The sequence below is a fragment of the Phytophthora ramorum genome (assembly GCF_020800215.1).
Source record: "Phytophthora ramorum isolate Pr-102 chromosome Unknown Phyram_PR-102_s0001, whole genome shotgun sequence".
Classification (NCBI taxonomy): Eukaryota; Oomycota; class Peronosporomycetes; order Peronosporales; family Peronosporaceae; genus Phytophthora; species Phytophthora ramorum.
In genome coordinates this window covers 4,775,395-4,826,052 of record NW_027150647.1, presented here as the reverse complement: position 1 = coordinate 4,826,052, position 50,658 = coordinate 4,775,395, and the positions used below count along the sequence as shown (strand labels likewise).

General features: G+C 54.3%; 14 protein-coding genes across 14 annotated transcripts; 5 read left to right on the top strand and 9 right to left on the bottom strand.

Annotated features, from left to right (window-relative positions):
- Window positions 1-203: 203 nt before the first annotated feature.
- KRP23_1223 (Ervatamin-C) lies at window positions 204-1,610 on the top strand (the record flags this gene model as incomplete). The annotated part of the gene is made up of 1 exon (XM_067882687.1): window positions 204-1,610. One exon carries the CDS (start codon window positions 204-206, stop codon window positions 1,608-1,610), a length of 1,407 nt encoding a protein of 468 aa, XP_067751791.1.
- Window positions 1,611-7,515: 5,905 nt separating this feature from the next.
- KRP23_1222 (Germination-specific cysteine protease 1) lies at window positions 7,516-8,820 on the bottom strand (the record flags this gene model as incomplete). The annotated part of the gene is made up of 1 exon (XM_067882676.1): window positions 7,516-8,820. The coding sequence occupies one exon, from the start codon at window positions 8,818-8,820 to the stop codon at window positions 7,516-7,518; it is 1,305 nt and encodes a 434-aa protein (XP_067751790.1).
- A 794-nt stretch (window positions 8,821-9,614) lies between these two features.
- Window positions 9,615-10,919, top strand: KRP23_1221 (Mexicain; the record flags this gene model as incomplete). Its single annotated transcript, XM_067882664.1, has 1 exon — window positions 9,615-10,919. The coding sequence occupies one exon, from the start codon at window positions 9,615-9,617 to the stop codon at window positions 10,917-10,919; it is 1,305 nt and encodes a 434-aa protein (XP_067751789.1).
- Window positions 10,920-11,778: 859 nt separating this feature from the next.
- On the top strand, window positions 11,779-15,654 carry KRP23_1220 (uncharacterized protein; the record flags this gene model as incomplete). Its single annotated transcript, XM_067882653.1, has 1 exon — window positions 11,779-15,654. One exon carries the CDS (start codon window positions 11,779-11,781, stop codon window positions 15,652-15,654), a length of 3,876 nt encoding a protein of 1,291 aa, XP_067751788.1.
- A 48-nt stretch (window positions 15,655-15,702) lies between these two features.
- Window positions 15,703-16,865, bottom strand: KRP23_1219 (putative calcium-binding protein C50C3.5; the record flags this gene model as incomplete). Its single annotated transcript, XM_067882642.1, has 2 exons — window positions 15,703-16,017; window positions 16,089-16,865. The coding sequence occupies 2 exons, from the start codon at window positions 16,863-16,865 to the stop codon at window positions 15,703-15,705; spliced, it is 1,092 nt and encodes a 363-aa protein (XP_067751787.1).
- A 391-nt stretch (window positions 16,866-17,256) lies between these two features.
- Window positions 17,257-20,278, bottom strand: KRP23_1218 (Jouberin; the record flags this gene model as incomplete). Its single annotated transcript, XM_067882631.1, has 4 exons — window positions 17,257-17,310; window positions 17,378-17,601; window positions 17,675-19,462; window positions 19,522-20,278. The coding sequence occupies 4 exons, from the start codon at window positions 20,276-20,278 to the stop codon at window positions 17,257-17,259; spliced, it is 2,823 nt and encodes a 940-aa protein (XP_067751786.1).
- A 320-nt stretch (window positions 20,279-20,598) lies between these two features.
- On the bottom strand, window positions 20,599-22,007 carry KRP23_1217 (Acyl-[acyl-carrier-protein]--UDP-N-acetylglucosamine O-acyltransferase; the record flags this gene model as incomplete). Its single annotated transcript, XM_067882620.1, has 5 exons — window positions 20,599-20,682; window positions 20,756-20,858; window positions 20,918-21,545; window positions 21,612-21,834; window positions 21,924-22,007. 5 exons carry the CDS (start codon window positions 22,005-22,007, stop codon window positions 20,599-20,601), a joined length of 1,122 nt encoding a protein of 373 aa, XP_067751785.1.
- Window positions 22,008-22,114: 107 nt separating this feature from the next.
- On the bottom strand, window positions 22,115-23,352 carry KRP23_1216 (Mannan polymerase complex subunit mnn9; the record flags this gene model as incomplete). Its single annotated transcript, XM_067882609.1, has 2 exons — window positions 22,115-22,512; window positions 22,587-23,352. 2 exons carry the CDS (start codon window positions 23,350-23,352, stop codon window positions 22,115-22,117), a joined length of 1,164 nt encoding a protein of 387 aa, XP_067751784.1.
- Window positions 23,353-24,291: 939 nt separating this feature from the next.
- On the bottom strand, window positions 24,292-26,385 carry KRP23_1215 (Kinesin-like protein KIN-7L; the record flags this gene model as incomplete). The annotated part of the gene is made up of 1 exon (XM_067882598.1): window positions 24,292-26,385. The coding sequence occupies one exon, from the start codon at window positions 26,383-26,385 to the stop codon at window positions 24,292-24,294; it is 2,094 nt and encodes a 697-aa protein (XP_067751783.1).
- Window positions 26,386-26,667: 282 nt separating this feature from the next.
- On the bottom strand, window positions 26,668-28,371 carry KRP23_1214 (Adenylate cyclase; the record flags this gene model as incomplete). The annotated part of the gene is made up of 1 exon (XM_067882587.1): window positions 26,668-28,371. One exon carries the CDS (start codon window positions 28,369-28,371, stop codon window positions 26,668-26,670), a length of 1,704 nt encoding a protein of 567 aa, XP_067751782.1.
- A 529-nt stretch (window positions 28,372-28,900) lies between these two features.
- On the bottom strand, window positions 28,901-32,827 carry KRP23_1213 (Telomerase reverse transcriptase; the record flags this gene model as incomplete). The annotated part of the gene is made up of 9 exons (XM_067882576.1): window positions 28,901-29,176; window positions 29,246-29,609; window positions 29,672-30,802; window positions 30,868-31,035; window positions 31,100-31,164; window positions 31,222-32,109; window positions 32,178-32,474; window positions 32,546-32,702; window positions 32,778-32,827. 9 exons carry the CDS (start codon window positions 32,825-32,827, stop codon window positions 28,901-28,903), a joined length of 3,396 nt encoding a protein of 1,131 aa, XP_067751781.1.
- Window positions 32,828-41,361: 8,534 nt separating this feature from the next.
- KRP23_1212 (Abhydrolase domain-containing protein AFT2-1) lies at window positions 41,362-42,328 on the top strand (the record flags this gene model as incomplete). The annotated part of the gene is made up of 3 exons (XM_067882565.1): window positions 41,362-41,382; window positions 41,470-41,846; window positions 41,905-42,328. The coding sequence occupies 3 exons, from the start codon at window positions 41,362-41,364 to the stop codon at window positions 42,326-42,328; spliced, it is 822 nt and encodes a 273-aa protein (XP_067751780.1).
- Window positions 42,329-42,815: 487 nt separating this feature from the next.
- On the bottom strand, window positions 42,816-43,109 carry KRP23_1211 (uncharacterized protein; the record flags this gene model as incomplete). The annotated part of the gene is made up of 1 exon (XM_067882553.1): window positions 42,816-43,109. The coding sequence occupies one exon, from the start codon at window positions 43,107-43,109 to the stop codon at window positions 42,816-42,818; it is 294 nt and encodes a 97-aa protein (XP_067751779.1).
- A 540-nt stretch (window positions 43,110-43,649) lies between these two features.
- KRP23_1210 (uncharacterized protein) lies at window positions 43,650-44,953 on the top strand (the record flags this gene model as incomplete). Its single annotated transcript, XM_067882542.1, has 2 exons — window positions 43,650-44,030; window positions 44,102-44,953. 2 exons carry the CDS (start codon window positions 43,650-43,652, stop codon window positions 44,951-44,953), a joined length of 1,233 nt encoding a protein of 410 aa, XP_067751778.1.
- Between the last annotated feature and the right edge of the window lie 5,705 nt (window positions 44,954-50,658).

The window sequence follows — 50,658 nt, the reverse complement described above, 5'->3', positions numbered from 1 at the left end:
GTGTAGATCGCTTCTCTGCCATACCACAGACAATTGTCAATAGACGTCTCCATATGAGAAGGATGGCTGTTATCTCAATGCGCGTTGCAAGAAGAAATGGTGAACACCGAAATACAATCCGTAGACAATCGCAAGTGAACTACCAGCTCATTTTTCAATTTGCCTTCCACTGATCTCATCAGCACCATCCGATCTGCCCAATTATGAAGACCTCCATGTTGATCTCGGTGTGTGCGTGTGCGATATCAGCACTTGTACTCGTGCCGGCACCGATCTCCGCTCGGCCCATGCACGCAGGCATCGACTACAAGCGCTATCTTGCCGAGAAAGAAGTCACCCATGTGGAGTGGAGAAATTGGCTCGAGAAGCACGGCTCTGATGCCGAAAAGCGAGGACTAATGCCCACTTCCGAGGACCGCAGCATGGACGACTTCGAGGAGGACGCGCGCCAGCGGATCTTCATGAGCAAAGATGACGTCGCAAAGGCCCAAGCTGCCAACCCGGACGCCAACTTCTCCATCGACGTGGTCTACTCCATCCTCACGAAGGAGGAGTTCGCCTCCAAGATCCTCAACTCGTACGCGAAGGGCAACGGAGCGATCACCCGCCTGCCTTCTCGCTCTCGCTCACTCCGCACGCAATATGACTTCCCTTCGAACGCCAAGATACTGAGCAAGCCCACGAGTGGTGTCGAGTCTCAGACTGAAGGCAGCATCGACGCTGTCCGTCTTGGAGACAGCGTGGCTGCAGCCCATGATCTTACGCCGGCCATATCAAACACCTCGGCGACAAGGACTCCTAGCTTCGGGCTTAATGGCGCTCCGACGACTGCTCCCTACGATGAAGATGAGTCTCCGGAGCAGCAGAATGTGCCGACTACTACCGCTCCTGCTCCGACGACGCCAGCCCCCACCACGAAAGTTCCTGCCACGAAGGCCCCTGTATCAACGGAAGAGGCGAGTGTGAGCCAGAGCGATTCTGTCGACTGGACCAAGTCGCCGTGCATCTCGCCGGTCCAGAACCAGGGTCAGTGCGGAGACTGTTGGGCCTTTGCCTCAGCCTCAGTGGTCGAGTCTGCGCAGTGCATCGCCGGCGGACAGAAGTCGCTGAACAAGTTCTCGGAGCAGCAACTCGTGAGCTGCAGCACGCAGAACCACGGCTGCAACGGCGGGGCCCCGCAGTACGCCTTTGACTATATTTTGGAGAACGGCTTTTGCATGGAGGCCTCGTTCCCGTACGCGTCGAGCGAGGGCAACGTACCGTCGTGCTCTAACTGCACCAAGACCACACCGGGTATCAAGGGCTACAATGTGTTGGACGTAGGCGACGAGGCCGGACTCATCAAGGCCATCAACCAGCGCCCGACGGTCGTGACGGTGGCCGCCGGCAACGAAGCGTGGAAGCAGTACACTGGCGGCGTGCTCTCGAGCTGTGACACCACTGACCTCGATCACCTCGTGGTGGCGGTGGGCTACGACGCGACGAGTCTCAAGATCCGCAACTCGTGGGGCGAGAACTGGGGCGAGGAAGGCTACATCCACTTGAAACGCACGGGCTCCGGCTCGGGCACGTGCAGCGTGATGGAGCAGATGGTGCCTCTGGAGATGTAGCCGTTCCGTTGGCAACGTTGTGGAGAATGATTTGTGTGTACGCGCTTAGATGAAAGTGTGCAGTATTCATGTAGAGGGTAAGCGTAGAGGTACGCTGGTCAGGGGAAATGCCGACTGACCAGTCAGCCATGCTACCATCGTTGATAAATAGACCAGCAAACCAATGGAGGCAAGCGTTCTACTGCTGCGATCTTGATTTTATGACAACGACATCACCCCGTTGTTTACAAAGGGCACAAAGCCCCGAATCGCTGTCGCACCCGGGCTGGAAGCGATGGACGGTCACGCACTACATTGGATTGACCGCCAGACCAGGGGGTTCGCTGGACATTGTTCAGCAGGTGCCCATGAGCGAAGTCAACGAAGGCATTACAATGATGCGTGAGGGTCGTGGTGCACTACCACATCGTGTTGCACGACATCAAGCCCGTGTACAAGAAGAAGTTCGGCAAGGAGCTGCGCGAGCGCATCGCCGCTGAGGTGAGCGACGACTACGGCGAGCTGCTGCTGTCCGTGTTCGACGCGCGCGACTAGGCTGCTGCTGTTGTTGCTGCACTGTGGTGGTAGTGGTGCGTCGCTGTGCGTACTCAAGTGGTAGCTGCAGATTGCGTGGGGGTAGTCGCTAGTGCTCGTTCCGAATTTCATCGGCGGACTTTACAAACTTGGTGTTTGCCTCGTCATGGCGTCTGCAGCTCGATGGAAAATGGTAACGTTAAAATAAAAACACTAGTCGAGCTATGTGCACTCAGTTCCGTTGGTTAGCACCACGCCCACGATTTCTTTGGCGCTAACGTGGAGAACCCGCGCCCCGGTATGGGCGAACGACCTTCGATCGCTTCTGTTGTGGCTTCGCTTGGCCGGTACTCGGCGAAGTATGTTGCTCGAATGGATGCGTAAAAGGAATCATTTACGCTCGGGCTCCATTATGCGGCATGGGGTCACCTCTGACTTGTGGCGGCTCAGTTAATGCACACACACATGAACGAATGTTCATGGAAATGGATCGACCGGCGTGCAGTAGGCACACACCAGTCGGGAGCACACCATCTATGGCGAAAGAAGTCGTGTGCCAATGCGTCAAAGGGGTCATCGGATAGTAATTGGATCCCCAATCATGTCCTCAAGGAGCGACATTTATTGTATTGGAGTTGTGTGATTCTACAACTGAATGGTGAGGATTCCTTTGCCTATCTTTTCTGGTGGTTGATGAAGCGCAGTGAGAGCAAAGCAAACAGCCTAAACACCGCGAGAAACACGAACATGTAGCCGAAGTTGGTCCAGATCTCCGAGTGCTTGTACTCGAAGTTCGACTCCACGTACTCCTTCACGGTGGTGTGGCCGAGCGAGCTTGGTGCGTTCGTCAACTCCTGGCACGCCAGCAGACCGCTGCCGCCTTCGTACTCACCAGTGACGTCGTTCCAGGTTGGCAACTCGGGGCAGTCCGTGAAGACGAGGGAGTTCAAAATACCCATCGAGTATTTCTGCGGAGTGATGAGGTACAACCAGTGATAGCCGCTCGGAATGTTAGCAGCAGGAGGGTTGAAGCCGGCAAAAAGCAGACAAATGGAATTGTACAGCACGCCCAGGATAGCGGCTACCTCCACGCTGGGCATCGCGTAGATGAAGAACTGGCCCAGGTAGGTCTGCATGAGCACGAAGAGCGAAATCGAAATCCAGAACATGAAACCTGACGCCACGTCTGTGAAGCCCACGGAAGGGTAGTAGATGATCGTGAACAAGGCGCCACTGAAGAAGATGTAGGGGATCTCGGCCACTGTAGAGCCCACAAAGTACCACAAACAGTTGTAGGTCTGCGATGCGCGCTCGCGGTAGTACGCTCCACGCTCTGCGAACGAGATGGGGAGTGTACCCGTGAACGAGATGACACCGTTGAACATGGACGTCATGAACACCATGGCGACACCTGCGTTGACCTCTTGGTACGTCTGGTACGACTTGTTCGCGAAGACGATGGCGAACAAGATAGCCAGACCCAGTGCAATCGCAAAACGCGTGATGTTGTACGTCGGAGTGCGCCAGTAGCGGTCGTTGAAGCGCTTCAGCAAGAACTTCATCTGCGTGTACGAGTTCGCTGCGCGCTTCTTCTGGAACAACATCTCCGGGAGATCCGGGCTCGGACGGGCTACTCCGGGTCGGTCCATCTGCGCGTCCAAGATGCGCTTCTCCTCACTCTCCTGGAAACACTTTACGAAGTCTGTCGTGTTTTTCGATGAGCTGCTCACACCGGCGCCAATGACTTCCAGCATCCATGACGCTGGGTTCTGATCTTTCGGACACGGCGAAGTGCCGGGAATCGCCTCCAGGTAATCCACCAACTTGTGGCATTTCTCGCCAAGATCGCCGACAAACACAGACTCGCCACCGCGCTTCAGCAACAGCAAGTGGTCGAACAGGAAGAACACGTCCGACGAAGGCTGGTGGATTGTGCACACAATGGTACGTCCGCTGTCGGCAACCTTGCGCACACCGTCCATGATGAGCTTGGCAGAGTGAGCGTCTAGACCACTGGTCGGCTCATCCAGGAACAAAATACTCGGCTGGGCAGCAAGCTCCACGCCAATCGTCAGTCGCTTCATCTGCTCCTGCGAGCACCCACGCACGATCTTGTCTGCAATGTCGTGCATGTCCAGCAAGTCCAGGCACTCGTTCACCGTGTCGTACTTCTTGCTGTCTGGGATGCTGCTGTCCTGGCGAAGGAAAGCGCTGAACGTCAGCGACTCACGGATAGTCGACGCGTCCGAGTGAACATCCATCTGCTCGCAGTAGCCCGTGCATCGACGAATAGCGAGATCATTTGCATCGTAGCCGTTCAGCAGGATCTTGCCCGTGATCTTGCCGCCAGTCTTACGCCCAGCGATCACGTCCATCAGTGTCGTCTTGCCTGCGCCCGACGACCCCATCAATGCCGTCAACGAGCCGGGTTCAGCAAACCCGCTGATTCCCTTGAGCAGTTCTAGAGACTCCTTGGGCCTACCAGGCTTCGGAACGGAGTACCACAGATCCTGGAAGGCGATCGTCACGGGCACGAACATCTTCTCGCGGGCAGGGACGTTCACCACGATATCATGTCTCGGTGAGCCTGAGCCTGAGGCCGTTCCAGAGTTCTTGGGTGTTTTCACCAGCACGTAGTTCTCGGTTGCCTTGGTCGTATCATTGTCGTCCTCGTCCTTCGGCTTGAGGGAGACGTTAGCCGGACCGTCATAGCGCTTGTACTCGAGCACAAGCGCGCCGGTCGCCATGAGGAAGATGTAGAGCCCGATCATGTAAATGATGCCCACCCACGCCCAAATCGGGCTCGACGGCACCGCGTACTGCTTCAAAAAGTACTCGCCCATAGTCATGTCGTACTCAGAGCAGTAGTCCACGCCGTCGTACACGCACACGTCATATCTAGCGGAGCGGTATTCATTCACACACAACGCACGCAGAGACCAAGCGTCGGGGACCAAGTAGTAGACCCAGATCAACCAGTCGGGCATCACGTTCTTCGCCATCACGAAGCCGCCGAACAGGTTAAAGATGACGATCGTAAACGTCGACATGGGCTTAGCGATGTTGAAGCTCGGGCAGATAGCGGTGAGGCAGAAGAACCACGCCGCGTACACCAGATTGATCAAGACTAGGACGACCAGAAAGATCACAAAGTGACCGGCGTGGGGAACGAGCCCCGACAACCAGTATAGCAGCGAGCCAAAAACAACGCTCTCTCCGATGGCTTGCGGGATCAGAGCCAGCGAGTTGGCAATAGCGAACGATGCCGAGCGGTAGAAGTTGGCGGAGCGCTGCTTGTAGAAGATGTCACGCGCCTCGTAGAAGGTCGGGACCTGGGCGGTTTGCCCCAAACTCATGAAGATCGTAGCCTGGAACAGGATGCCGATCGTCATCTGAGCGTCCGTCGGGTCCGTCTGGTAGAAGGTGCTGCCGTAGATCAACCCCATAACCACGACCATGAGAGCTCGCACGTAGATGAAGGACGTGTTCCGCTTCGTGAGCTTCCACTGGCGCGCAGTCACCGTCTTGGTGCTTTCCCAGAAGCTTTGGCGGAATTCCGGCATCTGGTTCATGTGCTCTTCCACATCCCTCAAGCGTTCGGGGTCGTGAGGAGCTTCGATGTCCTTAACCAGGTCGTTGTACAGGTACGACTGGCGCCAATGCTCCGAGAACTCGCTGGCGAGACGCGGGTGCTTGCTCACGCCAACAGGCAGTGCAGCCTCGTACTTCTTCTGCATGTTGGTGCCGAGGTCCAAGAGAAAATCGGCAGCGTCGCGGCCCTCCGGACACTGGAACCCCAGCGTCTCGAAGTACGCCACAGCCTCGTCGCGAGGGCCGTGGTAGATGATCTCGCCTTGGTTCAGCACCATGACGTTGTCGAAGAGGTTGAACACCTCTGGGGCGGGCTGAAGCAGCGCGATCACGATCGTCTTGTGCAGACACTTGGCGATACTGCGCTGCGTCGTGATGATGTCGAACGTTGCAGCACTGTCGAGACCGGTGCTGATCTCGTCCATGAGCGTCATGTACTTCATGCCAAACTCCATCTCGCCCGTCGTGACGCGCTTCCGCTCCCCGCCAGACACGCCGCGAAGCATACCGCTACCGATGATCGTGTCCTGGCAGATATGCAGACCGAGCTGCTCAATCACCAGGTCCGGGAAGTGCTCGAAGTACTGGCGTGCAGTTTCGAGCGCTGCCCCGTTCTGCTCCGATGTGCCGTGGCTCAACATGTCCTCCTTGTGCTTTGACATGCCGCCTCCACACACAGCGTAAGCGAACTCGAGCGTCTCGCGCACCGTCAGCTTGGGGAAGTGCTTGTCGAACTGCGTCACGTAGGCCGAGAACTGTGGCAGCAACTTCGTGATCTCCTCACGCGGGACCCCGTTGTACGTCACGTCGCCGTCGATATCGACATTGCCGCTCTTCGGGAACTGGCCAGCCAGCACGCGCATGAGCGACGTCTTGCCCGACCCCGGCTGGCCCAGCATCAGCGTGATAGTACCGGGCTTGAACACGCCGCTCACGTTCTTGATGATCTCCTTCTGCACCACGCGCTTGGTCCACGCGAAGCGCGCCAGACTGCGCTTGATGGTGTTGAACACCGTGGGCAGCTCCGACTGGGACGTGATCTCGCCCGTCACTGCCACGTTGGCCGTGACGCTCAAGTTGCGGTAGCGCACCTCCATCTGCGGCATCTCGCGGCCCATCGCCGCCTCGAACGTCTCGGCCACGAAGCTGTGCAACGCGTTGGGGCCGTTGGCCATCATGGCCTTGCCCGACGTCAGCGTAGCTGGGCCCATCTGCTCCCCGATTCAATGAACTTGTGCGGTGCTTGCCACGCACGAGGCAAATTGAATAATGAGCACAGACATCGAGCTGCTTGCAACGTCCGAAGGGGGGGGGGGGGGGGGGGGGGGGGGCATGCTCGTGGCGCGCAAGCAGATTGCGAGGCTGAATCGAGTGCGACGTCACTCGGCGTTTGACTTGGTTTTACTATGGAGGAGGCGACTAGCGGGTACCGCTCCGTTTACCGCACATTCGTTTGACTCGGGCGCGCAATCGATTGCGCGCCTCGATGTCGCGTTAGTCATCAAATACAGCGAGGTGACGAAAGTAAATGTACAAGACCCGACAAAAAATATTCGTAGTGTCTCCACTCAGCCTTATAGGCGAACGGTACAAGTCACTACTTACTCCGGACGTCAATTACTGGTGCCCCAGAATGGACGCGTCTCGACCAGCAAGAATTTCCACCACTTCTCGATAACTACCTCAGCAACTTAAAACGAAGTGATTGGGAAACTTGTTGGTGATCAGTTCCTGTGCATACATGTACATGGACGCTTTACTCGACATCAATAGAGTACACTTTCGTCTACCCACACTAAAACTACATCTCCAGCGGCACCATCTGCTCCATCACGCTGCACGTGCCCGAGCCGGAGCCGGAGCCCGTGCGTTTCAAGTGGATGTAGCCTTCCTCGCCCCAGTTCTCGCCCCACGAGTTGCGGATCTTGAGACTCGTCGCGTCGTAGCCCACCGCCACCACGAGGTGATCGAGGTCAGTGGTGTCACAGCTCGAGAGCACGCCGCCAGTGTACTGCTTCCACGCTTCGTTGCCGGCGGCCACCGTCACGACCGTCGGGCGCTGGTTGATGGCCTTGATGAGTCCGGCCTCGTCGCCTACGTCCAGCACATTGTAGCCCTTGATACCCGGTGTGGTCTTGGTGCAGCTATAGCATCGTGGAACGCTACCCTCGCCAGACGTGTACTTGTATGAGGCCTCCATGCAAAAGCCGTTCTTCATAATATAGTCAAAGGCGTACTGCGGGGCCCCGCCGTTGCAGCCGTAGTTCTGCGTGTTGCAGCTCACGAGTTGCTGCTCCGAGAACTTGTTCAGCGACTTCTGTCCGCCGGCGATGCACTGCGCAGACTCGACCACTGAGGCTGAGGCAAAGGCCCAGCAGTCTCCGCACTGACCCTGGTTCTGGACCGGCGAGATGCACGGCGACTTGGTCCAGTCGACGGAGCTCCTCTTGGTTGCGGTTGCTGCTTTGGTGGTTGCCGGGGTCTTCTTGATAGGAGCCTTTGTGGTATGGATAGTGTAGGGCCTTTTGGTCGAGACCTTTCTAGTAGGAGCTTTCGTCGTCGGCACCAACTTCTGCTTCTTGGACTTCTCCTTCGCACAAGGCGTAGTAGCTGGGGTTCCGTGGCGCACGAAAGCGGGTCTCCGCGTGGCCGAGGTGTAAGACATGGCGGTGGCTGGCCTTTTCGCTGCAGCGATACTATCTCCACGCGTGTCTTCTTGCACAGGAGACTCAATACTGCTCGTGAAGTCGTATTGCGTGCGGAGTGAGCGAGAGCGAGAAGGCAGGCGGGTGATCGCTCCGTTGCCCTTCGCGTACGAGTTGAGGATCTTGGAGGCGAACTCCTCCTTCGTGAGGATGGAGTAGACCACGTCGATGGAGAAGTTGGCGTCCGGGTTGGCAGCTTGGGCCTTTGCGACGTCATCTTTGCTCATGAAGATCCGCTGGCGCGCGTCCTCCTCGAAGTCGTCCATGCTGCGGTCCTCGGAAGTGGGCATTAGTCCTCGCTTTTCGGCATCAGAGCCGTGCTTCTCGAGCCAATTTCTCCACTCCACATGGGTGACTTCTTTCTCGGCAAGATAGCGCTCGTAGTCGATGCCTGCGTGCATGGGTCGAGCGGAGATTGGTGCTGACACGAGTACAAGTGCCGATATCGCACACATCGAGAACAATGTGGATGGCTTCATGCTGGGTACGATCGAGCTTTGTAAGGCCCCAGTCGATGGGAGATAGTAGAATGAGCTATTATAGCGAGCTCACCCTTCACGAGTACATCTGCAAGTAGACTTCCCGCTGTCGTCATGTCCGCGCGCAGTGCGCCAGAGGAAGGTGGCTATGGTAGAGAAGTAGTCCACCTGGTCATATCGGATATAGCTTAAATCACTGAGCAACATGTGCACTCGCCGGGCTGTCCAGCCATAAGGCTCGGAGATCAGATGCCGTTTTGCTGGTAGCAGATTACTTTGGGCAAGTCCCTGTATCAAAGTCTGTGAGTTGAAGTGCAAAGTATTGGGGAATGCCCCTTCTCAATTTAAAAAAAAAGTATACTATTATAATAATACCAGCAGGACGGCATCTGATCTCCGTGCCTTATGGCTGGACAGCCCGGCGAGTGCACATGTTGCTCAGTGATTTAAGCTATATCCGATATGACCAGGTGGACTACTTCTCTACCATAGCCACCTTCCTCTGGCGCACTGCGCGCGGACATGACGACAGCGGGAAGTCTACTTGCAGATGTACTCGTGAAGGGTGAGCTCGCTATAATAGCTCATTCTACTATCTCCCATCGACTGGGGCCTTACAAAGCTCGATCGTACCCAGCATGAAGCCATCCACATTGTTCTCGATGTGTGCGATATCGGCACTTGTACTCGTGTCAGCACCAATCTCCGCTCGACCCATGCACGCAGGCATCGACTACGAGCGCTATCTTGCCGAGAAAGAAGTCACCCATGTGGAGTGGAGAAATTGGCTCGAGAAGCACGGCTCTGATGCCGAAAAGCGAGGACTAATGCCCACTTCCGAGGACCGCAGCATGGACGACTTCGAGGAGGACGCGCGCCAGCGGATCTTCATGAGCAAAGATGACGTCGCAAAGGCCCAAGCTGCCAACCCGGACGCCAACTTCTCCATCGACGTGGTCTACTCCATCCTCACGAAGGAGGAGTTCGCCTCCAAGATCCTCAACTCGTACGCGAAGGGCAACGGAGCGATCACCCGCCTGCCTTCTCGCTCTCGCTCACTCCGCACGCAATACGACTTCACGAGCAGTATTGAGTCTCCTGTGCAAGAAGACACGCGTGGAGATAGTATCGCTGCAGCGAAAAGGCCAGCCACCGCCATGTCTTACACCTCGGCCACGCGGAGACCCGCTTTCGTGCGCCACGGAACCCCAGCTACTACGCCTTGTGCGAAGGAGAAGTCCAAGAAGCAGAAGTTGGTGCCGACGACGAAAGCTCCTACTAGAAAGGTCTCGACCAAAAGGCCCTACACTATCCATACCACAAAGGCTCCTATCAAGAAGACCCCGGCAACCACCAAAGCAGCAACCGCAACCAAGAGGAGCTCCGTCGACTGGACCAAGTCGCCGTGCATCTCGCCGGTCCAGAACCAGGGTCAGTGCGGAGACTGCTGGGCCTTTGCCTCAGCCTCAGTGGTCGAGTCTGCGCAGTGCATCGCCGGCGGACAGAAGTCGCTGAACAAGTTCTCGGAGCAGCAACTCGTGAGCTGCAACACGCAGAACTACGGCTGCAACGGCGGGGCCCCGCAGTACGCCTTTGACTATATTTTGAAGAACGGCTTTTGCATGGAGGCCTCATACAAGTACACGTCTGGTGAGGGTAGCGTTCCACGATGCTATAGCTGCACCAAGACCACACCGGGTATCAAGGGCTACAATGTGCTGGACGTAGGCGACGAGGCCGGACTCATCAAGGCCATCAACCAGCGCCCGACGGTCGTGACGGTGGCCGCCGGCAACGAAGCGTGGAAGCAGTACACTGGCGGCGTGCTCTCGAGCTGTGACACCACTGACCTCGATCACCTCGTGGTGGCGGTGGGCTACGACGCGACGAGTCTCAAGATCCGCAACTCGTGGGGCGAGAACTGGGGCGAGGAAGGCTACATCCACTTGAAACGCACGGGCTCCGGCTCCGGCTCGGGCACGTGCAGCGTGATGGAGCAGATGGTGCCGCTGGAGATGTAGTTTTAGTGTGGGTAGACGAAAGTGTACTCTATTGATGTCGAGTAAAGCGTCCATGTACATGTATGCACGGGAACTGATCACCAACAAGTTTCCCAATCACTTCGTAAACTTGCTTAGGTGGAGTTTGAACTGTTTAAGCGTTGGCTCCAGGCTGGCCTTTACTTTCAGCGACAGACGACGTTAGTTGTTCTGCAACACAGAATGTCTCAATGATAGGCATTCTGGATCATAGCTCACACTTCAGCTGCTCAGTACTGTCGAGGGGCGTCTCGTTGAGCTGCTTATCTCTTAGGACAAAGACGACATCGCATCGAGTCGATGAGCTGTGTGTGCATTGTGCGAACTTGTTGAAGATCATTCGAGTGGAATCACGAAGTTGCCATTTTGGAGAAGACGATGGTCCGACCACGCGCCTGGATTTTGTCGTCGACTAGCGACGTGGGTTCACTTCTGACTATTTCAGAGAGTTCAGCATCTCTTTGATTCACGCCGGGTTGCTTCAACCAGGACTTCCAACGACGGACAGACTCCGCTGGGACGCGCTTGGACAGCCCGAGCGACTTTGGTTGGGCTCAATTGGAAGCGACCGGCACCACTAACCACATGGCCCTATCGGAGAGACACATCGCCGTCAAAGCGAGGCCAGCCAGGTCGTTCTCACGGCGTTGACAATCGCTCTGGTCCACAAAAATTACCTCGCTTTGCCCCGTCACTTCCCCGACTTGATTTGGTTCCACTATGACATACCAAATGTGAGACAAACAGAGCCGCCCCGCACTCTTATTTTCCATTTCCACATTCCCACCTCTAGCCAAGAAGCCCGGCTGCCCAATTCGCGGCTCAATTTCTCAGCTTGCCCATGCTGTCTCGAAGCGGCAGCGGCGCGTCCTCGCAGCATCTCACGCGCCAATGCACGTGCGCGGCCGAGACCGAGTCCGACTCGGACAACGAGAGCGACGCCGGGTGCGGCAGCATAGGACGCACCGCGTCGTCGCCGGCCACTTTTAGGCCCACTGGAAATGGGTCCGAGGGCTCAAATAAGAATGGTCGGGCCCCATTGACGGAATGGGCCCATTCGCTGTCGCTGCTGGAGCTCACCAAGAACTCGCACGACCCGCTCAAGGCCTCCCAGGCGCTGCACAACGCAGAGGCGCTGCGGCAGGCGCCCGCGCTCGACAACGTCTTCTGCAGCTGCTACGATGTGGACACGGTGCTCTCCACGGTGCAACGCCGGGAAAAAGGGCACTTTTCCCCCGTGCAGAAGCTGCTGCTGGAGCCCGAGTCCATCAAACAGGTCTTGGCCTTTGCCACGTCTTTTAGTGAACTGCACCCAATTTTCCGGCAACTTGGCGAAAGCGAGGACCCAAATGCACCCAAACAAGAAACTGTTTCGCATCCGGATAAATATCGCCAGTCGTATGTGGCCACGGAGATTATCCTGCGATTTTATCTAAAAGCCATGGCTTGGTACGGTGAACCGAAGCAGGACCCGCAGGAAAGTAGAGAAAATACGGCTGATGGCATTGTGCAGGACGCAGGACAGGACGAAGGACAGGACGCAGGACCGAGTGTCAAGCTGGAAGGACTGGCGGTGTCGTCGACGCAAAAGCCTCCGACCAACATGACGACAATGATGGACTTCCGGAGCAATGCGTCGACTAGAAAAATGGCTAGAATTCAGAGACTGCGAGCGAGTATGCGGTTCGAAAGCTCGGACAGCAGCATTTCGGACTTTAGTTTAAGTGGGGACGAGGAGGAGGATCTTTTGGAAGACCCGACGACGCGTGGATATTTGCTGCGGGTCGAGGATTTGACGGCGAACGAGTGGAAACGGATTTTTGCGGGCTTGTTCCGATTTTTGTGGCGAACGCCAAAGGTTGACGGCGAGGAAAGTGACAACGGCAGTGCTGCAGATGAAGAAGTTGAGGTGGACAGCGTCTTGGTTGCCAATATGTGCCGCATTACCAAGAATTTTGTGACGTTTCCGGCGGTGCACAAGTTGATTTGCGATGAAAATATGGATGAGGAAAAAGAGTGGTTGCTATCGCGACTGGCAGCGCATGCGTACAACCCAGACATCGCGTCATTGCTGCACGGCCTGATCCATCTGTCTGTCCGCCGCGGTTTCTCCTATTTCCCTATCATACGCTGCCTCGTTCAGCGAATTGTAGAGCAGGTACCGACTCGTCTAGCGCGATCGATGTCCTCTGTGTCTTCTACGTCGACGGTTTCGTCTACTTCGTCAGCGTCTCCACGATCGTCGTTGGGTGGATCACCAACGTTATCGCCATCTTCATTTTTCTCTTCCAAGGCAGCGCCTCTTTCGCCGTCGTTGTTCACCGCAAATTCGACGTCAACTGTACATTCGAGGATAAGCGGTTGCGCAGAGATCTTACTCAAAATCCTCAAGGAGGAATTTCCTAACACGTTTCGGTTCTACATGCAGACGAAGATTCAGCTTTCGTCATTTGAGAGTGTCGGGCCCTTTGAGCGGGAGCTTTTCCCCCCGAGAACAGCCCCAAGTGACCCAGCAATGCACCAGAAACTGAAGTGCGCGGTGCTAGCTGCGTTAATGGAGAAGCCTAACGTTCTCGTCCGTCTGGCGGAACTGGGAATGGCCGAACTTCGATTTTTGGATGCGTACCATGCAAACGGCGCGTGTATCCCCCGAGTCCTTGTGATCGATATTCTGCGCCATGCTGTCGAGTGTTGCGTGCATGACACGGAGCAGTTGGAAACATTTGTCGCGCCGATTCATCTTGTCTTGGACACGGTTTGCGCGTCTATCAACTACCACCAGCACCTGTCTACGATATCCGAATTTGCCGCACGCGATTGTTTCAGTGATAGCGACTCTGAAGATGGCAGCGGGGAGGATCTTGAGTTGTCAATCCCGTTAAATGGAAACGCCAGCCCGGCCAAACCCGCAAAGCATGATGCCTCGCTTGGACGGAGTACTTTGTATTTAGGGATCACGCCTCCAGCGCTCAGTTATTCGCCGAGATCAGGGAAGACTGTGGTCAACCACCGGCCATTGGCATCGACATTGCTTGTGGTGCATGTGGTGGAATTGCTGGATGTTGTTATCCGAATGTCAAACGACCGCATCGACAGCCGATTAACCCGGTTGGATCTAGCTACATCGTTGATCGATATTTTTGAGAAGTTTCCCAGAGCCAGCATATTGCACTGTCGTCTAGTCAAACTGTACCTGAACTTGTTGAACCGGCCTACATCAAATGGGCGCGTGAACAACCCACTCCTGCGCAGTATTTTCCGCTCTCCGGACTCCATTCTGGAGTTCATTTTGCACAAGCTCAACAAGAGCAGCTCGGCTCACATTTACGATGCACATTTGGCGATTGTTGGTGTAAAGATTGCGAAGATTTGCAGCTCGCCCACTCTCCAGCAGGAGCTGATTCGCCAGTTTTGCAACAATATGGAGGGGTGGAACGACTTTGCTTCATCACTGGTCGCTTCACACTACCAGCATATGGACGCTCTGGATGATTCTCTGCTTGCGTTGCAAGTTATCTCAGGTGGACCGCGAAATGGAGCTCCGCGAAGGCGAAACGCTAGCGAAGACGAGATTGATACCGGTTTCCCACTCGCTCGACCGTCCTCTTCTGCTAGCGAGTATCTGTCACGAGAGCTGGAGCCATTCAGACGGTTGCCGATGGAGAAAGAAGGCTTCGGATCGTCACAAAACTTGGCTAGTGGAAACGAAGCAGTTCACCCGAGCGACATGTTCCAGAGCCGATCACAGAGTAAATTCCCTGAATCCATTATCGATATTCTTCGGTCAGACGAATCTACATCGTTTAATGTGGAGGAAGACGACTTTTTTGTGAGTGGGTACGCGTACCAAAAGCGTTCAAAGTGGATCAAGGTGCACCTAAAGTTTGAGAAGGCGACGTGCCAACTCACTCTGCAGGATGCCACAGATGCACCCTCTGGATCCCCGAGAAATGGTGGACAGAAAGCGACTTCTCCGTCCAAGGCGTCCATGCTAAAGCAATTTCTGATGGCACAGAAGCAAACCTGGACGTCTCGGCCCAAGAAGCTGGTTGTATGCAATGCTCGAAAATGGATTGCATTCGGCCGTAGCTTAAAAAACCCGGATCGGGGTGCATTTGGCTTCCAAATTGAGGTGTTTGATGGCCACCGTGAGGAAGACGAAACCTTGACTTTCGTCACGCGGCCAGACGCGACGAGGATGCGGTGGTTTGAGGCTATGCAGTGCGCTGTCACGAGAACAAGGACGTCGCGGAACAGCTTCAGCGATATCGATGAAGCCGCTAATACGTCGCTGGTCGAGTGCGTTGCGAAGAACCGGGATGGTTCTTATCTGGTTGTTCCGGATATCAACTTGCTGGGACCGATGACCTCCGCGAGCTTCTTCATCAAGTCCGAGGTGCCCGAGGAAATGCCGTTCTGGGGAATCTATCATGGTGATCTGGGCATCAGCAAGTACGCATCATTATTTAAGCAGTGCCTAGATGTGGTCTCCGTCGAAGAGAAGAGCATCCAGGCAATCGGCTACTCAGTGATTGTGGAGTTCGACGCTACCTTCCGCAGATCGGAAAATATCGCTGACTTCGATGACTCGGAGCCGCCTTCAGTCAAGTGCGCCTGTACGGACACGTACTTGGTCAGTGGCAATCAAATCATTGGTTTGACGCGCACGATCGCTGACTCGGAGAAATTGCTGCAGCTCCTCTGTGATGATGAATAGAGCGACTCTGTTACTGAGTATTGTACATTGGCTTTCAAGCTGTTCTATTCATTTGTAGTTTCGCGTGAGCCACGCAATGATTTCTCGGCGATCAAGTTGACCGTCGCTGCTGGTGTCGAGCTCGCGAAACACTTCTTTGATCTGCTTGGCGGACAAAGCCATGCCGAGGTCGCCGCACAACCGTGCAAACTCGTCTTGGTCTATTTCGCCTGTGCCGTCGCGATCGATATCCTGGAAAAACAGCTCGAACCGCTCTTCGTCGGTCTTGTCCGTGCCGTAGCGTTCCCGCAGCTCTTCGTAAATGCGGCTGAGGAAGGCTGGAGGCCCCCACGTTGACTCTCCTGTTGCGCTGTTCCAGTAGTACTGCACCACAAAGGTTTCACGCCTGGTTAGCAGCCAAGGGTGAACGGAAGGAGGCGCCAAAGCCGTCTTACCGTGTTGCCGTTGCCGTCGTCGTAAGGCTTCCAGGCCTCCGATGGGTCCTGAGTGTTGTCACTCGACCTCACGTCGTGAGCACTGGGATGGATGTTATCTCCGTCCGAGCCGAGGAACTTTGGCTTTTCCCACGTGGCTTCTCCTGTTCGAGAGTTGACGTAGTACGCGTATCCGCTGGCAGAGTCGACTTTCATTTCAACGAGCGAGTGCAGAAAGTTGCGGAATTTTGTGCGTTCGATGCGAGCTCGGTAAATGCGCTGCAGCTTGGTCGCAGCCGCGGCGCGTTCCGGTCCAGTCGCGTTGCTCGCTGTACACTTGATCTGTGGGCGACCAGCGACGTGGTCAGCGTTTTCGTGCAACTTTTTCAGTGTCGAGTGAACCATAAACATCTCGGTCTCGGTCATGTCGGCCATCCAGTGGATCATATTACCTGTACGCTCGTCACCTGTACGAAACCGTACTGTCGATATCGCTGTTCCGACTGATTCAGTTTTAAAGTGAGTGATTTGGAACGAGTGTGCGTTGTTGTAAGGAAGCGCGTTTTCGATCCCAGTGCCGTCCACGTAGCAATACTTCAGATGAGGCATGGAATACATCTCCAGCGGCAGGGAGCCACGCAAGCTTGGATTGTTGCGCAACTTCAGCGTCGTCAGGAAGCGCAGTTGAGTGATTTCTGCAGGGATCACCCCCGTCAGTCCATTCCCGGACAGGTCGATGGCCACGACATGGTTGCGCTCCCACTTCACGCCGAATACACCCGCAAAGTGCGATTGCATCGTGACTGTTTTCGGAATCGGCATCGCGCCATCCTGGAGAGCTGCTGCAACGCCCACGACTTTATCCCACCCAGTTTGTTGTGTCCATGTTGTTGCTCTTCCTGCACCGTTTGTCAATCGGCCCCCAGTTGCTCGGAACAGTGATGCTAACGTCAAGAGCTCAAGTTGACTCGTAGACAAGTAGCCTTCGCTCGCATTCTTGTGGCGGCGGTGATGCTCGTTTTGATCGGTCCCTGGAGGCATTCCAACCCTGCCCAACAATTGTATTTGCTCAAGCAAGAGGCCACGCAGGAAAGAAGACAAGAACACTCGTAAAAATAGGGAACGACATGTTGTTTCCACGCAAATAGACTGCATTGTAGGTGTTGCAGAGATTTGTTGTCGGTGCTTGCTACACTGCAGCAGACGAAGCTGGTTCGCTACTTGTCTGCGCTTCGAGCGACAACTGCGTCAATCAAAAAGCACAACGTTAACATTTGCAAAGAGGAAGCGCTGAAAAATAGGCAGTTTACCTTTGCCTGTAGACGCTGGCGACGTCGCTCCAACGCGCGTTGGAGACGTTGAGCGTGGTCTCCACTCACAGCATCCTGTTGGTTGGCTCCTCGGAAGGCATCCACTGCAAGTTGCTGGAGCTTTGGTGCTGCGTTTGACAGCGTAGTTGTTGCAGACTCGTCGGTGAAGACAGCGTCCTTATCGTCTCGGTACGCACAAAGCACCACAATCGGGTTGTTGCCGCCTACACCATGGAAGAAATGAAGCCGATCAGTCCTTGTAAACCAGGCAGAGCACACACTGTGATAAGTCCTTACCATAAGAGCAGAGTGCGGCCATGTGAGCCGTAGGTGACCAACTCACGTCCAGCACAGGACCACCGTGAAAGAAGTGGGTACCCCACACACTGCGCTGCAGTTGCTGGCCATGGAGACTGGTGAAGAGCCGAGGAACGCCGTCTTCAGACCCACTAATCACGAGCTTGCCATCGGGGCTGAACGTGCTCTTCACCAACAGCGATTCACAAGCCACCCCGGCGTAGCTTTTGTTCAGCAAGAGATAGGATCGCAGCTCGTACTGGAAAATCGCGTTTGGTTGCGTGTGGACGAGCAAGTGAGCCTTTCGAGGATGCAGTTGGAGAGACGTGATGTTGCTTTGCCCCGTTTGAATCGTCTTGATGAGTTTATAGTCGCAAATGCTCGACGCACTCGACGCACGGGCCCACACCGTGATATCCCCCTTTGCGTCACCACAGAAAACACGCTCAGACTTGGGGTCTACACGGATGCTGTGCACTGCAACAGAGCTGACACGAACTGTTCCGTATTCAGGTTGGCCATTTGGAACCAATGACTCCTTTCGGAACCGCATGCAGCCATCCGAAGAGCCCGTGACGACGATATCCCCATTGCTACCTGGAAGAAAGATAGCGCAATACACGAAGCAAGGAAAGTGATGCCACTGGAATACCAGCGATAGCAATCGAGAGGCAGAAGCCGGTGGAGAAGCCTGGGGAATGGAGGCATTCATCAATGGGAACTCCCATAGCCGAACAGTACCATCCGATGACGCTGAGAGCAGTCGAGACTGACCGTTCGAGGTATTTGTCCACTCCAAGGAGTAGATCACTCCTCTATGGCCTCGACCGACGGCAAACAGCTCTCCAGATGCCATTTGATACACTCGAACCACAAATTCTCCCAGTTCAGGGCTCACACTGGCAGCGAGATACCGACCGCACGGGCTGAAACTTATAGCAGAGCAACCCTTCTTTCCGGTCGGGAGTGAACACAGTACTCGTTGAGGAATCAAGCAGGGCTCAGAGGGGTTCCGTTTGCAAGGGGCAATGAGATCGAACAGATCACTTGACGCAACGGCGGGAGGAGCCATTTTGCTTTCGATTTCACCAGCGTTTGGTGGTGGAGAAGCTTCTGTAGGCGGCTCTTGGTTATCTCCAGCTCCGCTCTCTGGGTCAGTACTTGGGTTGTTCGCCTCTTGCTCATCGCTCGCAACGACATCGGCGCCAGCGGTGGTTTCTCTTGTTTCAGGGACGCCAGTTTGTCGTGGAGAAGTGGCTGGGCTTACCGCTTTCAGTTGGACGTGCAGTGTAGTCGGAGCGGGGGCACGAGAGCGCTTTTGGTACTGAAGGAACACGGCGGGCATAGTAGGGTGGTTTTTTCTCCAGCCCCATTGCAATCTCGCTTGGTAGCCGTCCATCCAGGTCACGACCTGGTACTCGAACAACCGCACACGCAATCCACAGACATCGACAATTGGCAGGGTTTTCGTCTTCGCACTCTCATTCGCATCTGGTACGTGTGGAAGCACGAATGAGTTCATGGTTGGGGCGCCCTTGCTCGTAATGGCGTGAAAAAATCCCCACGCGATTCGGCGATACTCCGGTGCAGATGTAGCCCCAGGTGAATGACGATACTCGTCGTCTTCGTCGTGGGTGCTGACAGACTCGAAGCGTTTGCCTCGACGGAAGCGCGTCCCTTTCGTGGCCGGCTTCGTCTCCAAGATTTCAAACAGCAGCACTGTGCGGGGGTCCAACAAAGCAGGCATGTCAAGCGAAATACTCAGCGCTTGCTGCCATTCGAATGCATCTGAGGAGCAAAGTTGATGAGCAACAGAAGACTAGAAGACACAAACTACCAAAACTTACTCGTGCAATCGTTGTTCGTGTCGGACGCAGCGCAGAACTTGGCTTCCGTTGTTATCTGTGCCGGACAGAGAGCTCTTCCCGTGCATCGGTCCACGATATGAACGCGCACCTGAGGGTGAGAGTAGGCTCCAAACGGGAGCTCGTCGGAGCGTTCGATAGTCACTTCAAGCTGACGTTGCGTTGGTGCAGCCTTTAGTGCAGTCAGACGCGCTGTTGTCTGCTTGGTGAGTAGAGGGAGGTGCATCTCACTGGTAGTCCCGTTCAGTGATCCAATGAAGCAGGAGGACGGCTGGCACGACAGCGGGCAGGACGCAGGTGGGGTATCTTCGACGATCGAAGCCGTGGAGTTCCGACTGCGCCACGACATGAGGCTCGAACGCCGAGCTGTTGTCGTAGGACTCTGCTCATTGGGGTGAGCTTCAGCGCTTGCATTCCTGGCATTGTTGTCTCCTTTTGAGCCACGTTTCGGCCACTGGAGAGATGTCGAGTGCAACCCGCCAGTACGTCGACTGGGTTTCTCGCCTTTATCACGGGGAGATGCCGTCGTATTCCCTTCTTCAGGCTTTAGAAGCGGGGATTCAGCCTGCGGACTATGCGGTTGCTCCGACATTTCTGCCTCGAGACTTTGGCGTCGATGCTGCCTCATGAGCGACTTTTGCGGCCTCCCTTTGGCGCGAAGACTGGGGCTCTTCTTCTTCGCAGACCTCATGGAGATTCCATCGCCAGGACTGCTGAGCTTCAACTCCTTTTTCCCCATGGTCCGTTTGTCAAAATCTCGAGTGACTGGCAACCTCGCCACTTGAGCAAAACCAACTCGACGGTCCAGCGAAACGTCCTGCAATGCTCTGTCTAACCGTCGGGGGGTTGCAGTCCAGACATGGGACGGTGCCATCACCACACCCAGGTTCACGTAGTATCATTGTCATTGCCTTCATCTCAGCCTATATACTCCTCGCCCTCTATCCTCTTTGCTGGAACACACCACAGAAAGTTTTTGCTGAATGCCAGTTGCATCCCATGTTTCTCGTTTCCTGTTAAATTCCTCCAAGCTCTAAGCCGACCGCTCTTGCAGCGACACTAACTCTTATGTGAGGGGGTGGCGATGACGGCGGGACACAACGAAGAATGAAAGCGCAGCGGGGAAGACACGACAAAATCAACCTGCACAAGCAACAGCCAAAATAGTCAACACCAGAAGAGCCCTCTTCTCGATACAAAGCAGACTTGGCCATACCATGTCGTGCACCTTGGGCCGCCGCTCACTGTCCAGTCCTTCTGCGATCAAAAACTCCTTTGCCTCCATAGCGCGCTCGACGACTGTTTGTCTATAAGCCAAACTGTAGACACAGAACAAATGAGCAACCAGTCCAGCAGAACCCAATTCACAAACTCATACTCGAGAGCTGGAGCAAAGCCCGTCTTCTTGCAAGCAGGAGCGCCAAACATGTAGCGGTACACCCTGAGCAGCAGCTTGATGTCGGTTCGCGACACTCCAGCGCGACGCAAGCCGATAAGGTTCAGTCCCGCGAGCTTGGCGCGGTTCCCCACCACCAAGCCGTACGGCAGCACGTCGCCGTCCACTGCACTCTGCCCGCCCACCATGGCCAACGGACCCACGCTCACGTGCTGCTTGAGACCAACCTGTCCACCGATGATAGCTCCGTCTCCAATTGACACGTGACCAGCGATGCACACGTTGTTCGAGACCACGACCCGCCTCCCTAATTGGGAATCGTGGGCTACATGAGCGCCACACAGCAGCCAACAGTCATCACCCACGGACGTCGGCGCGTTCGAGTACGAAGTGCTGCCGTGCACCGTCACGTGCTCTCGAATGACACAATTGCTACCGACAGTCAGAGTCAAGTCTCTGGACTCGTCCTGAGCAAACATCCGATGCTTTTTATCCTGCGGTTCTCCTCCCAAGCTTGCAAAAGGATGGACCACGGTGCCACTGCCCATACGGGTCTTGCCATCGATCACCACGTGACTCTGCAGTCGAACATCAGCCTCCAACACCACATCTGCATGAAAAATAACGTTAGCGGTCAAATATGACAATAAACATCATTAAAAATAACGTGACGGACCTGGTCCAATGACCGAGTACGGTCCTACCAGGACGTTGGGCCCCAGCTCCGCATTGGGGTGAACCACTGCCGTCGCGTGGACTTCTGGCGCTCGCTCAATAGCTGCAGAAACCTGGAAATCCTGCAGCCTTCTTGCAATTTCACGCCTGCGTCCTGCAGAAACGACGTCCTGCTGGGTGGCGTGCGCGACCAGCTGCTCCAACGCTTCTGCGGACGCCGAGGACTGCACCAAATTCCATGAAGTCAGGACGCCAGCGTGAATAACCCGAACAAGAAAAATCACAATAGCAAATGAAGGATCCCAACACGTACCAAGGCTCGACTGGACGATCCGGATGCGCTGAGGCCGCCCGAAGCCGTCGCCACGAAGCGCTGCCATCGCACAGGACACAACATGTTTGGATGGGGTGTGCCCAAACTTTGGGTCATGTACCCAAACATTGGGTCGTTTTTTTAAAATGACCCAAAATTGCATCGTATTAACTTACACTGACAACTCGACTCTAGGCGTGGACGATGAGGTCTTGTGGCATGGCCCAGCATTTGAAGCCCAGGAAATGCGCTGTGTAGCAGAGCCCTTCGGTCTCAATGGCGTCGTAGCCTTCCTCCGCCCACTCGCTGCCGATGACATTGTGGATTGTGAACAGGACGCCTTGGCGATGGACGTCGGCGTTGACGTAGAGCATCGTGCCGCCGACCGAGTCCAGCGGCACGAACTCCTGCTTCTTTCCACGGAGATCCCACATGTGCTTCACTCTCGAGGGGCCAGCTGCAGACGCTCCATCTCGGCGGGTAGGACGCTCCCCCACCCACGCATTGAGGTCGTACTCGTACCAGTCGTCGGGCGTTGAGTTCGCGTGGTGCATCCGAATGCACATTGGCTCGACAATGTCGCGTCCAGCTGCGCGTGTAGTGGGAAATGACACGCTCGTTAGCTCCAACACCGCCCGCAACTATCCGATAGCAGCAACTTACATTGAACCATCCTCCGCATCAAGTCTCCTGGAACGACCTTGATGTCGGCATCGAGCCACACAACATGTTGGTGCCACACCTGCATCGTCGCTAACAGGGCGTAGTTGCGGTATCGAGCGAGCATTCGACGTCGGTTGTTCTGCAACGCCTCTGCGTGGCGGTTCTCTCGCGTGAGCCCTTCTTGAGCGAAGTCATTGCGGAAAATGACCGTGAGCTGCACGTACTCGCGGATGAACTGTACGAAGAGGCTCTTGATCTTCCTGAACTCGTCCACCGACGAGGTGAGCATGGTGACAGAGATCTGCCCCGTGGGGTAGTCGAACGCCCGTATCAAGTTGAAAAAGTCGGTCACGTCGCGGCCTGGTCCCCACGATTCGGCGTCGTTGAACACCACCATCAGCAGCACGGCATCTCTCGCCGATCGTCGAACTTGGTCCAGCAGGCGACTATTCTCCACACGATAGTGGAGACCTGGCTCCGTCTTGCCGAGCTGGGGGAAAGTCCCGTCGCACTCTGCAAAGAGACCACGTGTCGTCCTCACCGACAACTCGACACTCGGATTGAGTGGAGCCTGGATCGGCGCCAACGGGTGCAGGACGCTGCTCGGGGGAGGGATCAACGTCTCCGGGGTCTTAAGGACCCTCAATTGCAGCTTCACACACGAATGCACCGCCAGAACAAGTAACCCGAGACCGACGAGCGGTCCAACGCGCCAGATACTTGGCCGGCAAACACGAACGCCATCCGCTTTCACACCGTGGTGCATTTTCGTCGACGGGTGGGTATTTGAACCCTATTATAGGGACGGGCTGAACGGCCGGTCTCCCTATCATCGAGCTCGGAAACTGCAAGGGGGATACGTGCATTGATGGACATGCTAACTATGATCAACGCGTGCTGGATGCTGTAGTAGAGACCTTCGGTTTCGATACCGTCGTGGCCTTCTCGACTCCATTCACTACCGATGAAGTAGTGCACGGGGAAGGCAAAACCTTGGCCCCGTACAAATGGTTTGGCCATTGCCAGGAAGGTCGTGGAGGTGGCTGGTGTTGAGCGGCTCAGACACGAAGGTGTCATTGTCCTGCTCGCCCGAACGCGCTTATTGCTGCCCCCCCCCCCCCCCCCCCCCACGTGTCCAGGTCGTAGTCCCCCCACTTCTTCTTTATCTTGCGGACGCACATGGGCTCGACGATGCCGAGGCCGGAGTGAACCACCTGACGAGTAGACCCGTCGGCACGCCTTTGATGTCTGTGTCCAGCCATACAACGTGCTGGTGTCGTGGCTCGATGGCTGATAGCAGCGTGTAGTTGCGGTAAGCTTACCAGCCGAGCATCCGACAATGTAGTGCACAGAGAACTAACTGCACACCCTGTGAGCTCCATGGCTCCTCCTACCAGTCGAGAATGGCTCTCCTGTCAAGCACTTCCCTCTGCTGTTCAGTCATAGCATCGTAGGATGCCAGCACTCGTTGCTTCCGTTTCCATTACCCGCCGACCTAGCCAAGTCTCCTGCAAAATGTATCCGCACAGCCAAGTTACCACGATCAGTAGAAGGAAACTCGCAAAATGTTAACAATCGACAACGTGTTCAAGCTTTGGGTTGTAGTGCCAGGAACTTCCGATGACTCACGGCATTTCCAACACCCCATAATAATACAACGAAATAATGTAAACGACTTGTCCAACAAAAATCCCAGCGGCGAGTATCAAAGTGTCGCCGCCGCGATGTTCCAGGCAAAACTGGCCAGCATGATCCCCATACACGCAAAAGCAACCACCACAATCGCGAGAGCCTCGGTAGGGCTGCGCTTCTTCAGAGCCTCCACCACCACCGCCAGCAGTGCTGCACTTGCCAGACTCAGACTGCTGGCATGCACAATGCTGCTGACACCGCCCTCGTCGCTACCTGCAAGCGCCTCGGTTTCATCCGCGTCGTCATCAACGTCAAGAACGCACTGGGGTTCAGCAGCGGAATCCTTGCCCTTAACAGCAGCAGCTGTGCTGCTCTCTTGCTCACGTTGCAATCGATCCACTTCCTGTTCGAGCTCTTCGATACGCAGATAAGACTCCAACTCGCGAGTCTTGGCGATTTCCAGAGCATCGTCAAGGGTTTCACAGGTTGGGCATGCCGCGTCTGCCTCCAGGAGCGGTGAGCCTGTTGGCGAGCCGAATTGGCTATCCACATCCGTCCCCTCTTCATCAGAGAGGTCCATCTCCAACACTTGGTTGTCCGCGTCCATGGGCGAGTTCGCTCCTTCGAGTCCGGTGACTTCCGGCTGCCTGTCTTCTCGACTCTTTTCAGGGCCCATGACTGGAGCAATCACCACCGATGACGTCCATGCTGGAGCAGCCGCAGCAGCCTCTAGCGAAACAATACGCATGCGCAACCGAGCTGCGTGCTCCTCCATGGCGTCCATTTCATCACGACTAGCAGACGCCAAGGCCTCCAACTGCTGGCGCAAAAGCTGATTCTCACGAGCAAGCTCCATGAGCGCACGCGCACGCTGGTCCACCACTTCGTTCACCGCTGCGTTCACCTTGATCCGCTTCGCACGGCTAGCGAATTTCAGAGTACTGCGAGTATCCTCGACGTAAGCAGGTGCAGGAGACGCACAGCAAACAAACAGCACGCGCGCGGCTCCACTGAGCGACGGCTGCAAAATGCGCGTGAGTTTGCTGTCTCGAAAGTTAACGTGGTCCTGTTGGTTCGGCAGCTTGCTGCTACCAAGCGCGACCACCACTCTCGAGAGCGCAAGTAGACTCCTGTTGATGTTGCCGCTTTCTGCCGTCAGCCTCTTACCGCCCGAGCTAACCGCGCGCGCACTTTCCGACCCGGCCAAGTCCACAAAGTTCAAGCAGCCGACACGCACGCGCTCGACTCCTGCATCCTCGTCAGGTGCTTCCAACCGCGTTTTGGACTCAATCACGACCCGGAAAATCGAGTGCGAGCGGCTGCTGCGCTCGTTCATGCGGGTGACGCCCACCGCTCGCTGCTTCTCTCCGTCCCGCAGCGCTTGCAACACGCCGCGCGCATCCGTCACCACGCGCTCCGAGTTGTCCGTGAACACGCCCGTCACCGGATGCTCTCGGACGTGCACCGTCGAGTCTCTCCGCTTGCCGGAGGGCGTGGAGCCCGTCACGAGCAAGTCCTTCACCGTCTCGTTGTACACTTCCAGGTACGACACGCGCACCAGAAACTCGACGTCCGATCGTCTCGCCATCTCATCGAAAAGGTCCTTCACCGCCAACTGCACGAGTCCGTCGCTGTCTTCCGGCCGCCTGTGCTGCTCCGTCTCGACCTGATTCTCGTGCTTGACGAGCGTCAACCTCCTGCTTCTCACTGCGGTGCCCTGCATCGTGTGCGTCTTGCCGCTGCTCGTCTGTCCGTAGGCGAAAATGGACCCGTGGATGCCGTCGAGCGCCGAGCGCGCAATGGACCGCGCCAGTCCGTCGTAGATGGCGCGCGTCGAGTGCTGCGCGTCGTACACCTCGTCAAAAGCGTAGACGCCTCGGCGTCGGCCTGTCACGGGGGCTGCCTCCACCGTCCCGGTCGCTGCGTGCACCGTCCACGCGGACCAACTGCTCTTCTCCTTGGGCAGCAGCGGCCGGAAGCGGACCGTGACGCGCACAGTCTCGTGGTTCTCTGCATCTTGTCGCAATAGCTGCAGGTCGTCCGCGTCCAGCAGCTCGGAGCCGTCCGCGTCGCTCTCGAAGCTGCCGCTGCGGCTGCGACTGCTGCACTGGCTGTAGCTGTAGCTGGGACGCCCCCGCGACAGCAGGTCGCTGTCCCGACGGCGCATCAATCAGAGACGTAAGTTACGCGGCCACGAGGGGCGGAAGTTAATTGAGACTGACAGGCTTGTCGTAATAGCCAGACTGATGCGATATTACGACCGGATGGCAGATGAGGCCGCAATTAGGTAACATAACGGAAATAATGTACAAGCCAATTTCAGAATGTACATCGAGTAGTTAAAGCTTGAATAACGTATGGTGTGTATTGTAATGTTGCGTGACGGGTTGTGTATGTCTAGCTAGCGCGTGTATAATTACAGTAGTGGCGCAGTCATTAGGGTACAACTTCAACAGCTCCGCGGAGCTCGCGGCGTCTTGTCTCCGGTGCCGCGTGTGGCGGAATCGTCGCTCCAGAAGTGCGGCAGGAAGCGCAATCGGCTGCCGAGTCGCTCCACACGCGCGTTGAAGCGGTCTCCGATGCGGGTGGACACCACCTCGTGCATCGGCAGTGACACGCCGAACTCGGGCTGCTCGAAAGCTTTCGGGAACGGCTGCACCTTGAACTTGTCCTCGAGACTTCCACTGCCGGCGGACAGCAGCTCGTCCTTGTAGACAGCGAGCGCCGACTCGCTCAGCACGATCTGTCCGCCTTGCCCCAACTCGCTCATCTCGCGCGCCATCATCTCGCTGGGCCCCAGGTACGTCATCTTGCCTGTCGTGGGGTGGCGCGCGCACACCAACCGCTCGTCGCCGTCGTGGATGGCCATGCGCACGCGCAGTCCGTTAAATAACAGCCGCGCCCAGACATCGTACACGCGCGAGGCGTTGTCGAATTTGAGCAGCGGCGCCGGCCACGCCGCCTTCAACAACTTCTCTTGGACGCTGACGCACCACCCGATGGCGTCGCGCACGCACTGAAACGCGAGCTGGAACGAGTCGCCCGCGGTTGTGATCTCGTAGCCTCGGAAGCGAGGCAGCTCTTGGCGGAGTAAGTCGTCGTGGGTCGACTGCGCCTCGGTCATCGCCTGGGCGTCGCCGGCCCAAAGCCGACTGGAGCCTTCAATGTCGGTCACGACGAAAATCGGTCGCCGGACAGGCGCTTCCACGATCACGTCGAGCGAGTTGAACCCGTCTTGGAAAAAGCCGCCTTCGAGGAGCTGCTCGTAGACTGAAGTTGGCATCAAAGGGCGCAGCGTGCGGTAGCAGCAAGTGACGCTGATGCCGATCGCGAAGGCTGTGCCCGCGCCGGACAAGTAGTAAGTGATCTGCGTGAGCCCGACCCACTCCATGCTGAGGTCGTCGATGACGCGCACCAGCACCTCGACGACGCAGGACGGGAACACGAGCACGCAGTACACGATCACGAACGTCTTGATACGCTGGTGCAGCAGCAGCGACGCAGGGTCCACCGCTCGCCGCGTCCGCTTCCGACGCGAGATCCATATCGTGACGTACACCGGGTACAGCACGGACGCCCAGATGCAGGCCAACTCGAACCAAAAGGCAGCGGTCTGCACGCGCTCCGACTTGGTGGACGGCAGGAACGCCGAAACGGCCATCAAAATGGCAAACACCACGGCCGCGATGCACGCGCGCAGGCAATACTGCCGGATGATGGCGCGCTCGCGCGTGGGTCCGCGGTCCATGGACTTGATGATGAGGCGCTTCATCTCGTACGCTAACGTAGTGATGAAAAAGGTCGTGCACAGCAGAGCGCAGTCTCCGACCAGCGTGACGGTCACGGCGATGGCCTTGAACTGCTTCCCGTCCGAGTAGACTGCGCGCGCGCCCATGAGCTCGCCATCGTCGAGCGCGTCCAAGGTGTCTCGCAGTCCGTCGAAATTGACGAGCACGCCCACGTAGAGCAGCAGTCGAGCGAGCGAGTAGACGAAGGACAATCGACACACCGAGTACGTGATGTACTGCACGGCCGAGTCGCCCACCTTAATGTGCTTGAACGAGAGCAGCAGCGTCGTGGCCGTCGTGGCCGTGGCAATCGCCAACACGATCACATACGTCAGAGTCCAGTCGTAGTGGGTCGAGTCATCCATCCACGACCAGAGACGTTATGCAGGACGCGTTCTCCAAAGGCAGCAGGTCGTGTGTCCACTGCAAGGAATGCACACGGACGGCTGGCCAAGCTGTTTAGCGCTGGTTGCCAATCAAGGAATAACAGAGACTTCCCTAAAGTTACACCATCGCCAATTGAGCTCTAGACTGCGTTTGCGTAGCAGGTGGCAAGGACAGAGTCTATCCAGCGTCGAAGTTTCACCCAGAACAATCCACAGCAACAATCGCTAGCACCTGTCGCCTCCGTATCGTTACTCCGCGGCACCGGATTGCGGCAATCATTGCCCGTCATCCAGCCACGAAACAGAAACAGGCAAATCCTCGTCGCGTTGCAGGCCAAGTCTCTGCGCGGCGTGCAACGAAGGAAGAGTGCAGAGTTGTGCTGTGTCTTCGTCGGCCCTGGGTCAGTCAGGGTCAGTCTTGAGCACGACCCGGCACAGCAACGACGGATCGATTAATGCGTCATTTGCGTGTCGATTCTTGGTGTCCTGATGTCAACACGTGACCCGCTTACGTTCTGTCCACACTTCCAACACCAAGGCACCGCTTCAACATGGACGCATTGCGGCGGTCTGACATGAGCCACGCAAAGTCAAAAGCGGGTCCAGTACTTCGAGTCTTCTTCTCCTGCTGCTTGAACTCCTTCTGCTCGGATTGTATGGCGTCCAACAGTTTCTGCCAATCCACCCAGTTGCACTGCTGCTTGCGCTGAGCGTTGGACGTCTTGGCTTGATCTCGCTTGGCTTGGATCATGAGCTGGAAAGCACGGAGACCAATTGTCCAAACCTGCACCAGCGGCACAAACAGACATGTCAGTGGCAAGATGTAGGTGGACAAATTGCTGCACTTCCGCACCTGGTGTTTCTGTGCGTGGTACGACGATAGTGACAGGCCAGACGATGGCTGAGCTGCAAGTTCCAGGCTGCGGTGGATGCCCTTGGTCATCTTCTTCAGGATTCGGTGGATGCATTCGTGAAAGAAGTGCATGTCTCGATTCACGAACGGCAGCATCTCGATGAGAATCGTGAGTCGGTGCGCTGCCACGATCTGCATCTGGAAGAGATTGACGCGGATCGTGTCCTCCGACAACAGCTCGGGGTCAAAGTACAGCGCATGCCAGCGCTGACGAATCGCAGAAACCACCTTGGTAACGAAAAACTCTTGTACCGCTTTCGTTTCGTTGAAAGGGATCGAAGCTTGCAGCAACGAGCTACTCAATCTACAGATCATAGAGTAAGTTAGCTATTCCATTGGTGTATACCCCAACATGACAGCACTTACTTTTCATAGTTGACGTAGAGCTGAAGATTGGTAGCATCGATCAGCATACCGCACCATGAGATGCACTCAGAACCTGGTGCATTGGTTGGGAGCCCCTGAGTAGCTGCAACATTCGCTTGGCTCTTGGCAACATTGACAAAACACCCAAATTCCTCGTTGCCCTCGTGCATCACGGCGACGAACCTTCGCGCCCTCTTCAGGTCCGTCGTAATGAACATGAAGTCATCGGTGTACCGAAACAGCCCTTCGTGTTGACAGCAAGATACTGGTACGATGGCTGGGTCGCATACCTCAGGCAATCGTTTGCCGAGTACTCGCCGCTCGAAATGGGCATAGTACATGTTGCACAACGTGGTGGAGAGCACGGAGCCCTGCGGGATGCCGCATCGCTGAACGTAGTCACGGCCATCGACTTGGACGACGTTCGTAGACAAATGCTCCTTCAGCAGCTCGAGCGCTTTAGCTTTGGTCAGGTAGTCGTACAGGACACCGTCCACAAACATTGCGTTCTCTTTCTTGGACTGCGCTGCAAGTTCTTCAAACCCCAACAATTCTCCAGACGGATATGCCGGACGCTCCAACTTGAAGAAAAACGAAGACGAAGGCAGCGATTCATCGCTATCTGAGATCGGAGCGACTTGGTGGCCAACCCAATGCTTGCGAATGAGATATTCATCCTCTTGTATCGCCTTCTTGAGAACCTGATACAGTTTCCGAGGCCGTATGGTATCAAAACAACGCTCCACATCGACAGTCACGCAGTAAGCCTTTGGGGTGTCCTCTGATGCACTTCGACGCTCTTCGCATCGAGAGCACGAGGAGATTTCACGGAATAGAGGCTTGATGCGCTTGTAGATTTCATCCACGTTTCGGACGGAGGCCCCAACAAATCGCTTTGGCTGGCGCTCCATCTCGAACGTCAACACTCGGTGTATGGTTTCCATGGATCTGTTCACTGAGACTTTGCCTTGGTCCACAGCCCTAGATAAATTCATCAGCGGTCGAATTCCACTCGGTTTCGGGAGCAAGCGCAAACGAGAGGTTGCTAGCTGCCGTCTACGGTTGGCTTGCAGGGTTTTGTGGCTTGATGGTTGAAGAATGCCTCCCTGTAGATCGTCTAGAGCAAGTGTGCTGCAACATAACAATTCAGCGCTTAGCACTTGGCAAGTCGCACCCACAGTAGCTAGCTACCCCACCTGATCACATTCCAGACTGGACGCTGATAGAACTCGATCTCATTCGCCACTCCTTCTGCTTCTGTAATGTAAAACAGGTTTCTCAACAATGGGAAGATCAGCGACGATACCACCCACCGCAGCACGTCTTCAAAAAGCTGTTGACGCTTGACTCGTTCATTTGGAGGGCTGAACATACCACAAATGAATTAGTTGTACCATTTTCAGGAATAACGAAAACCCAACACAGTACCAGAACTCCGCATTCGAGTTGGGATTCATCCATTCCACTCTCGTAACTTGAAACTCTTCAGCACACTGCACAACATAGTCAATACAGCTTCTGTCTTGCATGGCTGAATTCCAGTCACGTACCTTCTTCAGCGAAAATATGTCGAACTTTCGGGAAAAAATGAGCTTGCGCAGCATCGACTTGACATACTTCCAGTTCTTCTTTGTGTCGCTACTGCCCCACAACTCCTTAGGCACAACTCCAGCTAGCAGCTTCCGAACCAGCAGATAAATCTTCTTCTTCGGAGTCACAAATGTCAGCATCGTCTTGATATCCTCTTTGTGCTGTTGCAGCTTTGCCACGTCTGACGTTGAGTGCGTACTGGCCCGATCTCCTGGGTTGGCCACTGTCTTCTTAGTCTTCTTCCCCACCGGCGCTGGCATGCCGTTACCAGCTTTCGATGTCCCCACAGAAGCGTGTGACAGCATTTCAATAGCTTCCTCCCTCCGCTTACGTTTCCGATCGTAGCTCGGAGCCACAACCTCGCTTTGGCTCGAATATCCGTCGTCAAGCGCTTTACGAACGATTGGAAGCAGGATAGGTCTCGATGTCGCCTCTGCATCAGCATCAGCAGTTTTCTCCGCAAGCAGTCGCTTGATGTTTGGATGATCCGCCATGAACTTACGAAACCCAGCGTGCACTGGGATTAACTTCCTTGCGAGTTCTTCAACTTTGAACGCCTTGAATCGTGCCACCATCTCCTGGATCGTTGGAATGAGGTTAATCAGCCGCTTGGGCAAGCGCTTTCCACCTGCAGTGTCTGGGAATATGGATCCAAGGACCCGTGAAGCTTCCGTCCGACTAATCGGCTCGCCTGTCTTGGACGCTTTCACTAGAGCGTGGGAGCTCGCGAACACTCGATCCTTTCGAAAATGCCTCGCATACATCACGTGGTTGATCGACACTTCTCGCTTTAAAGTGGCAGTCGCGTCGCCCAGTCGCTTCTGTTGTCGAAGACTCTTTCCAGTGAGCTAGCACACCACAAAGCACCACATTAGCTACCACATTGAACTCCCTTCTCAACCAGACAGTACTCTACCTGCATATACGACAGCGAGGCTTCCTTCAGTTGCACAACAATCGTGTAGTTCAATAGCAAGTGCGTCAGGAGGTCGTCCCCCATGAGCCGATGCAGAGATTCCCACAGCGGCTTCTTCAGAGCAGCCACGAGAGTGTTCGGGTAGTAGCACATGACCCCATTGGACTGCGCCACTCGGTGGCCAGTAGCCCCGGGCGTCACTTCCCGATACCCGAGGGTTAAAACGTTGGCGTCCTCCCAATTCTCCACCCGTTTCCGAGCCAGAAGCCGCTCGATGACATGATGTACCAATTCTCCCTGTCACCACCAACAACATCAGCAACCTCCACGAATTCTACGTCACTCTACCTTGTTATTCTAGTTCCTACATGTGCAATGGACGTCTCGCAGCTCCACGGACGTCGTGGGAATGGTTCTACCCCTGCCCGGATCACGAACGTGTGGTCCAGAGCGAAGCCCACGTTCTGGCTGGTTGGGAGTGAGAGGTTCCGGTAGAGTGAATCGTCTCCGAGCTCCTGCGCCGCACTACCCATGGACCAATGCACCACCATGTTATTAGCCATTACGATACGCTACGCAGCTACTGTATCCCCCGCTCACCTCTGCAGGAGCGAGCGCAGCGACTGCGCCGTCGCGAGCAGCGCGTCCATGGGACACACTTTTGAAAGAGTGACAGGTACAGCCACTTCAACTTGCACTCGGATAAAGATCAACACGATGCCGAATTTGCCAGACGCCTTCGTGGTTGAGCTTGGATACGGGTTCAACGCCGTCCTTCACTGTGATGTGGTCGATAGCGATGTTGTTGTATTGAATAGCCTGCCGTGGGATTTACACAGCAATCCTGCTATTCACGCTGTTGCAGGTTTGCCACCCCCTTGCCAAATATCGAGACCGCTGGGTGTGCAGATCAACTCCATGTTCACCCCCTTCATGGCTTCAACCCGAGCTTCCCGCATACAAGCTCCCATCCTGTCGAAGGAATGCACTGGCTGCCCATTTGTTTGCATATCCGTACAAGGACGAGTTGCTACTTGTGGTAAGTATGTTTTTTTTAATAATGGGTAACGCATATTGTGCTACGTGTGGTAGGTATGTTGCTGCATACACTTCAAAATGAAGGATGTCCTTGTGTACGACATTCTTCTAAGCGTACGATGTAAATTGCAGCAGGACATTATTATTGAGTGGAGTTTACAATGTTTCGCTGGAAGTAAGTGACAGAGGACGCAACATCGAACTGATGTTAGCCTTCCACAACTCGTAGGCAGGGTTTGATAGTAGAACGATTTTCTACCAAATTACTATAGTAGCGCACTACACCTTTTACCAGGCAAGTTGAACACTTTCACAAGCAAAGTGGTCAATCGAGGTTTTATTAATTTACCTAAAATAAGGTTTTACAGCCAAAGCGGTTTGGCGCCATATTTTTTCCAACCAAAGTGGTGTGGAAGCAACGTGAGCCACTCGATACTGGCGAAGCCGCCCATGGTCTCCATGCAGACATTCCTTCATTTGCGTGTTCACATCCTCCCCCCAAGCCTCCCCAAGCAGCTCTCCAACAATGACCCCGCCGCCCACGTCTGCGACGCCCCAGACACCGCCCCTTGTATCGCGCGAAACCAAGCAGTTTGAGCGCAACAGCGCGAAAAAGCGCGTACTCGACGCGTTTTTGGCTGGCCATGATTGGCTGGGCGTTGCGGCTAGCAATGCTGTGTCTGTCACTACTGCGTGGCGCATCGCAGCTAAGGGCAGCATCGAGCAGCAGCCGCGTGGCAGCGTGCGGACTGCGTGCATCAAGATGACGGTCGAGGTCATGTTCAAGCTCGAGGAGTACCTCGACGAGCAGGCGGACATGACCATGGCCGTCATGAAAGACAGACTGCTGAGCGACTTGTTGGTGGACAGTAGTTTTGATATAAACCACTTTGCATGGGAAAAATATATCAGAAAACCACTTTGCCTGACAAGCGTCCTTTTTTCGTTAGATTATTAAGTTGCGCAAGCTGGCCAAATCCGTTTTGCTTGTGAAAGTGTTCAACTTGCCTGGTAAAAGGTGTACTAGTGACTTAACGTTACTAGTGTACTAGTATTAGTTTCTCGCAGCTAGAGAGCGATAGCAGTAGTACTTTACTAGTTGGGTATTAATAGTTGATCACCAAAAAATCGATCACTGAAAAGCGCGCAACCGTTAAATGTGATTCTGACGAGTCGCGCTGCCGGTGCTGCCAGCCTTTATCCGCTGGATTTCCTTCCGGTTGTGCTTCAACACGACCTGCATCTCAGCGCGATGATTGTCCGTACGCGTGTGCAGGTTGCTCATGACAATGCCTCCAGTCGAGAAGACGCGCTCTTGAAGCGCGTTGGAAGGAGCCCACCCCAACCAAACACTGGCAAGTGAAGCGATAGACCGAAAATAACTCGCTACCAGGCTCGCGGAAACAACACAAGATATCGACGTACTCATACAGTGCTTCAACTCTACAGCAAACGATGTCTCCGAGGCGAACCAGCAACAACTAAGTCAAATCGTCTTTGGCCATCATCTTATCGGCCGCCTGATGCAGTGCAACAGCGACCTAGTCCATCATGTACTGCAGCCCCTTCAAGATCTTGTCGGCTAGATGATGCAGCATAGATAGTGGAGTAGCCTCGGGCATCGTCATCGGAATTACAGCTCCACAAATCACCTTGTCATCACCAGCACACGGAACCAGATCCAAGTTCGGTGACTCAATAGCAGCCACATTTTGAGCAAAACCATTGGTGGATGCGTTCATCGCACAAAACCTTCTCGATGTGCATCAACAAGCAACTTACTGCCGGCTACTACGGTTCGCTCCGTGATATCATCCGCCCCACCCTCGTCTGAAGCTTCATCGTTCGTTTCCTCGTCATCACTGCCTTTATTCGAAGGCCGAATTAGAGAATCCACTGAGAACTAGGTCCGGGGATTAAGTAAAAGGATCATGACCGTTCCAGCCGTGGCAATTCGTTGCTCAACCTGGCCCTTTAGAAATAAAATAATGCGTGCGAGGGGGTTCAGACCGTCGACAGGAACCGCATAGCGCGGAAACGATTTCACAGTGGTCATTGTAGTTCGACGTGTTTAGAAATTACACACCGAAAACATGCTGCTGTTTAGACGATCGGCAGCGAACTTTAGCAGTATGATCAGCTCGGATGCCACCAGTCCACTTCGTTGCACTTCAATCCGGGCAAGATCGGCGATCGAACACACAATTGCCTCCATCGCACTCACCAAGCGCCACTCTGCAACCGACAGGCACTCGAACACCGACACGTCGTCACCCTTCTCGGGCTTCTGGAAGTAGAACGCAAACGCTGAGTAGTTCGCAATAGTTCGCTGGAAGAGCTTCACGGTAAATGCCACACGCGTGTCACAATCTAACGTGGTTACCATTATCGGCAGGCAAAAAAACTTCTGTACATCTTCTAAGCGCTTGCAGCGCTGCTGTGTGCTGACGTAGTTGTTCAGGGCGCACACGCGCCTGATCAAGTCACGGTCTTCCTGGAAGACGGCCCCAACAGTGCAATAGCGTTACTCACGCTTGCGGGTGTTCATCACCGGGTTGTAAACTTCGACTCTCATCTTGTTCCCTCGCATAGCCATCCCAAATTGCAAGCACAAATTGAGAATGTGCATCGTGCAATCGGTGGGGATGGAGTCGTCTAAAAGCTTCGACGTCTTTCGCGCACTTGAAGCTGTATCCGACACTGTGAACTGGACCATAGTATTGATATCGAACCCAAATATCTCCTGCATACGGGTGCAGATCATCTTCTGCCCATACAACGACACATGAGACGAATGCTGGACCGTTAGAAGCAGCGCGATCTCCCGGAGCTGCCATAACTCATCGATAAATAAAGCCGACGTCCCCAACACGCTAATGTTGTCGTTTACAGTAGTCCATCCGACATGATGCAGGATGAGAAACGGGAACCCATGTGATGCCTCAAACTCTCGCAGCAAAAGTGCTGTCGCCCGACCGCAAAACTTAGAATAGATCACCTCCAGCACGTCTCGGAACGTGGCTGCGACCAGGATTCTGGCCTCTGGGCCCGGTCAGTCGTTGCACCAACATCTTGAAGTCATCGGTCGCGACAGTGTTAAATGGCAACCCTGCGCTGATCAACCAGCGCGCGACATAGTCCCCAATATCCCGTTCCATAGGCACCCAGAGCCTTTGAAGCATACCACGTCGCTTGGGAGCACTGAGGCGAGGCGGGTGAACGCCTTTATCGTCCAGGGTGTATAGCGCACGCGCGCCAGAAGACTCGGCCAATCAGGAAGCTTAAACTTCGCCTTTTGGAAAGCCCAATGGGGTCAGACTACCTCCAAAAGTACGGGACCTCCGGAAGTAGCTTGGCGTATGACCTTGTGTAATCCCTATAGGTGTTGTTTGTCTTCGGAAGACCGGACTCCACCTGATGAGTTGTTCCTACACAATCAAAATGAATACAAGAATACAGAGTGCGTACGTTCACTTCCCGACGCAATTAGTACAGCTGGGGTTAGACCACTAGCAAAGCCTTCCCAGATGACCAAATAATACAGAGAGCTATACACAATATACAGCTGCTACGTATTCTTTTGGACCCTTGAGCAGTGGGTCCGTACACCAGTCTACTTGTGTTTCACCTGGAAGACTGGTCACTTCCAGATGCACCCTTGTTGCGCACCACTTCCGGTTAGGAGGATTTATAACTCCTTCTGGAAGATAACTTTCAAATATATCCAAAAGGAAAACCACTTCCGGATCACTCAATATACAGTCCTATCACACAGCAGTCTATTCGATCAAATTCCGAGGGGTGACTACTAACAACCTCCTGAAACGGCAATTACTATGAAATGGGGGGGGGGGGGGGGGGGTCTAGAGGACACACTCCCAACTGAAATATGAAATAGGACAGATCACGTACGAATGCGCGTCACTCGGTCACCGCCTAATTTGGTCTTGAGCCTTTCGGAGAGTTCCACGGCGGTCTTCGCGATCACGACGCGTCCAAACGCAGGCTGGGTAAACCCGGGTCCCCGGAAATCACGGCGGCTTGTCCGGCGTTATCCCAGCGTGCTTCCAGGCCAACTGATAAGGGTCCTGGAAAACACTTGCGCCCTTGGTGGCAAAACGACCTCTCTGTTATTTTTTAGTCTCTGCTAGAAATCTTCTGTCAAGGTCTCTGCTGGAAGTCTTCCACATGCACATTTGTCTTGGTTTCACTATAGGGTTCTTTGGCGTAATCAGCATCCGGGAGGCTGACACATCCTGGTCGCAAGCCGGCTCTTCGTGCATAACATATCCGGTTGGTCGTCTTGGTCGGTCGCTAATATCTTGGGCTTTGTATACTGGAATATCGGAAAGGTCTTGGTGGGTACAACTCAGGAGCGTCTGGTCGGCCTCCGCACCCGGAACGTCTGGGTCACCTGCGAGTCGCATCAGAAAGGGACTTTCGGAAGGCACACGTGACTTCCGGAAGTAACTCGACATTGGGTGAACTTCTGGAAGTCACTTGGTCTCAGTATGCTGTGGGAACTTGTACCAGTTCTTCGTTCATCCTTGTTCTTCCCTGTCGCGCGCACTTCTGGGCCAATCATCACTGCGAGTACTTCCATGGGAAATGGGAAACGACGCCCGGACATTTACGTCCAGTCGCCACGTGTCAGCACGTTCGTTGGTCGTATCCGGGATTGCTCGCTTGCATTCCCCAATGTGAACACGCTTCATAGCATCGTCAATGTGACGGGTGGCAGCCTTCAACTTAATGATTGCTTCTACTTTTCCCAGCTGATGGGCTTCATGAAGAGCTACCATATGAGCTCTTGCGTTGGCAGTGTTGCCCCAACGATGAAACACTTTCTTCCACTCTTTCTCCTACGCATTCGGAGCAGCGTACGGATTGCACGTCAGTTGCTGGGCGCACAGTAGACACATGTGCGTGAATGGCTCCGCATCTTGACCGGTGGTCTTCGTGACGGGTGTCTCCCAACGGTGGACGACCTCCCATACTTCATGACGCGAACTCCGCAGACGGGAGTGGCAAAGGCTAAGAGAGATCCCAAACGCATCAACTCCCGACGAAGTACTCGATGCAGCTGAGGCCACCGTCAAATCCACAGTACAGGTCGGCGACAGCGACGGACTTTCAGGCCGTGTTGGCTGGCCGAGTGGGAAATGGGAAGATGGATGTGGCGAGGTCGATGAAACCTTTACCGCTCAGGAGGGTTCATTTTGCGCTCTCCAGGAACTCCTCCTCCAGGATTGAAGGGGGAAGACCAGTAGGAGCCAACAAGTGTCCAGGATTTCACCGCGAAGCGAAACCCTGTGTTCTTGGTGGCGTGGGTACCTTGCGAAATCCCTGTCGGTTCGTTTGTCTTTGACAAAACGGCACTTTACCGAGCTTGTGGTCTTGAAGTTGTGTCGCGTGTACGCCCACTTCAGGATGCACCCTCAAAGACAAAAAGGCAGAGTGTAGTCTGGGTTTCACACCCGGAGTATCGAAAATCCAGGATGCACCCCAAATACCAATAACCAACAAATACAGAGTTATACAATACAAATAGCCGCCACTTATTATTACCGACCCTTGGGCGGTGGGTCACTCGCTAGGCTCACTCGAGTTTTACAATTCAGACACCTGGTCAGTCTGAATACTCGTACAAGCTTCAAAAGTGTCGACTCGACAGTTGTGTTGGATTCTTTGGTGGTAGTTCAATTGCGTTTCACTTGATGTCGTACCACTGTCTTCGAAGTCAGTAGTCAGTAGTCAACAGTCAATATTCTGGTATTCTGGAGTCACGATTTGAGGTTCAGGATTCAGGATGTACTTGACATCCAGACTCTTGGGACTTCCAGCGCACGAATTGGGTGCTGGTAAGAGATGATCTTGATTCGGTATCTTTAGTAGTCTCTCTGAACTACATCAAGATGAGGTACAATCTGAGATACGTTCTCAACTGCACTTTCCGCCAGGCTTTAGGCACTCATCGTAAGGGAAAGTCCGGGGGCTGGACATAATGCGGGTTTGTAATCGTGGATTTGTACACATCCAGGATACGTACTTCCAGCCGATTGGGCCCATCTACGGTTAGGCGTAAGATTTCCCCATAAATCAGTTGCACTCCATAGGTCACCCGTGTCGCACGGGTACAGCCGAGTTACATTCTCCATTCCATCCAATAGTATCCATGCTTAAAATTTTAGACCAGAGTCATGATTGCGGTATGTCACAGAAAATCCAGGAACACTTCGTGTCAAGGAGAATTAGACAGAAATGAGGTCTGGCTCGACGAAAGAGGTATTTCTTGGGCTTCGGTTTCACTTTTCGGTGACGCCGATGGAGGATATGTCACTTTTTTTCCACGGGTACAAGCATGACGCACAGCAGAAGCACTCGGACAGAGTCCCACCGTCGTACAGCTCATTGCTGCTTGTGTAGTGGACACCATGGTCGCAAATGACGCAGGGATCGTTGATCGATAACTCATCACTCAAGCAGTCCGGGTTGGCGCACTTCATGACGTCGAAGTCGGGCAGGCGAGGGGTGAAGAGGTTTCTTGAGCTGCTGCTGGAAAATCGAATGATTGGCATTCGAATCGAGAATAGCGGTGCTTGCTGCATACAGAACTTCCCTTTGCGTCCTGCACCGCGCAGGCTGCGCGACGAAGTGCTCGTTCGTGCGACCAATGCCATTGTGCTGTGCATCAAGTTCACGCTTAACGCAAGCCTTTTTGATTCTTAAACGTAGTTTAGCCCTGCAGGGTCCGTCTTCTGTGTCATGGAACCAGAAAATGCGTTGTTCAAAAGAGGAGATAGCCAGTTTCACGCTCGGTTTATTTCTAGTAATCAGATAGCAAATGGGATAATACTATTTGACCCGGCGCGAAAATAATATCTACTATATCAGTAGCATTTTCCTTCCCGCGCCAAACTACTACAGTCATTACAGCAATTAGTCTGTGTTCAGAATTAGTATGTACCGGTATGTACAGATTAATTCCTGTCAATGAAAACTCACAAGGTTCATAATTAGTCTGTCAACAAAGCTTCAAAATTAGTCTGTCTACATCGGATGCGACCACAACGGGATAAACTACGCGCAGAAAGTTATGATGCGGTGTGGCCTATCACTTAGTGTTGATGGAACTTGGCGTACGACGCAGTTGTTCCCGCACTTACAGGAAATCATAAAGAAGTACCCTGAGGAGTTTGCCGGAAAATCCCCACCTACAGACATCGTGGCCGTCGATGAAGAACCAGACAGCGTTGATGAGGCCCACGAGGAAAACGAAATGGTGATTCCAGTGGTGATTAACGATGCAGGCAATGAGGTGCTAGTGTAGTTAAACTCGGAAGATGGATACTTTCTCGCTCCCTGTTCACAGTTAGTCTGTGTTCAAAATTCGTCTGTGTTCAAAATTAGTCTGGGTTCAAAACTAGTCTGTTCACGGTGATGACAGACTATTTAGTGTAAGTTGATCTGGAAGCAGCTCACAAAAAATTAATCTAGAACAGACTAATTACTGTAATGACTGTAGCTATTTTAGTATTTCGCTATTATATATTACCAAAATAGTACCACATGTTCGAACTGCTGTCAATCCCTGTTTGTACAGTAGGCCCCAAATTTCCACTTGAAGGCATGTGAATAAGCCCAAATGTGGTTTACCACGTCAAAAGAACAGTGAATATGTGTTTACGGAGTTCGTATTACAAAAGGCCCCGGTAAATTTGCAAAGGTCAGACCAATAAAGACTGTATTGAGATACAGTCTTTATTGGTCTTGAATACACAATCTGAATTGATTGCTTGCAGTGTAGGAAGCTTCCGGTAGCGCGACATTTCCCCACGAAATTGCACCTACCTCAGTACTTCCCCTGTCGGCCAGTTTCAAATCCATGCAAATCTGTACTATTTACCTGTGCGAGGTAAACTGCTGCTTGCAGTTGCTAATTTGCCGGGGACATCTGTATACTTTTAAGATGTGGTTAGTAATGGTAGGCACAAACGCAAACAACCGCCCATCAATTTCGCCGCTCTGAGAAACGTTATGGCGTCGCTGCTGCAACCAACAACCAACATTTCGTCGCTCTAAGCCATCACAACTTAATCGTCTCCATCCTTACCAACAGCAGCGACACCAACAAGTTCCCCGGGAAATGGTGGAAACGTTCACTCTGGTATTTGCCCACGGCGAAGGCTTCTGCAAAGAAGTCTGGGAACCCATTATGCGTCGCCTTCGAGAGTCTCCGTTATTGCATTTATAGCAGGGTGCAGCCGTGAACACTCAGTTCGTGAACTTCGACTTCAAGTACCACGGCAGCAACCGTGACGAATCTGTTGCTCCTCAGCTCGACCTCAGCAACCCTGCAGCGCCGAGAGTTCACCACCCAGCTGCTGACATGACGGCCTGGACGTCCGCGGAAGTGCTGCACCAAGCTCGTGCGCTTAAGAGCAAGAGCCTCGACACGCCATTGATTGGAATCGGTCACTCGATGGGCGCTTCCGCCATGTGGAACACGGAGGTGCAGTACGCAGGCACCTTCGACGGCCTCATCCTGCTCGAACCGGTGTACGGTAACCTGAACTCGGACGTCGTCACCAACTTCTTGGTGTCACTCACCCTCCAGCGTGAATCTTCCTGGTAAACTACCATTTCGTCTACATCAAACGTCACAAACTTGACACTTTCCTTCTTGTAGGCCGTCAAGAGCAGCAGCAGAGGACCATCTCCGCAAGTTAAAGAACTTTGCAGCCTGGGACCGTGAGGCCTTGGACGCGTACATGAAGGGGGCACTCGTGGAGGACAAGTCAACGGGTGACACGGTTCTGGCCTGCAGTCCGTCCATCGAGGCGTCACTGTACTGCCACAAGCTGCTGTTCTTCAACGACCAGCAGCTCGCACAACCACAGTGCAAAGTCTTCTTCCACAGCGGAGGTCGCACCAAGATGTTCCTCCCGAAGGTCTTCCAGGAGATCAGCGCCAAGTGGCCGCACATTTACTCGCTGTGGGAGCCCGTTCCCGACGCTTCGCACGCGTTCGTGATGGAGAAACCTGATCAAGTGGCGCAGAATGTCATCGACAGCCTCCAGGAGCTCCAACCTTTTCAAACGGCGAGACTCTAGGGGGCCAACAGGTTCTACAGGACAGATGATGTCCTTGTTGATGTATAGCTAGATATTGATTCTTTATAGTTTCGCCGTGGAAATCTCTTGGCAGACCGTCTTTCGAAATGTCTAGCTCTGTGTGGGCCGTGTCCCGACCACGACCTCTTTGGCTGAAGATATAGGTTTATCAATGCAATAGAGAATACGGAGCTCGTATCAAAGTCTTGGCCCCAACCTGTGACGAGCCGTTGCTCTGCGGTTTTTCATCGCCACCACCAGAGTGTCACGGTGCTCAGCGCGGTCGGTTCCCAGCCTAACGGTTTGTGTCGTCTGAGATGTCGAGTGGCTTTGCTGCTGAAAAGGTGACAAAACGTCAGCTCTATTGCATGAACCACACAGCACAAGTATTTACCATGCGAGTGACGAGCATGGCTTGCATACCAGCAATCGTCACGTGCTGGTCCTGTATGCATTCTCGCAACACAGAATTGGCAACTTCCGTGCGCTAAATTGTCATGTAGGCTTCGCCCTGTTCGATGAGCACTCGGTGCTTGAGCAAGTTCACTTCTCTCTGCAGCCTCGCCACCTTCGCCACGAGGTCGCTCTTCTGCTGCTTGCGGATATCGTACGTCGTTCGACCCTTCTTGGATGGCCCCTGCTGCTTCTTCCTCGTCTCAACCGCCTTCTTCACCCGCTTGAAAGGAGCCTGTTCACTGCTTTGATTGAGTAGCTCTACGCTCGACGTCGCATGTAGAGGCTCACTCGACCGTGTACTTTGAGATGCCGTTGGGTTGGCCATGCTTCTTTGTCAAACCAGATAAAAGTCTAGGATGTCATCCGCGATAACGTGAGGTGACTCGCCTCACCTCAGGTGAGGAAGTCCTTCACGTGGTTACGATACCCTGACGTGGTCAACAGAGATCGTGATTGTTCACCTCGTCCAAAGAAGACCTTTGGTGCAGCGATGCCCTCAATGCAGTGTGTATTTTTTCGGGCTTGCAATCGTGAAGCAATATGAGTCCATTGCCAACTCGGCATCTGAAGTGCTCATCAAATGTCGCGATACGCTGTACATGCATTCGGTTCGCCGGCAAATCTCAAATCATTCTGAAGACGGCTGATCTGTTCATGCCGCGCGGGATAACTGAATAACTTAGTCCTGCAACTTTATTATTGCTTCTAAACACATACAACGACTTCGCGGTCATCGAGGATTCAGTGGCGACCATTTTCATGCCCCGAACTGGCGGAGATGCCAATCCGGAACGGCAATCCCTATCCTTGCGCCGTCTGCATCTGTTAATTATTTTAACGTCTCATCGGTAGGCCACTCAACATCATGGCCTCCCCTCCTGGTCCTTCGGCGTGGGAGACCAGTGTCCACCGCTGGGAGCTGTCCGCAGACACCAATGGAGGTCGACAGGGCCAGTCCGAGCCTCAAGAGGCGAGTCGGAAGCGCAACGCTCAGGCGAAACCAACTGCAGAGAAGAAGCGCAAGACCACGTACGATATCCGCAGAGAGCAGAAGGTGGAACTCAAGACTCAAGTGGAGAAACTGCAGAAACAACTCGACGGACTCAAGTACCAGGTGCTGGTGGAGAAGGGGGAAGCGACCAAGTCCAATGAACGCACAGCAGCGGGCAACTCGGTGCTGCGAGAGTTTATCCAGGAGCAGCACGTAGAGTTCGCCAAGATGCAGGCCATGCTTGCTACCCACTTGGTAAGAAGAGTTTGTTGCTGCTTTTGTGATGTTTTAGACTGTTCTAACGCTGGAGTTGTCGCCTTTTGCAGCAACAAAACATTGATACACTGCACCCAGCGCAGACTATCATTCGACTTGGGACCGATCGAGCAGAGCGTCATAACACACTGGTAGCACTGAAAAACCGGAAGTTGCGGGAGGCCAAGCGCTTCATCACTGCGCGGGGCCGAGGACTGGACCCGAGATCTTCCTACTCTCAGGAAGAGCGGAACAACGGTCCAGGAGAAGATTACTGTATCGTACTCTTCGAGAACAGGGCAGTGCATGGCGCCACAGCTCGAGATGTGTTTGATGCGTTCATTGACGTCACGCAGAACGCTGAGATCATAATTTCGGAGCTCTTTGGCAGCATTACCATCCGCGAAAACAACGATTCCGACCAGAGAGATCTCTCTCAGATGCGTTTGGTGACGTCGACCTCGCTGGGGACGGTGGTGGAGTCGAACACGGTCATGTTTGCCGAGTTCTTCGAGGGTACCGATGATGATGAGGGAAACTGCGGGTTGATAGTGGCGGACTTTGTCGATTCGGACGAACTTTATCCCTACAAGCCGGAGGAACGCGTACGGGGAGACACGACGACCGTGTTCATGATCCGCTCGTTCATGCAGCCGATTCCGTCGTCCCAAAGCTCGGGCAGTAACAGTCCTAACAAGTCGAAGGATAGTTCAAACGAGAAAGAGCTCGTGGTCGTGACCACGCGCTGGACGTGCTCTAAAATTCGACGCAACAAGATGAATCTTTCGGCTGATGCACTGCGCGAGCTACAGGAAAGCACAGTTTCTTTCGGCGATACCATGAAGACGTGCATCCAGCAACGATTGGGCAAGACTGGCATGTACGACCCAAAACATCCAACGTCGTCGGAGCTGCAGCAGTAGACAAATTATCTGATGACGATATTCCTCTTGCATAACCATTGATTTTGATTACGACGATTAGCGAAAGGTTTACATTTGGGGCCTTCTCACTTTTCATTTCATCTCGTACAGCCCACAAGACTGGAATGGCGCAACGCAACAAGACCCGATCGAAGAAAACACAGACGAAGCGGGCAACAACTGCGTACGCGGTTCGCAAAGAGCGCAAGCGAAACTTGGAAGAGCAGGCAGAACAAATGCAAAGCGAACTGGACTGATCGGCCGGGATCCGCTTCCCGGCGGTAGTTCAACCGATAGTTCAACCACGAAGACGTTTACGAAATATAGGACGATGCCGTTGCCTAGCTAAGCGACTGCCCTAAACGAATGTTAGTTTACGATTTACTCTGTCGAGAGTAAGGGACTTCAGCGGCACGGTGACTCAGCTGATGGCCACTTGTAAACAAAGTTAACTTTAGTGGAAAACAAAGGTTCCAGGAACATCCGACTCCGCGACAGCTCAAGCGCGAGACAGCATGAAGCAAAATGGTAACCGTGGTAGAGGAGTCGCCACTGGGGCAGCACGCAACGCTGAGTCGGTCCAAGAGTGAGCTACCGCTGAGAAATACGGTGTCGACACCGTTGATGATGAGCTCGAGGCACGGACTGCCGCGATGCAGTTAGAGAGCACCGGGTCGCCTCCAAGTTTACCGGGACTGACGATCCAGATCCCGAACCCGTTTGACACGGCAGATGCCGTAGATGCCGACGTGGAAATGCCGACAGCGACTCCAGGGGCAGCGTCGACGCCGTCGTCACATCAAGTGGCCGCAACGCCTGCTTTGCCGCAACTGCCAATATTTTCTGGCCGTACGATGCAGAAGCGGCGTCATTTTATGCAGGGGTATGATACCTATCTCACAGTGATAAACGCGCTACAGACGCCGTACACGGGAGAATTTGCCATGCCCATGGGTGTGTGCATTGAGTCGCGAACGAAGAGAATGATCACTCGATACGAGTTTAACTCGTCGGTGAATCTTCTCACTGAGTAGCAATGGATTGAGTACTTTCTGCAGACCAAGGTTCCCTCTCTGGTCGACTACACGACTGTGGACGATGCTATGAAGCAGCGAAGAATGAAGACCACGTGGACGGAACCTGAAAGTCGGATGATGAGTCTACATGCCAACCTGAAAGGTATCCTCGACAAGTTCAACCTGACCGACCACGCAGTCGAGCACGGGTAACGCCGCCTAGTTGGGTACCTCGCTGATGCTCTGGAGCCGCCAAGCTTCAGAACAGTCGTTAAGACAAAACTGACACTCCAGCAGAAAATAAGTTCAAGCAGGAGGTAGTTCCTTTATGTGCTTGCGTGTCCCAGCTGCTGAGGGATTTCATGGCGTGGGATCACCTCACTCAATCGACGGCATCATCCTCGCCCCCATTGCAGAATTCTGATCGGGGAGCTAAAAGCGACCGAGGAACAGCTGGTGGCCGAGGGCAGCAGCCTGGTCGTCGAGGACGCGGTGGCAGAGGCCGCGATAAAATGGCGGTGACAGAGGAGGCCGCGGAGACGACATGAGTGCGTCCGCAGTAGCACCAACTAGTACGCATGGACACTCGGGGGCGACGACGGACGAGAGTTTTCCAACGAGAAGCGTTTGTCTAAAATGTTGGTCGACGGAGCACCAAGTACGAGACTGCCCGAATTCCACCCCTGAAAAAAACTCTCGTCTACCCCAGGCACATGCGAGAGAGCTACGGGGAGCAACGCGCTCGACTGGTGTTCGGAAATTTGGTGTCGTAAATACTGAGAATAGTCCTGAGAGAAATGACAGTGGATCGGTCGTGGCTGCTGTTCATGGCGTTACTGTGACTGCGTTGACGCTCGACACGGGAGCGGATGCGTCTTTGGACGCCCGTGGTGTCTTGGACGCTTTAGTAGCAATGGGCAAGACGCTGGACATAAGATCAGTGGCAGACATTTCGCTGTCTCCGGTTGGAAAGGGAGACATTCCTGTGAGTCGCGCCGTCACTTTCCGCGAGGTCGTCTTGACTACGACAGCAGGCCCACTAATGCTAATAAACCTGTCCTGTTACGTGGAGAAAGACAACCGGGGCATGGATATGATTGTCGGTCGCCCAATCATGAGGCTGGCGGGTTATTCCACCGATAAGCTGCTAGTGGAAGCACGGAACATAAGCTCCGAGTGAAAACTCGGTGGTGGTTGTGTAGAACCTGCTGAGGCAGCAACTCCGATGCAGGGATGTACCGACTACAAGAGACCTCAAGAGATCAACCGTTATCGTCCGAGAATGCATAGGAAGTGGACCGCCAGGAGACCCGAACGGCGACGCTGTGTACGCGCCCAACAAACCTGGCTGAAGTCGTCCGGTACCTGGAGAAGAAGATAGACGTCGCCACACAGATGGGCCTGACGCTTGATGGCCGTATGAGGCTTACCGAAATTCTCGATGTGCGTGCAAGTTGTTTCCGAGTGGAGCTCGGCAAAGATCCACCCGTGCGAGTTGCACCGATGAAGGTCCGTTTAAAAGAAGGTGCGAAGCCAATCAAGGCACAGCCGCGCAGCTACTTCCCAACGGATCGTGGGTTCCTCGACAGGCACACACGTGCTCTGCTGGAACATGACCTTATCTTTAAGAACCATCGCAGTCATTGAGTATCCGCGCCTACTATCGTGCGGAAGAAAGGACAGGATACGGACCAAACTACTGACCCGCGAATGACTATCGACACCTGTGATGTGAATGAGAGAACCGATGCGATGACCTGGGTGATGCCAGTATGGGAGGTGGTCGTTGGGGAACTGGAAGGGGCGAAGTATTTTTTGGTCTGGGCTGGTCAGGGGCTACTGGCAGTTGCCCTTGCAGCCTGATTCCCAAGAGCTGTACTCTTTCGTGACGCAACGAGCTCGCCAGTTTCGAAGCAGTACGCGCTGCATTGCTCCGAATGGTACCACTAGCACATCCGAGCCTGACCGCCGAGGTGTGCCTGTACACAAACGGGAGTCAAGACTTTTTGGGAGCCGTGGAGACGCAGCTCCATCCCGGCGAGGCCCAACTTCCGCTGGTGGAGCAAAACCAGCAGCCACTGGGTTTCCTGATGGTCGTTTTGTGGGATCCGCAAGTCGTTGGTCCACCATTGAAAAAGAGACGTACACAATCGTCGAAGCCACGTGCCGCCTCGAGTATCTGTTGCTCAGACCGACTTTACGCTGACCACCGGAATCTCGTATACATTTTCAACCCGTATGCAACGGACGGTGCTATGACCTGATACCAAGCCGAGAAGTTGAAGAGGTGGGCACTATCGCTAATGTCGTTCAAGTACGTGATTGTACACGTCTGTAGCGGGGCTACGCAGTCGGTTCACCTCCTACCTTAGTACAACATGCACTAAGGAATACATTCAGGTTGACCACTCCACAGAGTGGTCCGCATTCGTAGCAAAAGGCATATGACTGGTAGAAAGCAACATCTTTCTACCAATGAGAGTAATTCATTAGATAGGGATTCTGCCAGCCGTACGATGGCAGAACCTCTCATTAGAAATATCAGTTTTAGGAGGAAACCCCATTTACAATCAATACAGTTCTCATTTGGCACCAAAGCTATCGTTCGGTTCCTTTGTCTTAGTTTAAGTATACTTGCGGATACAAGTATACTGAACTTAAGTAAATTACTCCTACGCTTCCTCATACACGTGCGCACACGTGTAAGCTTAAGTAGTGGGCCTAAGCAGACCCATTACACCTGGTAGCACTTTGTAGTCCGTCCAACGACCGACTAAGAACACGTTCGTATGGAATACGAACGCGGGGCTGAGAACCTGCCCTCGGACAGTAAGATGTCCGTGGGTAGCCCAAACACGTCTGCAACGCTTGTTGCGCGTGCAGACTGCCCCCACCTGTCGGAACCAGAGTGGGAGGTCCTCCAACGACTGTCAACAGTCATTGGGGAAGCAGCGGTAGCAACGATGTTGCGTACGCTATCGCCGACGGAGCAAAACGGTATTGATTTGGGTTTCATCGTGAAGGAACAGCGTGAAACCGCTGCTCGAACTTCGGTGTCGCCATCGGCCACACCGCGCGTGGAGTCATTGAAACTCCACGTAAGCAGCTACGTTGGAAGAGAGGGGGAGCCTCTCCTCCGTTGGCTTGTCGAGGTCGACACTGCCATTGCGGCACGACGTATCGTCGACCCGTTGTCGAAAGTTGCGTTCGCCATGTCATGTCTTGGCGGACGAGCGAGGAGTTGGGCGTACGGACGCCGACTCACAGACCCTACGTGCTTTAGCACGTACGAGGATTTCAAGGAGGAGCTCAAACTAGCGTTTGAGCCCCCGCAGAACGAGTTCCGATCGAGGGCGGAGTTCCTCGATCTGCAACAGGGCAAGCATGACGTGCATGCTTACGTCCAAAGAGCACGGTACTTGGTCTCGAACATCGTAACCAACCCGATCGACGAGGCGACAAAGGTCGTCACGTTCATGAAAAGCCTTAGAGATGGGCCTGTGAAGATCTATCTCTTCCGAGAGTATCCCAATACTCTTGAAGCTGCCATTGCGCTCGCAATGCAAGAAGAGTTTAGCCTGCGGCAGGCTAAGCTGCATGTGAGCATCCCGCGGCTGATGCCACGACCGGTGATAAGGCCGTCGGGAGGTCCCGAACCAATGGACCTCTCGAGTGCGACCGCTGCTGGGAACCAGCAGCGTCATGGATCAACGAATGTGCGTTGTTTCCGCTGCGGAAACATCGGTCACTACGCTCGTGAGTGCACAGCACCTGTGCATGCGGCGAGTAGCCGTCGTGGCGATACTGTGTATCGTCACGGGCAATAAAAAACCCAGAGGGACCAGCAGAGCGCCCCGCGCCTGCTGGTGATGCGGTCGAGCGTGTCGACATCGGACACGCTGCAATGAAGATCACTGCCCCCAGTGAGAGTCAATCTCACTACAAGAAGCAAGATGACAAGCCGAATCTTGTCATCCTGAAGGTAAGCTCGAAGAGAGAGAGGTCTCTTCGTGCTCTAGTGGACTATGGTGCGTCGAACAATTTTGTTCGACTGCAGAGCCTTCCAAGGCTTGACTTTGAGGAGGTGGAAACACCTCGAAGTCTGTTGGAAGTGAGGCTAGCAACGGGTGTCGTTGTTAGAACCGAGAAGCGTATCGTACGCGTACGCTTCTCGTATCAAGAGAAGGAGTTCGTCGACGAGCTTATCGTCCTCGAACTGGACGATAAGTTCGATATGGTGTTGGGCATGCCGTGGCTTACACGGCATGATCCGGTGATCGACTGGACGAAGCGCACGATCGTGCGCTTCGGGAGCAGCAGCAGCGCGACAGAGAGCGCTGGCCCTGTCGGCGCAGCACATGCACCACATGGTGCATGCGGACCTCCACCAGAGACAGCGCGAAATGAGGCTGTCTCCGGTCACCCCAAGCGAACGCGAACGACTGCGAGAGTCGTTGGAAGAAGATGTGAAACGAATCAGCAGGGCCTGATTCGATCGGATTCGAGAGGGTCTCGAAGCGTCCGGGGCGACGCGGTCGTGTCGACAGGTAATGTCGACACACAATTTGTCGAGAGACACTCCGCCGTTAGGCGTTCAGGTAAAGAAGGCGCGTCGGCTCTGGGAGCCGACGCTGCAAGCAGTGCGGACGGTTGCAAACGTCCCGCACCGGACATGCTTGCGAGCTCGCG